General features: G+C 41.3%; 3 protein-coding genes across 4 annotated transcripts in view; 1 reads left to right on the forward strand and 2 right to left on the reverse strand.

The window, feature by feature from the left end:
- Window positions 1–3,544: 3,544 nt before the first annotated feature.
- Window positions 3,545–16,022, reverse strand: sting1 (stimulator of interferon response cGAMP interactor 1). Of its 2 annotated transcripts, none has more exons than XM_083915613.1 (7): window positions 16,005–16,022; window positions 13,936–14,162; window positions 12,862–13,054; window positions 10,518–10,626; window positions 7,594–7,838; window positions 4,310–4,496; window positions 3,545–3,933 (listed from the first exon to the last, which is right to left on the reverse strand). In XM_083915613.1, the coding sequence occupies exons 2-7, from the start codon at window positions 14,160–14,162 to the stop codon at window positions 3,653–3,655; spliced, it is 1,242 nt and encodes a 413-aa protein (XP_083771739.1). In that variant the 5' UTR covers window positions 16,005–16,022; the 3' UTR covers window positions 3,545–3,652. The 2 variants fall into 2 exon arrangements, with proteins under 2 accessions (XP_083771739.1, XP_083771738.1); XM_083915612.1 differs by having other exon boundaries at window positions 4,295–4,496.
- A 3,404-nt stretch (window positions 16,023–19,426) lies between these two features.
- On the reverse strand, window positions 19,427–54,170 carry ppp3cb (protein phosphatase 3, catalytic subunit, beta isozyme). The gene is made up of 14 exons (XM_083915625.1): window positions 54,115–54,170; window positions 41,419–41,619; window positions 37,894–38,018; window positions 35,466–35,577; window positions 32,794–32,939; window positions 30,293–30,432; window positions 28,938–29,015; window positions 26,746–26,840; window positions 26,306–26,431; window positions 24,975–25,052; window positions 24,752–24,836; window positions 24,211–24,308; window positions 22,576–22,623; window positions 19,427–20,066 (listed from the first exon to the last, which is right to left on the reverse strand). The coding sequence occupies exons 1-14, from the start codon at window positions 54,137–54,139 to the stop codon at window positions 19,888–19,890; spliced, it is 1,536 nt and encodes a 511-aa protein (XP_083771751.1). The 5' UTR covers window positions 54,140–54,170; the 3' UTR covers window positions 19,427–19,887.
- Window positions 54,171–64,378: 10,208 nt separating this feature from the next.
- ube2d2 (ubiquitin-conjugating enzyme E2D 2) overlaps window positions 64,379–72,089 on the forward strand; it is an 11,030-nt gene continuing 3,319 nt past the window's right edge. The window contains exons 1-4 of the mRNA XM_083914706.1: window positions 64,379–64,628; window positions 66,559–66,622; window positions 70,378–70,409; window positions 70,779–70,856. Of these exons, the coding sequence (XP_083770832.1) occupies window positions 64,605–64,628; window positions 66,559–66,622; window positions 70,378–70,409; window positions 70,779–70,856 (198 nt within the window). The 5' untranslated portion in view covers window positions 64,379–64,604. The remainder of the gene's footprint in view (window positions 64,629–66,558; window positions 66,623–70,377; window positions 70,410–70,778; window positions 70,857–72,089) is intronic.

Raw genomic sequence — 72,089 nt, forward strand, 5'->3', positions numbered from 1 at the left:
AACTAAACTCCCCTGACAACCGCGCAGGAATCATGTGAATGTTTCCTCAGTTGCTGTGCGATATAAAAGTGCTAATTTCATGCGTTCATTCATCAGGTAAGTTCTTGACTCTTGGCTTCAGTCTGTTCTTAACAACACGCAAACGTACTTTAAAAGAACAGTTGAGGACATAAACAAAGCAATTATATGATTTTACAATAATTATGTTGACATCCAATACAACAGTGTTAATATATCCGTAGCAGCACTTTGTCATGGAATTTTTCAGTATTCCAGTGAAACAAAAGCCTGTATTACATCAGACTTTGCCAGTGATTTCTTCTTCCTGGTTGGCTCTTAAAAAGATGCATTAATTAGTCTATACACCATTTAGCAGTGTGTGTGTGTGTGTGTGTGTGTGCGTGTGCGTGTGCGTGTGCGTGTGCGTGTGCGTGTGCGTGTGCGTGTGTGCGTGTGTGTGTGTGTGTGTGTGTGTGTGAGAGAGCACGTCAGGTCTAGACGCGGTGGCATGAGCCCTGCCTTACTCACAGGTGAGTAACATGGTCCGACAAACACACACCTGGTTTAAGCTTCATGCACAAAATATTCACCCAAATTAGATCAACAGGTGTTTTTTAATGACAAATACTGTAGTTTTTTTATCGTATTACTGAGTTTTAAAAAAATAAATCATAGATTTTAACTATCACACGGGTTTAAGCTTAATTTCACTGACTCCTAATCAGTTTAAAAATGTATTTAAAAATTGGATCATTAACTAAACTCTTAACTTTAAAGAGTGAAAGTGCATTATATGTAGTTTAATTGAAATTTGCTGATGCAGTTTAATACATATCATTAACTCTTTGTGCTTTAGATTAACATTGAGGAAGAGTGTGACCTACACGCCTGTCACTTACAACATCTCACGCCTGACTCAGCTTCTTGGGAAATCTCCCTGCTATGACATCACAGCTGATAACCAATCACGTTCAGATGCTGTCGTCAGAAAAACTCAACCACGAAGGAGGAAGTTTCTTTGTGTGGAGTGGCAGGGGAACAACAGTGTGCTGCTGACAGTATATTTAACATATAATGCCTGTGGGTATGTATGTGTCTTTCTCTCTGGGCGTGTAAGACAGTAAAACACAAGTCTGCTGTTATTTAGATTTAACAATGCAACAACTCTGTCCTCTTCGCATTCGTTAGTTCCAAATGAAAGGTTACTTTAATGTTTTATAAATTAGTATTTTTCCAGCTTCACTCAAACATTTATTGCAAGTGATGGTGGTCACCAGTTCAATGTTTTATGAAGTCATGGTTAACAAAGAGAACAACGAGTCACTGTTACGTAAACAAGTTCACAATAATAGCCAGTGTTATCCATCCATAAACACCAGTGCATCGCCTGATGTCAGCTGTGTGGTTATGTAGTGTTTTTGGTGGAGAACAGGTCAGACCTGTTGACCGTGGCCACGACTAAAACTCAGTGTTGTTGTTCTTTAAAAACCCGTATCTGTCCAGCTCACGTGGTACGAGTATATCTATATATTCCTTCAGCTGTACTGTCAAATAAAGGCATGAGAGTCATAAAAATAAATAAAATAAAAAGCTTACTGACTGACAAACTCGTGCTGCTTGCTACTACAAGAGCCTTACTCAGTTTACACTATAGTCCACCATTTGTTGTAGGGCTAAACGTAATGATTTCATAGTTGCACATAAGCTTTTTTTCCTATTGATGGATAAATTGTTTTGCTTCAAATGTTTTTTTTGTAAAGCATTAGTACTTGTAAACTGTTCTGTGTGTTGAGCTGCTCATCGTATAACTTAACAACAGGTATTTAAAAATAAGCATTATTATAAGTTTGATAAGTCCGATATGTCTTCAAATCATTTTTTTCCCCCTGACATATAGTTAATTAATCAAGATGATTAGCAATGACACTTAAAAGAAAGGAAATATAAATCGCATTTCACTCTTAGGAAACCACAATGTTCTGTTTTACTTACTGTCAAAATATTTTTTATGAACCTATTGATTTAATGCTGGTATGGATGCTTGATGTATACTCGGTGTCGCTGTCCTTTTCTAAACTAAAACTTTATTTCTCATAGAGGCTCTGTAAGGCTGATGCTAAGCAGGTATATGTAGCATATTAGCATGCTAACATCTGCTAATTAGGGTGCCACGATGCATTGTGCACTGTTGTGTGCTGTCTTATGAATGTATCCAAATGAAAGTAGGTAGTCCTCTCCACAGGCTTCCTTCAGGCCCATATTGAGTGACGAATGGTGTTAAAGGAAGGTGTCAAAGCTGCTTGAAATTAGCTGTTTCGGAAAGCAAAACCATGTTTCTTGCTTCTGTAGACTGGAACCGGACAAATGAACTGGTATTGAATATCTATTGAATTCCCATGTACCGTAGCACATTTTTGACCTGACACCCTTAAAACAAAGTCTACAATCACATCTTCATCATTTGAGTCCTCAGCAGTTCTACCAAAGATGAACAGTCCTCCTTGTCAGATTATTAGCTACATTTGAAGGATTTGTAGACACTTGGGAAGGTATATAAGTATTGACTATTGTTCAAGAAAGAACAAAGATTTGAGGAAAGTAGTGGGAAAAAAAACAAAATGTAATGCCGAGAGCGGTCAAGGCTACTTCAGGCACAGGCTGAGGTTAAAACAGTGCTACATTTGTGGAGGAGACAGACGGGCTGTAAACATATCTGATGCAATCTCAACCGGTTGTAACAAGCGGTGGTTTCAGCTGCAGTGCTGCCTTCAGGAGGTGTGTGTGCACATGTGAGACACAGATAAACATGCGCGGTGTCAGGTGTCAGGTGACTGTGAACTCATAAAACACGCATACATCTCTCTGTTCCTCCCTTCTCTCTGTTGTTTCAACTCACTCATTACCTTTACAGATCGTGTGGTATGAATTAAAGCATTTATTGTGGACAGAACGTTTGCATTTCAAACATTTCTCTCTCCATATCCCTTTCAAAGATCACTAGGGTTAAATGTAAAAGTGAACCGAGGAGAGCATTTAATAGCCAGATGATGTCACAGGAGACTATTGAATGAACCAACTGGTGGCACCAACAGCACCAGAGGACACCTGCACTCTACTCTGTACTCAGTTCACTACATATTAACTGGGTGTTGGCAGAAGATTATGTCCTGTTCTCTAAAAAAGGAAGGAGGATGATGAACAGCTTCTTCTGTACAATCTGTCCTAGATGTGAATCCCAATGCTGTGGACTTATCTATTCATCAGTGTAACACCCAGAGCCACGGTTGATGGGGATCTAAATGACAATAATACGTTGTATATGCCCCTCCTTTCACTGGTCAGGCAGCTCCACAGAGTCTCTGGCAACTGTTACTCACAAAACCCTAATTATAGAAAAGAAAAACGCAACTCTTCTTATAAGCAAATGTTTGTATTTATTTCATATCTATGACTTCAGACACAGGCAGATGTTACTCCTACTGAGTCTCTAGATGAATCGTTTAAGAAGTTGTGTGCCACATTTTTTGAAATCACTAATCTGTCAGTTTGGTAAATAACAAAAGCGTGTGTGTGCGCGTGTGTGTGCGCGTGTGTGTGCGTGTCTGTGTGTGTTTATGCTTCACTGTGTTTGAGCACATGTTTAATATGTCCTTTAACAATGGTCGGTGCTCTCAACAGGTTCCTTCAGAGGCTGAGGTTCCTCCAGGCTGAACATGAGCGTAGGCTCCCTGCTCATTGGCAGGTGATGTTGCCAGTTTCTGTTCACAAGCGGAGCCCTTGGCGGGGCACTTGGCGGGGCACTTGATGTACTTCCAAGTGGGTGCACCGTCTCCTGGTGAGGAGGTGGAGTGAGGCAGAACTCCTCTTTCTCCTGCTGCTGCAGGTGTCTGAGGATAGCTTTGGACAGGAAGTGAGGGTCTTCCTCATGCTCATCTACAAGAAGAAGAAAAGGAAGATGAAGAAGACGACGACATGATTCATCATTTTTATTGTTTTGGTTAAGCTCACTTTTTTTCAAAAGACAGTCATGCATAACTTAACGGGCATTCAGGGCATAGGCATCCTGACTCACAAAATGTTGCTGAAAAGAACCTCATTTACAAAGAACCACTAAATGACCACAATCATACACAAAACAACCACTTAATGATTACAGAGAGATGCTAAATGACTAAAAATACAATCAAAAATATACACATACCCACTACAGTTACAAACTTCGATTACACACTGTGCAGCATAAAGTGGCTGTGTTTCAAAACCTTTTTTGAATAAATTGCTAAAGAATCCTCACACATGCTTGTCTTACCATTCAGCAGGATGAGTTTGTAGCGGTTGCGACACTCCAGAGAGTGCTCCAGGATGTCCTGCAGGGTCCTGTAGAAGAGCAGGACCTGCTGCCGGCGCTCAGGCTCCCCGAAACCAGCACTGCTCTCCCGGGACATGCTGTGCAGCGTCAGCAGAGGCGTTGCATACTCCACCACACACTCATGGACCTGTTTACACACACACACACACACACACACACACACACACACACACACACACACACACACACACACACATTTAGAGATAGATACATTACATTGAAAAATAATCCTTTAAAAGGTCCTGAAACTCTGGAAACCAGAAATGTGGGTTTGCCATGTTTGGCGTATACGGTAGATGGTGCTCTTACTGTGCCTTACTAAATTAGCTTTTTAGTTCTCAGGTTTAACCAGCAGGTGGCACCAATGCTGTGCTATAGAAGGGAAACAGCATGCTGGAGGTGACGTACTCTACTCTGTTGGTGTTTTTGGGGGGGATCTCAAAGTACAAATCACTTGTGATAAAAAGGCGTCACAAGTCAGTATTTATTTAATATTCTCAACGTTGCCTTCAAGACAAGAGGACAAAAGTTTTTTATGGTGTTATGTTTAGAGTGAAATAAAGTCCAGTAACTCATATTAGTTTGAAAATCATGCTCAGATCAGATTTAAAAAATTTTTTTTTTACAATAAACAATGTAAAAATATTTCACGGCAAGTTAAAGTCCTGCATTTAAAGTGTTACTTAAGTAAGTAATAGAAAATAATAATCAGAAAAAAAGTTGACTTAAAGTGAGGCTATGCAACCATGCCTAAACAACAGCCACTGTGGCCACATGTGACACTTACGTAACAAGAAGGGCACTCTGAGTGCAGAACTCAACCTCGCGCTAATGCAGTGTGCATTTCCCAAGTAGGGAAATCATTTTTGTGATTATTAGGTCACCACATGTATGCATCACAAATGCCCCGTCAATGTACAATAATATGTGTATCCGCCCCATGATTGGGATCCACGCTAAGATTTATTGGGTTCTTCCTTCTATACTACACCCTTCCATCAAGTTAGATGAAAATCCAGCCAGTAGTTTTTCCATAATCCTGCTGATAAACAGACCAACATTCTTGGTGAAAGTACTAATGGTAAATGCACAGTAACAGTAGCAGCAGAGAAGAGCTATCAAGTCTGCAAAATGACTCATTAACGTCCGCTAATACAGTAATATCTATGTTTTGAGTTCTGAGTTTTCTAACGTTAGTCACCAGACGCAGTAAAGCTGTAAGTTGTAAATTCCTGAGTGCACCTAATTGAGAAAAGGTTTGTTTTATTGCTGATAAATTGTACTTTTCATATGTAAAAAGGAATAATTAGTTATTTGTTCTTCCTAAAGTTACATAGTCTGGCTTTAAAGTATCAAAAGTAGTAGTAGTAGGACATTTTACCACTGATGCATTAAGATGTAGCCAAACAGTTTCATGTTCTAGCTGGTCTTATTTATAATGAGCTGCAATTATTAGCTGATGTATTGAAAATGAATTGGAAACTATTTCGACATTATCTTGTTGATGTTATCCAGAGCAATGTCTCCAAATGTTTTTCTCAGTTTTATATAACTGTAATATGAATGTCTTTGGGTTTTGAACCGATGGTCGGACAAAATGTGTCATATAAATGATTTCCCTCTAGAATGTAGTAAAGTATTAACCTGACTCTGTCAGATGGATTGATTTGCATGATTCTTATTTGCTCTGCATGTCCATCTGTAAACTCTTGTTTGGAGATCTTTTGGGAAGGGGCGAAAATACTGGTTGCTGATTGGATAAACCACCTGTCTATCACCAACATATGGGCCAAATCAACCAATCAGATCAAGGAAGAGTTTGACGTACTAACATAGCATCGAGGCAAAGCTCAGAAAGTAAACAACATGTCAGTAAGGGGCATTTGCTGTTTGTTTAACGCAAATGTACGGATAAAAGGCACAATTTCAGGTGCCTGGTTCATATTCCAACAAAAGGATCCAAGAGAAAAAAGTGTTAGCGAGCGGCTAAGAGAATAAGGGCTACCGTTGTCTGAAGATGTGTCTAGATCAGGTCAGATCTGCATGTGTTGTGCCACACTTAAACCCGCCTCAAAACCTGCAAACGGCTACACTTTTTCTCCGTTGCACATAACCAGACTGATCTGCGAGTGAAATACAATGGAGCTTGCAAGATCAGGATGATCTCACGAGGCTAGTAAAGAATAAAGTAGAAGAAAATGGACTTAAGTACAGTATGGTTTACCTGTGTAAATGTCAAAAGTCAAACCTTTATCATCACATTATTCATCTTATTATCTGTAAAATAACATCAATCTGGCCATGACTTTGATATAATTGTTGGCTATTTATGTATCCCAAACTTGCTTTCCTGGTCTAAACTACAGAGATGCCTCTGAGTGCAATCATTGTTAGATTTGCTACATCAAACATGTTGGATATGGAGCACATTGACATGCTATCATGAAATATGGAAGAAAATAAACAGCCCCTTGAGTCTGTCACTTTACTGTGACTCTCTCTCTCTCTCTCTCTCTCTCTGTTGCATTTTAGCTGTGCAGTCTTTACAAATCTGATCAAAGGAGAAAATGTCAACACAAAGTCTTTTAACTCACACAAGACTTACAGCACAAGTGGCTCAGTGGCATTCAAACTGCACGTTCTCTGATTACCTTATTTAATGTGGAGTCAATAGTTGCTGAGAGACTGAATATTATATAATGTATAATATTTCAGAAAATAATCTGCTTCAGATTATTGTTATCTGCTTAAAATGTGAAGGGTAACTTCATCTGTTTCTAGTTCAATTTAAGATCTATAGCTTAAAATAATTCAAAAGAATACGCCTACAGGTTTGTGAGTGACAGGAGACATGTCTCTGGCGTTTCCTCGCCTTTTTCAAATGCATGCTGGGACAATTTCACAGTCACTTTCGACTCTAAATAGAACAGAGAATGGCTGGATGGCAAAAAGCAACGTATACTCATACAACGGTTGGCATGATATCCTACGAAAAGTTAATTTATGTTATTTTTCGTGCATAATCATAAACATGAGACATCACTGCGCCTGCTTGGTAAGGTTTAGGAAAAATATGTATGTTTTTTACATAAATTACAAAAGTTAAACTATTACATGGGTTATATACAAATGAAAATATCAGTAAGACCAATGAATACGATCAAAATTCTGGTATAATCTAAATCTACCTGCATTATAATCTATTGTTTTAAAGCCCCGCCTACCTTCCCATGTTCGTCCGATACTCTGTAGACACTGTGTTTGTAGACCCTCCCTCGTACTCCTGCCCTGTCTATCTCATTGTTGGGCAGGTTGTCATAGAAACAGATGTTGTCGTCCTCTTCCTCCAGCTTGTGCGAAATGTTGGCATTGAGAGGTATGAGGATGAGGAGCTTCCTCGAGCCACGACCCCAGGAGGAGCCGTTGGTCTGATGGGTGGCACGAAATGCTGCAATGGCATTCTCCAAATCTGAATGGGAACACACACACACACACATCACACACACACTGCCATTATACAAGCTGCCTATACAACCCAGCATGTGACTGGTTGGGCTCGTGTGTACGTCTATACACTTCGGTGCTTGGCGTAAACCATATAACAGCAGGAAAAAGGCTAAGTTGGATTTTTTTTTGCTGTCCATAGGGTGGTTGGTAATCCGCAGTCTCATGTTGTCCAGCTTGTTGATGATTGTTGAAAAAGACACTATAGGTAAAGCAAGTTTATGTGGCGCCACACTAAGGCGGACTGCAGCAAGTCAATCCAGCGACCTGTCAGTTCCAACACAGATCACAGATTCTCAGTTACATTTTTGAAGACATTTCGAGGTTACTGTCCATTGTTACTGTCTGTCTGACTGTAAACAATCTTGAAAGGTTCGTCTAAATCATGGAATTCATGCACACGGTGAAATTCTGCCCACTATGTTTTTCGAAGCATGTGGCCGGGAGCTACTCTGGAGATCAAAATTAGAGAACAAAGTATTAATACTTGATTTATTCTGAAAATATTGATATTTTTTAGTGTCCAAAATTTGATAGAATATCAGATGTGGCTATACCACTGCTGTACTAACATGTTTTTATGTTTAATAACCAAGGCACTTCAACAAAAACCTTTATTTTGTGGGTAAAAAGTGAGCAAAATTAGAGAACACCTTCTGATCCCTCCCAGTTATTGGTGTTAATCTGGCACCTGGTGACAATTCACTTAATTGTTGGACACAACCTTTTTATCTGAAGCTCCCCTGGTTACTTTGCAAGATGGGTTGGGTATTCCAAGTCTGTGATTTCAAGAATATTGAAACTTTACAAGGACACAGATTCATTCAAGTCCCTCAAAAAGGCCGGTCGTCCACGTAAAACAAGTGCACGGGAGCACAGGGTTGTGTGAAGACTCTTAATGGGGAATCGGTTCAACACTGCAGCTGGAGTTTCTCGCCAGTTCAATGCTGAACAGGGCAAGGATCTGTCTCTGCACACAGTGTCTCATCGTTTAAAACTTTTTGGACTGAGGCTTACAAAGCAAATACTGGCCGAAGGTAGATTAGGTCATTGGTGTTTTGCTAAATGGCATTTTCCTCCACAGGTGAGCCCTGGAAAAAAGCTAATTCTGAGACAGAATCATAAGTCCAGGTGTGAACTGTCAGAGGGTAAACACAATAAGGACAATCACGGGCGGAGTGGGACACAAAAATCCACTGGGACAATTCTGACTGCATCGGCCCACAAAGGGCCCAACCCATCCCCTCCATCCAGGAGAGGGGGGTGTCTGGGTGTGTGTGTGTGTGTGTGTGTGTGTGTGTGTGTGTGTGTGTGTGTGTGTGTGCAGACCTTGATATGACGACACCGCCCCATTGAGGGGGAACTTTGAAGAACTCAGCTCAAATGTTTTGCTGATTCTCACCAATGTCAAAGCTTGAGTTAAGTGTTTTCCTGTCCACTCACCTGCGTCACTAGTTGACGCCTGGTTGTTTCGGAATAAATCTGTGATTTTTGACCATTTTGATGCACTGTCCTCCAGCATCCACTTCTTCTTCATTCTGGCCTTTTCTGTAAGAAAATCCTCTACTCCAACCTTGGCCTCTTTCTGTCTGTCTGACAGACACTCATTCATCCCCATTCGTTCATTGGATAAACGTGGAGCAATCATTGGAGCGACACGCTGTTCCCATTTCCTATGAGGCTTTGCTCCGACCATTCTACATTAATTTATGAACAAAAAGACAAATTCAACCGTTGGCCATTTTATATTTGTGGTCATGAAAGTTATGTAACGACTGAATCTAAATAATTAGATGAAGATAGGAGGCTAAACAAAGTCAGTAGGCTGGATTAATGAGAGTGAGTGTGACACTGTAGCAACCATGAGTGAGATGTAGAGACACAACAAGTGTTAGATAAAGTGGTTGGACTCTCCATGTCTATGGTTTATAGAGATTTCTGAGATTTTCACAGGAACGCGCTTGATTCTGAAGAGTTTGAACTCAATGGGCCGGTCATGAACATCACACGGCTGTGCAGGGCAGTCTACCGGCTGGTTCATTGACCTTATTGGTCACCGGCTGACCCGGAAATCTCCTGGTTTTCCGGATGGCCACTCTGCCCCTAAGGACAATAACCTTTCCACTAATGCCAAGATCTCAGTTTTATCATCTGCAGCATTCTTATTAAAAATGGCACAAACTGTACTAGTTTTGTGTTTATAATACATACAGTGGTCCCACTGTATGTATTATAACACATACACTGTGTTACGCTTCAATATTACAGACTGATGCATGAAAGAATACACAGACAAGTTCTCATACTTTTACTCTAGTAGAAAGTCTGATGTGGTACTGCAACTTTTACTAAAGCACATTTTGTCTTTTTTTGTACTTTTACTTACTGTATGTACAGTGTACTTCCTCAACCATTGTAATTATATATGGCAGAAAGTGGTACTACAGTGCTGTTACAGTCATTCTCGACTGCAGTGAGTGATGTTGCAGAGTATGAGAAAAAATGTTTTTTTGAACGTGTAAAAGAAAGAAAAGATGTTCTAGTAGAAGCCAAACATACAAGTATGAACCTGAAAATTAGCATAATGAGAGCAAACTGGTATTCAAATGATCAAGTGTATTTTGAAATGTTTGATGTTACTGACGTGGCAGCACCAGTCGCAGGTAGCCCAGGTAGAAGGACCAGGCTAAGCCGTGGGCCACGTTCATCTTCCTCTCCTCGCAGATGTCTGACATCTCCACCTCAGAAGGACCCTGCACACCAACCACAGAAACAGCCAGAAGGATGTCAAAAACACCTCACCTCTGCCTAGAACACCCATGAGAAGGTGTCAGGCAAAAGTAAAGCTGCCCTTTCCTATGTTGGCCGAATATATTTTGTTTTATAATTCAGTGTAAAGGCAGGGGACAGAGACAGCTACACCCAAGCTTGAGCTGGATTTGAATCTATAATGCTCCCAGTTTCTATAAAGAGTGTGAGGGAACAGTGAGCACTGTTCAGAATTATACAGCGATTTAGCCATTCTTGCTGATGAAGACGTATTTTGAGCCTATTTTTACACAGAAATGCCACATCAATTATAATCAACTGGTGCTTGAGGACGTGTTCTTACAAAGGGACTATTCTGTCTGAAGCAGTGCTCTCAAGCTAAGACTATGTTTCTATGTTTCACTTCTTCCATGGCACTCTGAGCTTTAACAGTATATTTTATAAGTTTATAAGTGTCAAAGTCAATTTTATAAATGAATCAGGACTGTGAAGAGAGAGTGTTTCCCTTTGGGCTGTTTTCCCAGTTGTCCAGGACAGAAAGTGCTTTGAGCTTGTAGCCTATGTAAAGATATTTTCGACTAATGTACAGTTCACTTTTAAAGTACATTTACTGTGTACTCACTCTACCATCTGAGTGATGAGTTTTATCTCACCAGTGCTGAAAATAGGGAAAATGTGAGCTTAACGTGTTATTAGCTGATTAGTGTTAGCTTGCTGTTAGGAGATACCTAAGTTCCCCGGGTCCTATGTTCCCTGCTTTCTATGTGACCGGGGAACATCAGACTCTTTTTTTAAAAAGAGGTCTGATGTTCCCCGCTTTTCCCCCAAAAAGTCCTATGTTCCCTGTTTTTTTGTGACCTTCACTGAAAGGGTCCTGTGTTTCCTGTCCGTTATTTTTTCCTCAATCAGTGCCGAATTCCCCGGCAAATAGGCCTATGTAGACCCTGAGTGGGGAACATAGGGGTAACCCAGTGTTGGCTAGCTAAAGTGTATTCTTTGTTGCTGCCACAAATGCGTCTAAGAGACGTTAGCCTGTGTTAGCTGAAGACTGTGTGTGTTATGGTGTTCAGTTCAAGTACAAAAAATCTGTCACTGGAATTCCCCCTTTTATATTTAATAAATAATAACTTTATCAATATATTATGATATATTGACCACCAAACTGGAAATCCCTGGTTTTTCATTTCAGAAATCTGGTCACCTTATATTTCAGTTTCCTGTGAGAAACCTATCAAAAGACAGTGAAGGACAGACAATAGTATCATGTCTTAACTGTTGAAAATAGTTGGTTGCTAAACTATTGCCCCTATAAACTTGCCTGTATTGACCTTTTCACAAATGTAAACATAAACATTCTAAATCTGTCCTAGTGACAGGAAGTTACCAAGGACCAAGGCTGTTGCCTAGCAATGGAATTCTATTGAAAAGGATTCGCCTGGATTTGTAATGAACTGAACTGAACAGTTGATGATGCATTCACTTACTGTTGTACGTACTGACGTGCATTTGAGCAGTGATGCTTAGAGACGGGCAAGAAAGAATACATGATCTTTTAACTGAACTTCACAAAACAGGTTGAGTCTATGAAGTGACACGTGATCTCCACCTCTGGTAAACAGGGAGGCAGGTTAAATAAATGTTAGGATACCCACTGCAGGCTCTAATGATAGCTCAAAACATTTAAATACTGGCTGCCCATAGTTGTGCTCACCCAACTTTCAGCAAACTTCAACATGTAACTTGATAAATGACGGTGAAATTCAGTATGTGAACGACATCTGAGATGAGATGTTATGCACTTGCGACAGTTTTTTACCAATCACCCCAGAACTCTCTTTTTTTTCAAAGCCACATCAGAAACAGTTTTCTGAGGAGGTGACAGGCAGCTTAACAGACACTGAATGACACTGCTTAGTTTGTAACATAGGGTATTTTTCGGAAACTAATGTAATAATAAATTGTTTTCTTAGAGTTGCTGTATGCTGCAGTATAAACAAGATTGATAGATACAAGTTTATTGCTAAGTGCTAAAGTGCTAAAGTATTAAAGTGCTAGGGTTATTGCATATCACCCTATTGCACAAGTTTATATATTTCATGTATGTGAATATATCTGGGCGTGGTCTATTAAGAAGGAACGTATCTGTCTTTTTTGTGTTTCAGTGCAGTGGAAGGGAAAAACAAATACGTTGGCGTTTGTTTGTCAGGCGTGGACCTCACCAGGACCCCCAGGCTTTTGAACAGCGCGTAAAGGGCAGAGGCCAGGATGAGGAGTTCCCAGCATTGGCTCTTGTGTGGCAGAGGATGTCCGACCAGATAGAGCAGAAGGCCTGCCAGCCCTGCAGCCAGCAGGGTCTTTCCCCCCAAACCACAGGCTGGCAGCACATGGCTCAGCAACCCTCGGCCTCGATACCTGGTCAAAAACAGAGGATACTGCTGTCTCTGTTACCTGCCAACTGCGACTGGAAACAAGACTAATTAGAGCGGTGAGAGTGAGCCACGACAATAAACACTGAGTGCTCTGTTGAGGGGAAGGAAACTGCAGAGTCAGGGCATAGTTCTCTGTGGGTTTCACCCTATGAGCCACACCTTTTACATTATAGTCATTTGATGCATTGCTAATATAAAAGTATTGATTGAAGCAGCTTTAAGTAATGCTAAAGAAAGTCAAATAAAACTTTAGTGCGTCCTAAGGCTGGATGTGGCTAACACCGATTAGCTTGTGACATTACGGTGAAGGCAACAACTTTTTTAACCATAAAACTGCTCAAAAAAACACCTACCCTCTGATTTAGCATGATAAGAGTCCCTACACATAAAAATTAGCACTGACGATGTACTTAGTTAACCCAGAGTTTATTAAAAGAGTGTTTTGAAAGACTTACCAACTGGCCCCTGTACCAGCTCCTCTCATAGTAAAGTCCATTCAAGTCGATTATAAAAGTCAATCCAAAAGGAAGGAGCCCATTGGTGCTTTGTTTTCTGTGTAAGGAGTCTTCTCATGCTACTACAGAGATTTGGTGTTATTTTGAGCAGTATTAGTGGTTAGAAAAGACGTTTTAATGCCTTCACCATGTTGCCCCGTGCTAATCAGTGTTAGCCACATCTGGCCAGTGACTCTTCCGGATTTTTATTCCTTAATAGTTGTTACACAAAAAAAAATGTCTCGATGGCTTTTTTGATGTATGTAAGTGCCAAAAAAGACCATGGGATTAATTTAAACTGGAATTACACTTTAAAATGTTATTTTACCGATTTTTCCAAACCCAAACACACCAAAACCCTTTCTCTCACCTCGTATTTGACTGGTGCAGCAGCTCCTCTGCTAGCAGACAGAGCCCGTGCAGCAGAGGACCAAGGGTCAGAATAAGCATTACCATGGCAATCCATCCAAATAACCTTTTAGGAGACAGAAACATGATGGCTCCTATTGTAACGGCAGCCAGCGCCCCAGCACACACCTTAGGCAAAGTCCCACGGGGCCGAGGGATGAGAGCGTCCTGTTCTTGGAGGCACTGCATCTGTCAGGGGACCCAGTGCCACAGGGTGCTTTAATAAAACCAGATGTAATTCTCTTTCTCTTTTTAAATCTGACTTTCTGCCATTTTCAATTGTGTCCAGTTCTTTTTATTTTTCAATATTCCTCCTACAAATTTCAAGCAGTCATCACCAAATTTGTTACAAAAGAAAATATGAATCTTTTCTTACTATTGATGTTCCATACAGGTTTGATATAGCTACTGTTTTAAGTCTTCTCAAATGCTGAGTGCAGGGCTTATATTAAAAACAAATGTTTTAATGTCGTATCTCCTGACAACTGACAAAATAACTTAAAATCACAACACATCGGTTACAGTTCTTCAAAGGGTACTGACTGTTGCTGTTTGTAGTAGGTTTTGTTCATAAATGCTGGATTTCGGGGCTTATTGTTGTTTGGAAGATCAAAGCTAAGCTAATATAGGCTAAGTCAATACAGCTTCTGGGGCCTTGTATCTAACGTTAATTATAGCTCTTAGTATATCAATAAAGTATTATGGGTTGTCCTTCGGTATTTTATCCATATAGACCTTTTCACATATGTAAACATAAACATTTTAAATGTGCCCTAGTTTATTTCCTGTTGCAGTTCATGTGTATGACATAAGCTGACAGGAAGTTAACAACGGCCAAGGCTGTTGCCTAGCAATGGAATTCTGTTAAAAAGGTCTATAATAATGTTACCCTGTCACTAACGTTATCTGAATGTTTACCATAGCTATGACACAAAACAACAAGCTAGTGTTTCAACAACAATAAGCCATAAATATAGAATTCGGCACTTTTGAACAAAACCAATCACAACAGTCAAACACCTCAGGACCAGAACGATGTGTTGTCACAATTTTAAATATCAAATAGGAAACACGAATGCCTCTCCGACAAAGCACCATCCTCATAGGCGCTTTTATGGGGCGTTCCAGTTGTACTCGGATCACAATGCAGTTAAAATAAATCATCCATTTATGTCTTTACGATTTATGTCTTCACAGGCAACGTCAGAATCAAACGACTACAGCTGTGTTCAATGAAAACTGCCATTACACCAGACATGTACATGTTTATGTTTGCTTTCAGAGTTTTTAATTCTTGTTTGATTTTCTGATAGGAACTGTGTATAATTATTGTGCATAACTGTAAATAAACATTTTTTTTTTTTTACAAATTAACTTAAACTGTGTTTCTCTGTTGATTAAGCACACTAAATAAGACATGTCTCTTTAGAAAAGTTGGTAATTTTGACAAAAAACAACAACAATGAAATACACAAATTCTAAAATCACAACATTTTTTAAAGCATGCAAGAAGTGGTGCCGGTTCTAGACCAGCAAAGAGTGAGTGCTGCTCTCGAACCAGTTTTCCTGGCCGAGAGCCAGTCCTTGGGCTGTGGAAACAGGAAGAACTGGGACAAGATTGGGCACCGGCTCTGAACCGGCCCTTAAATACTTCTTTTCGACCAAGACATTTTAAAATGAAATACTCAAAACCGCCCCTCTGTAAGTTCACTCTAGAGTAGATGTATCCAGGTGAAAACACCAGTGTCACAGTCATGGCTGATAAGCAATCGGTAAAAAAAATAATCTGTAAACAGTAAAAAGCAGAATATAATAAGTTAACAAACAGATATCGATATTACACAGATGAGGTAAATGTACTGCACAGTAGTAATAATGTATTATTAAGTGTATACTAATAGTAGATTCAGTTTAATATGGATAGAAGATAAGATGCTGCCAGTGTACACAGGAGTCTTATCTAGCAGGGCACGGTTGTCAAAAGTGCATTTCAAAACTAGATAAGAAAGATAAAAGTATGGAGGAACTCACCTTGGTAGCTTTGCTGGGATCCAGACTACAGCTATTAGCTTTGTCTTCTGTTTTCCTTCTGCCTCTCCACGCCCTATCTCTCTCCATCCCTACAGTCACCTCCCAACGCTTTCACTTTCAGTTACCAATAAATTCTCATTAAATTTGCCTTTAAACCAGTGTCACCCGAGAACATGAGCATCACGGTAAACAGAGGGAGTGTGAGGAAGCAGAAATTAAGTCAAAGGTTCTTGAAAGAGGAGGAAGTCCTCTCCATATAACTATTATTATTATATAACAATACTTTTTTGTCAAGTTGGCTTCCAGTTAAATTGTCAGTGCCAATTATTTCACAATAGAATAGATGCAGTTGTGTTGTAGTGGTCATTTTGTGCCCCCTTCGTTTAGATATCAAAGTGAAAAAAAAACAACCATCCTCTAAAATAATGTTCCCTTATTTGTTATGATGATAGTGGTGGTGGTCTGTTATATTATATATATTATATAGTATATATATATACCATCAAGAGGTGTGTCACATGCACAAATTCACTGATTTTGGTGAAAATGTTGTCTCCTCTGATGTAATTTAACATTTTATTAGGGTTAGGGGTCAGGTTTAGGCGGTAGTGTTAGGGTCTACATAGGCCCTCCTAGCTATGGATTCCGCACTTATTGTGCAAAAAATAACAGACCGGGGAACATAGGACCCTTTCCGTGACAAGCGGGGAACATTGGACCCTTTTCTTAAAAAAGTCTGATGTCGTATGTTCCCCAGTCACATACAAAGCGGGCAACATAGGTACACTCCCCTGCTAACTGCTAACTGCTGTCAGCTAGCTGAGCATAGGATATATGTAATCATAGCAAATGCATACAGTGAATTACTCTCTAAGACTGTGTAGGTGCCAAATCGCAAAAGAATACCAGTTCTTGTATAATGCTGCCTTAAAATGCAGTATTAATTGCAAAAAAGTGTTTATCATTATATTTGTTTCATGCACAGCTTTTGCATTCCTGCTGCTACGATAAGAGAAGCTGGATATGTTACCGTTATTTTCACTTTTAGCTAGCGCTAACATCATCCATTTCAACTGTTTATCCATTAACTAACATTATTAGCTATTAAACGATTATTTATTGCTTTTAGCTAATAATTGTTTTGTTTTTCTTACAGTTTATCCATTAATTATTTTAAGCTAATTTGAACTGTTTTGACATTACTTTTTAGAACGCTAACTGTTTCAACAACTAGGCTAACATCGGTTTTGATACACTCTCAATTGCACCATGTGGCGTTCAGGTTTTGTAACTGATTCCATATCATTTTTAATTTTATTTTTTCCATTTAACTAAGCTACTCCACCAACTTTCAGAGATCTCAGGCCTGTAAATTCAGGCAGACCACAACCAGTTGCTGTAAGTACCTAATTGTTACTTCTTACTACTTACTGCAGTGGTTTCCAAGCTGGGGGTTCCTTGACAAGAGGTCAAACGTGTGTGTGTGTGTGTGTGTGTGTATATGTGTGTGTGTGTGTGTGTGTGTGTGTGTGCGCATGTGTGTCCAAGTTCAGTGCTAACGAAAAAAAGGCTCGCTGTCCATACCAAAGGTTCATGCATATTTTATTCAAGAGTAAAAAAGTGGATCATCCCATGGGGCATGCTTACAGTGTTAGTGACTGGGGAGTCAAAACAGAAAGAAAGCAGAGAGAGAGAGAGAGAGAGAGAGAGAGAGAGAGAGTGAGAGAGAGAGAGAGAGAGAGAGAGAGAGAGAGAGAGAGATGGAGAGTGAGAGAGAGCATAAATAGTAAAAGAGAGAGAAAAAGAGAGAGAAAGTAAGAACCGTGGCACAATTTCTATGGCACAGGGTCTCCCAGGGGGTTCACCTCTCCCAAAGAAGCACAACAAGATCAACCAAGGAGCAACGCAACATGAAGAGCAACCAGCAGAGAGAGAGCTTAAATATTAAGAATAATGTCCATAATAAATAGAATCATAATAATCATAGAATCATAAATATCATCAAATAACAAGAGGAATCATTAAGAATTATGATCAGAGAGAGTACACTTTTTTTCCTTTAAATTGTGACGGCAACACACCGGCTCTTCTGTTAAAATGTGTCTTGCTGCTTTTTGCTTTAAACAGCACGAGTTTTAACCATGCAATCATGCTTTTGGCTGCCTGAATGCCTGTGCCTCTGTATATAGTATGGTCATTCATCAGTACTAGTTTAATATTTGTTTACCGTTATTCATATTTATCGTTAAAAACAACTCCTGTACACCGACAAAGAAGAGAGGAGAGAACGTGGACTTGACACTTTGAATAGAAGCGTACCGTCATTCTGTACAGCGTCAAAAGAAATACAGGTTGTTAAAAAGGAAGAAAAAAAAATGTGAAAAAAAAAAAACCCCAACAAAATATAACACAAAATACAAAAAATAAATTAACATTATGTACAAAATAAATCATACGCTACTCCTCAGTTCATTTATATTAGCCAGAAAAAACAAAATAAAAATCCTACAATAGTGAAACACAGAGCACAAATATAATCTTCACGTTATTATCAAAGAACTTAACTCTGCATGCACTGATGCGTTAATATAAATGCTTTACAAAGACCTTTTCTTGTTATTTTGGCTGCTGCCTTAAACACAAGAGTATGTTTCCTCGGTGAAATATTATTTCCTGCTTTTTAGGCCGGAGATTCCCAGCTATCACTGCTATTTGGTAGTAGACAGCAACGCGGGAAAAAAGTAGGATGTAGAAAGAGAATTAATGGAGTATGACTTCACATTTCAACCCCCCCGACTCCCTCACATACACAAAGCATCCTAAGTCCACTGTACTGCATCTTGCATTTTGTGAACTTATGAATCACGTGTGCAATTAAACCTCTCTATGTTACCTATTTACACGCATCAGGTGGGGAGAAACGCTTTCAAATCTGATACAGGCCCGGTTTTTAAGCCTTAACCGAGAACGCTAACTGGCCCGGGATCAGAGTTTTGGGGGGGAGGATGGAGGATGGATGGGTACAGTGTAGTGCTACAAAAGCAAACGGGAATCTCCTCCCGAGAAGAAACGGACAGCGAGGGCTCAGATTAGTTTGCAGCTGAAATGATCTCCACGGATCTCTCGGCATCAGATGCCAACACCCGCCGCACGTCAAAATTGTTCTCGCTGTCACCTGGCTTATCAGCTCGTGTATGCAAACCAAAACGCATTTTCAAATATAACCACAGGGACATTTACATGTTGAAGCATGTCCACAACTCTATAAAATCAACCTATCGCATGTTTGGTTCCACTTCCTGCTTTGGGATGCAAACAGGAAAAAGAAGCATACATATTTCTACAGCCACCCTGTCCTTGATTGCCCCCCCACCCCACCCCAACCCGTATACTTGACCCCTCCCAACACAAACACACACCACCGACACAGCCACGTCATGCTGACACTGTCAACCAACCAGGGATCCCAAACAAACACGTGAACAGCTGCTCCTCCTGTTTTGCATTGGGGAGTGTTTTTTATAGTTTCTTTCTGTTGTTGTGCAAGTACATGGGAGTTGTAGTTCTCTATATAGGGCTGATCCGCTCAGTGAAGAGACTCAGCCTTTGGTGGTAAAGTCCGGGTACGCTCATGCCTTTACATACAGCTGAGGGCAACGGGAATGGGGTAGGTAATCCTGTGTGTGTGTGTGTGTGTATGTTTATGTGTGTGCGTGTGTGTGTGTGTGTGTGTGTGTGTGTGTGTATAATGCCGCCTGTAGCTTATTCAGTATATGTAATACTGTGTATTTTGTATATATGCCTATGTACACGTATCTATAAATGTGGTACCATATGAGAGTAACTGCAGGTATGTGTCTGGGCGTGTGGGAGAGTATGTCCATCACTGTATATTGCTGTTGCTGTCGGTCCCGTTGGGCTCTCCCATATTCATGCGGCCCATTGACAGGCCCACGCTGTTGACGGCGTCGCGTCGCGGAGGCATCCTCTCGTTGATCCGATCCAGACCTTTGGCCTCCTCGAAACTGCTGATCCGGTGCTGCGGAGAGAAGCCACGAATGGCTGCGGAGACAGGCAGGCACACACACACACACATGCACGCGCACGCGCACACACACACACACACGCACACACACGCACACACACACACACACACACACACACACACACACACACACACACACAAACATACATACATACATACATACATGCACACAGAGTTAATATTTAACAAGACATTAAGTAGAATCTTGTGTATCCAAACCCCCGGGAGCTTTGAAGGAAATATTCAGAGCAACGAAATGGATTTTAGATTCCAAACCTCGTTTTATTCATTTATGAAATCTGCATGTGCACACATTTCCAAAGCATTCACTTTGGTTGAATTCACACTTCAAATGCTTTCAATTGAGCGCACTAGCAAGGACATTTCAATAGATTTGACCCTGACTGTGCTGCTTTAGCAGAGGGAGGTTTTGGGTTCGGATCAACAAGAGTCTCAGTATCATTTGCAAGGTTTTTACACCAATACTGTATGTACACAAACCAGCAAGTGTTCGTCTATTGTCTAAATGCTGAGCTAAGATTAGTGACAGTTTCAGCAAATATCACAAAAACCTATATTTATAAAAGTTACCAACATGCAGCACTGAAACACGTTTTGCTTTTATTCTTCTTTTTGTGTGTAATTCCTCTTCCTTTTAATGAATAACATGCTGGTGCACTCAAAATATTTCTTCACGGGGCACTCTGCCGATACTATTATACAGGTCAGTTTATGTTGTGATCGAGGTTAAATAATTTTAACATTTGAATATATATAAATCTGCTTATTTTCAGAGTTGGATGAGAAGATTATGTCTCTCATGTCTGTGTGGTAAAAGTGAAGCTAGCGCCAGCAGGCCATTAGCTTAGCTTAGCTTCAAACCTGGAAACAGGAGGATTAAAGTTTGCCTACAAGCACCTCTGAAGCTCAAAGTTGAACACACCGTATCACATTTGTTTGATCTACATAAAACCTGCGGTGTGGTTTTGCAAAGTTACATGCTGCATCTATTTTTCTGAAACCACAGGCTTCCTGTAAAAACACAACTTGCCGTCTTTACATTTCTGTTTGTGTGGGTGTTAAAAAAACAACATACAAAATGTTGAACATCTTTAACAGAAGTATGAACAGTTTAGTTTAGTTTAATACTTTAAAAGACAGATGTTTTTGGTTGCATTATGGGAAATGCAGCTGTTTTTGGAGCTGGGCCCAAACTAGGAATTAAAAGTTAAGACATGTACGGCTCTATCGCTTAAGTTTAAACTATTCAGTTGTTTTTTTTTTATCTGTCCCTCAATTTATGGAGGGAGAAAAATAAATTGCGGGACTCAAAGCAATATAAAAGCCGATGCAGAACAACAGCTACTGTCATATTACCTTTACACAAATGCAGCTACTCACAAATATGCCACTGTGCTTCACAGCGGAAAACTAACACCCAGATACAACTGATGTTACATAACAGGAGAACATAACACGAGAGATACCCATAATTTATTTGCGGGAACAAATTATGGACTGTTGTTCAGGACATAAGTTACAAAAACAAAAGCCTACAGTTAACGAAAGCATGCAGAGTAATAACAAAGCTTGTGTACACAGTATACATAATACACGATACACAAATATCATGATCACAATCTGTTCAGTAGCGCAGCAGAACCTGGCAGACCTGTTTATCACAGGAGTCAAGTACAGAACCTGTTATCATCACTGAGGTGACTGAGGTGCTCTACTTAGCTCATGCATCATTTGCTGAAGAAGACCCTGGAATATGGTCAAAAGCCCGGTGAAAAGCTGAGTTTACCACGGATGGAGTTTTAAGGATTCACTTGTAAAAGTAATAGAAACTTTGCATTATTTCATCATCACAGGTGACTTTAGTTCTGGTGGCAGAGAAACAGATTGGTTTCATGTTTATCTTCTATAGAACTACAGCCCCTATGACATATAAAGAAAACACTTTTACACACTGCCTACTTTCAAAACACCCACTCCCACCCACAGCCCCACTCTTCTTGTGTGTGTGTGTGTGTGTGTGTGTGTGTGTGTGTGTGTGTGTGTGTGTGTGTGTGTGTGTGTGTGTGTGTGTGTGTGTTTGTGTGTGTGATGGATCTGAATAAAATGTAAATAAATGTTGTATGTTGGGATTGGGAGAGAGAAAATGTGGTGGTGTTTCCTGTTTCCCAGCAGATGGAAAGAGAAAAGTGTGTGGATGTTTTGTGTGTTTTAATGTGGTGGCTTTTTAAGCTTAGTTGTGAGCGCTGATGTGGTTAGAAGAGCTCAGTGCATCGTGAGTAACGAAAATCTATGACATTATGAACATGGGGGGTTGAGAGCGCAGCCATGCGCGCGCACACAGACACACACACACAGACACAGACACACACACACACACACAGACACACACACACACAGACACACACACACACACACACACACACACACACACACACACACACACACACACACACACACACACACACACACACACACACACACACAGTGAAATGAGTGGGATTTTACCTTCAGCGTCCTTAACTGTCTCGATCGCTTCAATGGCCTCAATGGTAGCTGAAGGATGGGCAAAGAGGAAGAGAAGAGAGGAGGACAAGAAGGGAGAGAAGAGGAGAGAGACCGAGAGAGGTGTAAAAAGAAAGAAGGAGGAGAAGAAGAAAGGAAGTGAAGGCTGAAACATGCTTCTGTGCAGTTGTATGTAAATGTAAATGCAATCCTGTCGCAAAAATGATGGTGGCTCACAGAGGAAGCTTCAAAATCTCAGTTAAATGTTAATAAAAAACACTGGCTACTTGGGTTGGTCCAACAACAAACTAAACTAAATAAAAAAACTAACCAGCAACGAACGCACACAGAAAATGAAGCCGATCAAAGTGTAATAATATAAAAATAATTCTATAATAAGGAACGTGATGATAGCGTCGAGGCTAAGACTCTACAACTTCTCCAGTTTGGGACGTTTGTTGCAGTCTCCCCTCTCTCCCTCCACATGCTTCCTTTCTGTTTTTTTGACTATCCACTATGAAGTAAGCTCATAATCCGTAACATTTGAGATACGTTGTTTCTAGGTGCCTCTTTGGCGGTAAGATGTACTTGCATGCGAACCTGTTCTTTCAGAGTGCCCTCCATGTTGGCAGGTTCACGGTGGCTGTTTTTTTTTCTCTTTTGTAAACTTTAGTGCCACATATTCATGTCTCTACTTCCAGTCATTCCCCTGTATGTTGCCCTCTTAAATCCTTACACGCACACATGTTCCTATTACACTTCTGCCCTTACTACAAGCCTGACTCAGAAGATGGAAGTTCACAATTTCTCAGTAGAAGTGGATGTAGCATAACCGGCAGTGACGAGCTCCACTGGCAGACCAAGCTCTGTCAACAGCGTCGCTAACATGGTGACTTATTTACATCTAGGGAAGGAATTTCGCCACAGACACAGATATTGAAATACTCGGCAAAGACGCAACAAGCGCTTTCATTCATCAATCACCAATGTTTTAACCCACTCATAGATAGATAGGAATTTAACAGACAATAAATTAGATCAAAATCTTACAGATTATAACATTAGAAGCAAAAATGCCTCAGCCCACAAAAAATAGATCCTTCCAGTTTGGTAAATGAAACATAATCCTCTCCTTGTACACATTAAAGTTACGTGCAATTTGTGTTAGCAGACACCGAGAAGAGTGTGTGACTCAGAGACATGTTTCAGACTTAAGTCATGTGAGGCCCTCAGTGCAGCACTGACACCATGACAGTCAGAGGGCACCTGGTGTTAGAAGTAGCTGGTGTTAGCTCACACACACCTCACACACACACACACCGTTTGTCCTCCCACTGTCTTTTTGTCATTCGCTAACATTTTTTTATTTTTTTTATTGCACATACACTCTCACTCACAACCAGCAGGCTGTTAGTATCCTCAGCGCCGGTGAGGTGAGGTGGAGAGAGTGAGTGAGCGAGTCAGTGAGGCAGAAGGATGAGAGGAGAACAGCAGAGCAGGAGAAGAGGAAGGAACCGGACGATGGTCCAAAGCAGATTTGTGTCTGTGTGTGCTTGTGTGTGCTTTAGTTCTGTTTTCTGAACGTGTTACATTTGAGAGTGTGTTTTGTGTCTTTGTGCAAGTCTGTTAAATACTCACCGCTCTGCAGGGTCTGTTTGCCCCCAGACAGCACACCGCTGGGCAGCATGCCTGTCGGGGTCAGTCCCTTCAGGGTCAACACGTTCTCACTCTCCTCCCTGAGAGACAGACAGGGACAGCGTGTATGTGTGTTTGTTTGTGTGTGTGTGTGTGTGTGTGTGTGTGTGTGTGTGTGTGTGTGTGTGACAGGTGTTTGTGGACACAAAGAGAAAATTACAGATAATTACACACTTCCCCTCATTTTGCACCTGCAAACACAAAAACACACTTGTGGGTAAAAACACTCAATGCTGAAAGTGAAAATCTGTTGATTTCCATCTAATTTCTGCAATAGTTATGGGAAATACAGCATTTATAGGCATATTGTACACACACACACACACACACACAAACACGCACGCACACACACACACACACACACACACACACACACACACACACACACACACACACACACACACACACACACACACACACACACACACACACACGCACGCACACACACACACACACACACACGGTATGTAGAACCAGAAATTACCGTAGAACAGAGAACATTTTAGCCATCTTCCCAATGGCTCGAATCTTGTTTTTGATCACCTCTTTCCTGGCTGCTGCTGCACTGGCTGGAAAAGAGTCAAACACAAACTTTCTTGTTATATAGTTTAAAACAAAACTTTTATATTATAATTCTGGTTATTTATTTATTCACGCTAACAGGTGTGAATCATGTTGTTCTAATGTCAGTGTTGAGTGTTTTTTACCATCAAAGATCTCCTCCCCGTCGTTCATGAGTTCGTCGTCAGAGCAGATACTCAGGACATTGACCAGCATCTCAGTTACTGTAGGATACACACACACACACACACACACACACACACACACACACACACACACACACACACACACACACACACACACACACACACACACACTTAGCCAGGGACACAGCTGCACCCCGGTGGCCTAGGGGTTAAGACACTAACCATGAACCTCCGGTATATGCCCACCTGAGGACGCTTGTTGTCCTTTCTCTCTCTCCCCTCATTTCCTGTCATCTCCCCACTGCTGCTGTCCAATAAAGATATAAAACGCCTCAAATCTGACTAAACTCTGGTTACCCATGAGTCCCTAATCCTGTAAGTAGGGGTTGTACACATTTTTAAGCTGATATAATTGCTATTTTTAGAGACTACGATGGTACTAGTGGTACTAGAACCATGTAAAGTACATACAAATGACCTTCATTTAAAACTAAGACATTTATAGAGATTATCCCTTGCACTGTTTTTACTTTAACTGTGTTTTCTGAATATGAAGGTCCAGCAGTGACAGACATAATGATTTTGTCAGCGGTTTCATCACTGTACAGTGTCAAAGATACCTTTAAAAACTGTTTAAGATGAGGCTGACTTATGCAACTCTTCTGTCCAGTGTTAAAGAGGACATATTCATTTTCAGGTTCATACTTGTATTTGTGGCTTTTACTAGATCATGTTTACATGTTTTAATGTTCAAAACCACATTATTTTTCTCATCCTCTCAGGATATACCTGTATTCACTCTCTGTCTGAAACGCTCTGTTTTAGCGCCTGTCTCTTTAAGAGCCCCTCCTGAAAAAGCCCACTCTGCTCTGATTGGCCAGTTTTTCTGAATCTTCCTTCTTGTACTCTAATCGTCTCTGTACCATTCGTCATTGCAGAGTAATAGCAGTGTTCTCTACTGTGGAAACCTATCAATTAAAAAAACAATAATTACACAACCGGACATGTACCAGTAGGAATGCATCCCATAAATGGGAAGAACATCGGCAACTGAGCAGGTTAACAGGTTTTCCTGACATTAGTATGTAGCTACATGTAGCAGTGCAGGTAATATAAACACTGCAGTAACGTGCCTGGAGCGGATGACCATATAAAGAATCCTGGCAAGAGATGACGTTCTTGAGCTGAGAGGTAAAGACGTAGGTATGTGTTGATCAGCATTTCAACAAGACTGTTTCATTTCATTCTTACATCACTGAAGACACCCTGAGCTGCTGATGTCTGGGCCATAATGCGCTGTATGTGGAAGGACATGTAAGTGATTATGATACCCTTTTCTCCCACGAAAGGCAGCGACCAGGTGAAGACGTCCATGAAGTTAGGCAGCCAGTAGGGGTGAGGAGAGCAGTTGAACTGACGGATGTTCATCACGTTGTTCTCATACTTCAGCACCGCCGCTGGACACACATGAACACACACATACACGGACATTATAGCCTTTTTGACTTTGGTCAGATCCTAGACAATAGTATATCCCTAATTATTAATCATCCATCCTACAGTTGTACTAAGACCCAGAACATTCGACAGTTGTTCACTACATACCTATAGTAAAGTCATCTACAGTATATCTATCATGTTCCTCTACACATGCTTTAAAGTGTTCCTGCTCAGTCTCGGGTGAAGAACAACATCCTGTTGAGTCTAAAATAATTGTGCTGCAGTGCTCTTCAGCTTATTGTGTGTGTACACCTGTGAGTGAGTGTCAGACCTTTGTTGTTGTAGACATCCAGGTAGTTTGGAGCAGAGAAGATTGTGATGAGAGATGGGAAACCTGTGGTCTGACTCTTCCTGTACATACGATACCTGAGGAAAGAGAGACGAACAGACAAACAGCACACGTTACAGGCACTCAAATGAAAAAGAAAAAAAGCGCGTTGTGGATGAAAACCGAGGTTTTTAAAAGCCAGACAGAGACTGGCTGAAGGCGATACAGCCACGCATTTAAAAACAAATGAAGAGGGAATCTGTGTGGGCAAAATGAAACTACGAGAGCCAGTGAGCAGGGTACTGACAGCCTCCAGTGTTTGAGTGAAGCTGCCAGCACAAAGCTAACATATTGAATTAGGCCCTGGATCAATAACAACAAGTGAGAGTGCAATTAATTTCATGTATGCAAAGACTACAGAGATTAGACATAATAATGTACACAAGCACACATTTCATTGGACCCACAAACAAAGCACACAAGCAGCCTCTATCCCTTGAGGATAGACTAATTACCAAACTCATCACTAATCAAGAATAGTGGTTATTCATTATAAACAAATATAATCTAGGTGTGCAGCAGAATTTGAACTTGTTTATTATCATGGTGATTTTCATATTGTATAGGCTACAGTAAAGGCTATTATTCCCTCTAGGAACCTGTGTACAACCAAATACCAATAATGTGAAAATATGCAATCAAAGGCCGCATTTCCACTACTTCACCAACGCCGGTGAGCTTGAGCGTGCTAAGGCCACAAGGCTGTGTCGGGCCGTGTCCAGGCCCAGTCTCCAGTCTTCTTATATCTCTGTTTATTTTATTGATTTCTGTGGAGCGTTATCAACAGCGTGGACTAAAATGCCTCTGGACACAGTAGGATTGAGTTACAACCAAACAAAGCAACGAGACAATGGTGAGTGAACACTTTAGCATTGGGGTGTGGCTCGGTCCATTTTGAAGCAGGAAAAAGAATGGCGGCTTGGTCACAAACTTTATCAAGTTAAAGCTAAACAGTACACCAAAATATGTTTCTGAAAACATTTTAGGTGAAAAATAGGTAATACAGTAACAGAAGCGTGATTCATATTTCCTCAGTGCTGCCTAGTTTGACCAGAGTCTCATGAGCCTGGTTAAGCTTTGCTAAACGGAGAATGGCAGTTTGGTTAGCAACTATGACGCCCCTCTGTCAGTCACTGTCTTAAAACCCGCCCCAAATGAGATTGACCGTTGTGATTGGCTTCCCCTGGATCTGGCTAGCCGGAAATTTGTATGAATGAGAAATTTATTTCGCCAGGGCAAATAAACCATGAGCTCGGCAGATTCACATGGTTTTCAACCATCTGTCAATGCATCAGTGACCTTGGTGGAGGTCCACACTCTCGGAGTGACATTCTAGTTAATTTTTTGTTTCCTGCAGAGTTCCTGGAGTGTTCCTCACCACCATGCACAATTAGTTTGAATGGTTTTCAGCAGTGAGCAGATCCCTCATTTACTTTGTGCATTGCATTGTGGAGAAGATCAAGTGCTCTCTTAGTATGCTTACTGATTGTTTTGAGTATACTTTATTCAATCTCTTTCACTTTCAGTGTGAACACATACCATCCTTGAAACCCACTTAGAATCTGAAAAATATCTTCACAATTCTGCTTATTTCATTGTATAAATTGAAGTCACTTCCCTTGATTATGTCTAAAAGCGTTTTAAATTAACACGCACTATTCCGTCGATACATTAGCATAAACTACTACCCGCACTTCTGCCAGTGTACACCGATCATTACCCAGACTGCTCAGTCGCATTACAGATAAAATGCTGTTAATGGGTTCACCAAACAGCACAAACCACAGCAACAGCACCACTCATAATGCAGCAATTAAGACTGTTATATTTAGAGGATTTACACTAAGACAACAGATGCCCGGACCGGAGTGGTTTTGCCTCTACTGCCTAAGTTGACCTGAATGTTGTTCGGGCTGCGGTGCTCTCCATCAGACAAACTCTAACAATACTAATAACACAGTTTAAGGGTGACAGAAGGGACATTGTGGAACCTCTTTTCCCCCGTAATGTGCCAGTTCCCTGACATAGAAAAATAACAGCTCGGAACATAAAATGTCAAGGTGAGCCATTCAATTAAATGGTGCTCTTTTTATAAGCCGGGAGAAGGACTGAGCCTCGATGGGCAGTCAGCTTACCCAGCATCCTGTGCTTCATGCGCTCTGATGATTGACAGCAGGTTGTTGGTCTGTAGGAACTCACACACTGCTGGGTAACTGGGGACAGAAAGAGAGACAGAGAGAAAGAGAGAGAGAGCGTAAGTGTATGAGATAGTGGGAAGAAAAACATACAGGGAAGAAATATCCACGAAGATTCAGTAAAAACCACTTTACATAGCAAAGCTATCATACGTTATTCCATCAAGACTGCTGTTAACCACAGAACAGATGGCAGTATTTAAAGTGTAGCAGTGGGAGATAAGTGGGCCTCTTGTTCTCTAATGCCATGACTAACTGGGACCAGCAGGGGGCATTAGTGAGCACAAGGCAGGCCTGAGCAGGGCTCCTGGCCTCCTCAGTGCTGTGGGGGCCGAGTATACACTAGTTGGTCAATTGATGCTGTGTCTGCTAAACATAGAAAATCACTGTGTTCTCCACAGACAACATGTCACAACACAGAGTCTCACACACTCTACACGTGCAAAAACGCAGCTACGACCACACCAACGCTGCACCTGTGTTTCAACTTCAGCTCCTCGCTTCCTCATATTCCTCCTATATGTTTATTTCCATATTTCATCTTCTCCCCACCACCACCCTCCTCTCATGTTGCTCTCCCTCTTTTCTCTCACTGTATCTTAATATCACTCCATATCTGGCAGGAGTAGCCAGTCGTCATAGCAACAGAACCGTGCAGTCTCCCTAGGGATTGTGGGATATCGTTTCATGCTGAAACAGAACCGTGTGTGTGTGTGTGAATGTGCCGTGTGTGTGTGTCCGCTCGTACACCAAATGTGTGTATGTGTGTAAACCGGCCAAATTTTTTTTGCTGCTTCCACAAATCCCAGTGATTGTTATTGGATTTTTGAGTGTGTAACCGTGCAGAAAGCCTCTCTCGTTCTCTGTTCTCATCACCAACACCCCGAACCAACAGACTGAAGTCTGCCAAACTTATTAGATTGCACGTTCGTAGATGAAAGTCACATCTCACTAACGCTGGGCGATCACAAGGGGCCCAGATCATTAAAACATGTTGAATGAACAGGCAGGAACACATCTGACAATCAGTCTTATTTCTGGCTGCATGTTTCAACGGCTTATTTCATACAATATTGTTCCAAGTGTGATTTTTTTATCCCTGAATACTGCATTCATTCTGGTTTGTTTGGAATTCAGGTTGGTTCATATCTCTGAGCTTCATAAGCAAGGGGATCTGTTGCATCAAACTGTATTCACTCACATTCAAGCTGATTTTCTTCTAAAATAAACCATCAGGACTCTTATGTAATATTTCTTTTTGGTTGGTTCTTGAGAGGAGCAATTTTTTCCTGTACCTGTAGAAATAGGAGCAGCCTCTGACTGTGTTGTGGCCAAAGTACTCCTGGGTCTTCTCGTTGCCGAAGTCTTCCAGGGGGTCGGCCCACAGCAGGTCGCACATGGGTCCAAACGCTGGGGGCTCCTTGAACCGGTCCAACTAGGACAAATGAAGAACACACACACACACACAGAAACACAGAAGAAATATAAGCACAGAGGACACACACATACATCGACTCAAAAAAACCCTCTGTTTTTAAAGTGATATTAACAAATGCACCAGTGCATATATGATCAATGAGAATATAAAGAAAAAATACACACACAAACACATACTGTCAGAGAGCAGAGCATCTCCATGGCAACCCATACCACACAGGGGGGAGAAGATGTCACACCAGCAGATTCACCATGGAAACACTGTCATTAGATGAGGAAGTGTGTGTCCTCATGTCTCTGTGTTCATGTGTGTGCCTTTGTATTCTGTATTACTGTGAACTGCACACATTACAGCTCTTTCACTGGTGTACTGTATTTTCTGGTCTAATGGATCCTCGATAACATGTTACTTTATCCAGCTGTCTCTCTTTACATATAAAATGGTTGTATTGTATTGTAACTAATGTGTCTGTTACGTTGTTTTACTGTTTCTTGTTGTAAAAATAATTTACTTTATTCTTGTTTTTTTTTCTAATCTATACATTATTCTATTTTTTACGTCTTTATATTCTATTTAATTTTCTCTATTGGATGGTTGTTTTTGGAGCTGGCATGAAAAGAACTTCACTGCACCCTGTACTGTTTATGATTGTGTATGGGACAAATAAACATTGACTTGATTTTGATTTGACGTTAACTGTATTATTTTACATGTGTGATAAATGTTGCTACTATGTATAAAGCAGCAGTGGAGTTGAGGAAAAGGGTTTCAAGGTTTCAGCAAGAGGGTTGTCACACCTTCATTTTATGACTTATTTCACCCCAAACTAGTTGCAATAGAACCCAAATTATACCTTGCAAATGCCGATATGAATGAAAATGAATCTACCAACATAAATGAAACATTCCACAGACCATATACTGTTTACTGTTTATTGTTTTTTAATATACTCTCTGTATGTATTTAGCTAAGAGTTTATTGGTTATCCTATACTGAATTTTTTTATGCCTCCCTTGTGTTTTTGTAAGCTGTTGAAAACCAAAATTTCCCTGCGGGAGTCAAAGGAATCAATGAGCGGGCTGCTCTGCTAGTACAAGGTGTGTGTGTGTGTGTGTGTGTGTGTGTGTGTGTGTGTGTGTGTGTGTGTGTGTGTGTGTGTGTGTGTGTGTGTGTGTGTGTGTGTGTGTAATAATATCTGCTATCTGTGAGGGCTGATAAGCTAACGTTAGCCAGGGAGCTACAAACTGTTCTCTCACAACTCTGTACATAGCTAACTACGTTAACGATTGATATCACGGGAGCGACCTATGTTCCCCACTTTGTATGTGACAGGGGAACATCTGACCTTTTTTTTTAAAAAAGATCTTATTTTTTCACAGAAAGGGTCCTATGTTCCTGTTACTTTTTTTTTTTTTTTTTTTTACACAATCAGTGACGAATTCCCTGGAAAATAGGCCTATGTAGACCCTAACACTACCCCCTAACCCTGACCCTAACGTTAACCTCTGAATTAAATCTGTGAAGGCAGAGGCTTATGCTAACAGGGAACATAGGGCCGAAAGAACATAGGGATGACCCGGTATGAATAATCAACCCAATCGCTAAAATAAAAAGTTGGCATTTTGATTTAGAAAAAAAAAAGAAGAAACAAATAAGCTTCAGATTCAAGATTCAAGATTCAAGATTCAAGAAGCTTTATTTATCCCGAGGGAAATTATTGTGCAACAGTCTGATTCCAAAGGTGGGAAAGGATCAGAGTGACAATACGCTAACATAAATCCAATAAAAATAAAGCTAACATAAAATAAATCCATATTTTTTGAACAGGTTAGAGAAATTGGTTTTATTATGTACTAATACCTTGTCTTTTTACTGCAGGTAAGAGACTTTACTTGCCTTAACTTAGTTCTAGACTTGACTTGATTTGACTTGACATAACCTGTGACTTGACTTGACTTGCCCCACCAAAAAAAGGACTCTGGATTTGAGTCACATGTCTGGTGATGAGCCTTAGCTTAACATAACTTTCTTTCTTTAGCTGTCCAGTGTGCAGTTTCTCTGTAGCAGAGTGAGCAGTAAGTGTTACAGAGTGGATGTGGAATAGTCCGATTCAGATCTTAACTCATTTTGGCCAAACATGTAATTACTTTGATTTGCCTTTGTAGGGCAGTATTGTTAATTTAAAACTATACTCTGTGTGTGTGTGTGTGTGTGTGTGTGTGTGTGTGTGTGTGTGTGTGTGTGTGTGTGTGTGTGTGTGTGTGTGTGTGTGTGTGTGTGTATGTGTGTATGTGTGTGTGTGTGTGTGTGTGTGTGTGTGTGTGTGTGTGTGTGTGTGTGTGTGTGTGTCTCTTGTACCTTCTTGATGTCCTCCAGCGTGTGGATCTCTGGTGAAAGCCCCCCATGCACACACAGGAACTGCTGGTTCATCAGGGCTGCCAGTGGCAGGCAATCAAACGCCTCCATGCAGGAGTCGTACACCTGCTCCGAGTACTTGATCTTACCTGGAGGTGGTTAGAGGGGTGGAGAGAGATTTCAAGGCTCGAGACAAAGAAGCGCCTGAATTTGTTTTTGACATGCTTTGAACAGCCGCCATCCTCGCAAACAGTCATTCCCTGTCGCTCTGAGTGTGCCTGTTACTTATCGCACACAAACAAACTGCAGCAAGGAACGCAGAGAACAAACAAATATGGAGCTTTTACATGGACGGATCTGAAGGCTTCAGACAGTTCCTCTGAAATAATAATTTTGTTCACTTGGACATAAAGGCGCTAACATAGGATTTTCACACAACATTTTATTAATTTATGCGGCCATCCCGTCTCCAGCACTCCCATATCTCCCATATGACCTGTTTCTTTTTTCTCTGATGATTTAGAAAGGCTACTTCCCAGAGTAGGAATGTACATTGGTACAAAAATATTGACCCCACATTGCAGTAGATAGCATAATATTACAGACAACATATGGATGTAAAGACTCCAATTCAGTTTCCAGTGACCAAAATCTGACCCAAATATAAGCATGAAGCAGCGTAGAAGCATTTTTGCTTCATGAAAAACTCCTTTGATTTGGCAGCGATATCAACAAAGACATCCAACGTATCTTTTAAGTACATTTCACACATGGGCGTAACACTACATCTGACACAAAAACAATATCACAGGATTAAAATAGCTGAAAGGAGATCGGAGGAGAGAGATAGAAGAGGAAGAAAGAAGAGAGAAATGTGGATTTTGGATGAGAGCGAGTGGGGAGGATGGAGTGAGGGGAGAAAAGGGGAATGATAATTTCATAAAGAGAGAAGGCGAGAGATTGATGGGAGGAGACAGGAGAAGGAGGAGAGGTTAAGAGTGGTAAGAAGAAGGAGAAGAGACGGCGAGGGAGGAGGAGAGAGATGGGAGAGAGCAGGGAGAGTGTGAGGACACAGCGAGAACGACACGTACACAAATCAAAGTCGGTATCGTAGAGTATCAGTAGAGCCAGCGTGTGTGTGTGTGTGTGTGTGTGTGTGTGTGTGTGTGTGTGTGTGTGTGCGTGTGAGTGCATGTGAGTGCGTGTAAGTGTGTGAGACACACGGCAAGGAGTTGTCAACCTCTCCATCTGTCTTGTGTAGAGCAAGAGCTCATTATTGCTAGTCCACCAGTTTTCAGCAACGCACAACGCACACTTAAACATTTATGAAGACGCTCTTGCACACGCATGCAGTCACAGTACATGCTCTTGCGCACACACACACACACACATACACACACACACACAGCAGATGGTAATTGAGGGCGACCACTATTCGCCACGAGCACCAGGGGAAATTAGCTTCCTTGTCCCTTGGCCAATCAGACACACAGAGGAGCAAGTCCCTGAGCCAATCATTAAGGGCCAAATTAATTTGCTGCTAATCACCCACTCTCGGACAGGACGCAAGAAGAGTCAGAGAGACAGAGAGAGAGGGAGAGAGAGAGAGAGAGAGACTGGTGAAGGAGGGCACGGATTGGGGATGGATGGAGAGGAAGAGGAAGAGGGAGAGAAGGAGGAGAGGAGGGATGGATGGGAGTGTGGGAAAAGAGGGAGGATACAACCTGGAAGGATGGACTGGAGAGAACATACACAACTTCACATGATCAGTTGATGATTTGTTGAGTGACTGTTCGCTAAACCCCTCCCCTGGGCAGCGGATCCTCCAATCCTAGCTTAGCAACTGTAACTAGGCATGGCAGGCCTAGCTTTGAATTTCTCCACATGATGAAGCGGTGAGCAAGGGGCAATTGTGGAATTGTGTTGGCCTATAAAAACATAACACAAAAGAATAAGGAATGGACCCAACAGTGTGATTGTCTGCTGTAACATTGGCTTCAACCATTAGCATGTCCAGCTAACATGCTCCATACTGCCTACAGTTATAGAGCATTACTCAAAGCCGAGGAGATACTTTTTGTGGGGTTAGGGTTACATTTAAAACAAAAAAAAAGCTCCAGCCACGATAGCACATCCACTATGTCTTTCACCACAATGTGTAAGCCTGTTCTGGAAGCATTTATGAGTGTATGCTAACGTTAACATTACAGTTCACTTGGATTTGGCAAGGTTTGCATTTCAGCAACTCTAGCCAAACTTGTGATCTGAGGTAGCATTTATATTTGCAAATCACACATCAGTGAATCCTCATTCAAAAAGATTGTTCTCTTATAACTGTGAAAGTGAAACAATGTGAATATTTGCCAGTTTTCATATTTGTGTATATACATATACATATATTACATTTAATCGAGTCATTCAAAATAATCTGAAGATGAATCGAAACTGAAAAAAAGTTACCCGCAACCCTACTTAGCTTTATAATAACTAATAATATAATAACTATAACAAAATACAGAAATTATCCAATTTGAAGTAATAGGATGGGATGAGGTTAAAGAGGGGGAAAAAACAAATGTGAGGGGTGAGCGAGGCATTGACACAAAGGTAAAGAGAGAGAGGGACAGAGCTAGAGAGAGTGAGAGAGAAGGAGCACAAACACAAGAGTTACTCACATTCTTGTTTGAAAGTGAAATATTCTGTCAGATGTCTACATTCATGGTTTCCCCGTAGAAGAAAGAGCGTCTTTGGGTAGAGGATTTTCAGTGACCACAGGTATAACACGCACTAAAGGTTCATCAGGGAAGACAAAGCATAAACACTGGTTAGAGATAAGCAACTGTATTAACAACACATCATTACACTTGCCAAAAGAGAAGTAGATTATGAATTTGGGTTATATCTATCATTCATTAAGTAATTGCAGCATCTTGTCACAAAATACGATAAACACATATTAACTGTACATAGTACTATGACAGAATGAAATGCAACTTCTTATATCACCTGGCTCAAATGACTACTTCAACATTTTAGGGAGTAAGGGCCATGGATTTGTCCCCTGTATATGTGCCACTCCCCTCCAAACTCACATCATGTCAATAAGGGCTTTTCGACCACAAGAAGAGAGAAAGAGACTTTCCTAAGGAACTATGAACCTTTTCAGCATCTCATGCATTTTCACCACAGGGACAAGCATCTAAATTAAGTAATGAGAGCATTTTTCAGGGGCATCATTCCCCCCAGAAAGAGTGGTACCATTAGGCGTGTTTCCACTAGCCCTATAAAGTGGCCCCGCGGAGAGTTTCAGGGCACGCCCTCTCAAATGGCCGCTCACTCCCCGTGTTTCCAATACAAGAAAAAGGCCTGAGAGGGCTTTACGAGACTCATAGAGGTGACGTATCACTCTAAATGGGTTTAGATCGCCGTTATCAGCTGATCAGTGATACAGCGGCGCACCGCTCTAAAGTGAGAAATACAGAATAGTTATAGTTAACATGAAAGAAAACACTCCACCTTAAATATTCAAGGCGCTGTAAAAGTGTTTGTTGACAGACAGGCTGTCACTCTGCTGCAGTACGGTGTGTGTGTGTGTGTGTTTGTGTATGTGTGTGTGCGTGTGTGTGTGTGTCTGTGCGCATTTGTGTGTAAATGGGAGAGAGAGAGAGAGAGAGAGAGAGAGAGAGGTATGGAGCATGCAGCAAAGGACCACAGGTCGGAAAATTCAATCCAGAATCCTTGCAAAGTTGATTTTCTGCCCTGTGTTCTTCTAGACCACTGGATAAAAGTGTCTACTCTACTTCACCGTGTTGTGGTGGCATCTGTATGACCACACGTCACATCCCGCTGGGAGCTACATCCAATCAGCAACCAGGCTTGTCTCAGGGTTTGAGCGGCCATTTGACCGAAAATGGCCCCATTTTGACTCGGACAACGGGCCTCCTGAGCGACTCATACCAATTATGGGCGTTTTTGGCGAGTTCAAGGTAGTCGATCATAGCGGAAACGCACCTATTGAAAGTACAGGGACTTTCAGGGCGGGGTTTGCAGGGGTGACCATTGCTGATTATTCCAATAGAGAGAACACAGCTGCTTCAACTCATTTACCACTTCAGGGGAGTACATTTCTCCTTGTTTGATAACATTTAAGGTATATTTAGCAATCTTTTCTGTTGGCTTCTCAATTTAAAATAGACAGAGAAAAAGAGCGATATCATGAGAGTCAGAGAGGGAGCAAACACCCCTGTGCTGTGAAGGAGAGAATTAAATGTTATTTTCTGACTGTTTCATTCTAAAGCACAAATAAATCACGCACGTAAATTATTGAGCAGTAAACGGCGTCACAGTGAGACAAAACCTAAGGTACATTTTTTTTCACTTTGTTTTATAAAAGAAACTCACGGGCACGCAGGCTGCAGGGTGTGTTTACCGCTGCCACCTTCAGCATCCCGTCATGTTCCCATACATCCGCGGAGTCATTCCCCTGACCTTGACGGTGCTTTAGACCGTGGTCGAAACACAGGCAACAGGCTGAACCTTACAGTTCTTATTATTGTTTTTCCAGGGACTTAAAAGTGAAAGAGCAGCTAATGATGCATCCGTCAAGTGGCTCAAGACATTCGCCGTCAGCTCGTACTATTATGGATTCAAGTCACACTCCTGATCTGTGGTGCATTTCTGCCAAAAAAAGTCATCACAAAAATATCTCACTGCACTCGAGTCTATTTTACAGAATCAAATGTCCAAACAGCCCGCTGGATATACCATCTGAGTTCAGCTTCCTTACATATTTCAGTAAGCAGTACAGCAGTATTACAGTACACTCTTGTTACTGACCTTGAATCATCCATGAATTTTAAATTACTCTGGTCTGTGTACTTATTCAGACACACATCCTGGTATGTCGATAGCACCTTGCCACTAGAAACTGTATAATATACTTCAGGGCAATATAAAATAACGGACATTGATTTGGTTGTAGGTGTACACAGAGAGTGTACAAGATTTTTGAATGAACATGCACGCAGTAAAATAGAGAAATGTTCAGATAGATATATGTTACACTGAAGTATGTGCAGTGTTACATGAAGTGTCCATCCTCACCTCGATACTGAAGTAGCCCCTGTCCACGTAGTCCCCTAGGAAGAGGTAGCGCGTGTTGGCAGGAGAACCTCCCACTTCAAACAGCTTCATCAGGTCGAAGAACTGGCCGTGGATGTCTCCACACACTGTGGAGACATAAAGATCATAGTTTTCAGCTGCCACATGTCAAGTTTCCACAGTTCAGTTAAAGAGCGTTGGGCCATATTTTCCTCAGTGGCTCCATATAGCCTGATTTGCATCTGCAGAGGTTTAGCTGTCCTGTCTGCTGATCCAGAAACATCAATTATCTGATTAATGACAAAAGAAAAAAGAAAACAAGTGATAAAAATATCCCCCTGAAAGAATCTAATGTCATCATTTTGAGGTCTCTGTTTAAACACTGCCTGTCGGTAAAGGAACGCACCAAGGATCTAGAAAAGACTTTCACAATACCAACATTGGTATTTTTTGCCAACATGTCTAAAATGCCAATGATCTCTATGCTTATTTAGAGCTAAACCACTTAGTTGATTCATCAGCAACGACAGTGTTTTGATCGGTCATTTGAGACACTTTTCAAGCAACAAAGAAAAGAAACTTGCTGCTTACAGCTTCTCAGTTGTGCATTACTATGATATTATAGTCAATATATTTGTGTTTTGGAGAGGTAGCCGGACAAAAATAAGCAGTTTGGATATGTCACCTTGGGCATCTTTTTGACCTTAACAAAACAATCATTAGTTGAAATAGTTGCCAGTTTAATTGAAAGCAAAAATATTGCTAGATGTGCTAGATTCTATTACTTACTGTTGTGTAACGGCACAATTATTTGCAATAGCAATTGTTAAATTCTTCCGTGTTTTTACATTTATTTTATTTGTTGTTGTTTGTATTGCTCAATCACGTTGGCATAGGTAACTCTTGTTTTCCATGCCAATAAAGCCCCCTTGAATTGAATTACATCATATTGAATTTAAAACAGCAACCTTCACTGCACTACATTGCGTGAAATGTGTTCTAAATCATGTAATGATGATCAATGTAATGTAAAAATCACGATAAATATGTTACCTTTGTGATTAACCACATCTGATTCTCTAAATCTGATTCTACACACATTTCAGTTGCTGTGTTTCCAGTCATTCCCCCACAGATTTGTTCCACGTCACATCCCGGAGTGTTGGATCTAACTCGTATCAGGCTTCACATGCTGAACACTTGTATTTTGAAAGACTTCAGGACTGTCTGTCTGTGTGATCTGCCTGCAAACTTCCCATCCGCCTCCCTCACCATCTGTCTGGCCTCTCCTTTCACTTTTAGTTGATGTCATAGTTCCCCTCTGCAGCCATTTTACGATGGCCATTTTGCATCTGCCTGGCCGGCTACGTCTGTCTGTCTGTCTCTCCATCTGCTTGCCATGTTAGTGTCTGTTTTTGAGTCTACTCCGAAGCATTCACTTTCATTTGAATTGAGAATTGGGAATGCAAACATGTGAAATTGAGTCGTACCTGTCTGCCTCTTCAGTCCTGTCTCAGTATTCTCCCAGAAGCCTCCATGTGACTCCCTAAAAACATGTCATTTCAAATTTCAGCCAACCAGCTGACTGTCTATCATAGAGCATTTCCAGAGAGACCCCATCAAAGTATATCTGCTCATCTGTTTAAAGCCCGTCCCTGCAAGAACCTGCACTGTTTTTCTGTAGTTTAATCTCAGACACGTAATAGGCCGTTTACAATCACAGCTAACTCAGACAAAAACACTCTCAGGTACGTGTTTCTGGGTCAGGATCTGTAGAAGTTAAGAAACTTGGAAACTGATCAATATGCTGCTCAATGGGAACAAGCAGGTTTGAGAACCTCTGTCTGCACTAAGCAGCTTACGATCGACTGTCTCTTCGCCGGCCTGTCTGTCTGTCATCGTCCCCGGGGAAATGTACCTGTGAAAGCCGAGCGATGTTCTCACACTGCGTGGGCACGGCGTCCCACACTGAGTTATCTCAGCGCTCTCACTTGCATAAACGTACACACACACATGCAGATACACAGGAACAAGCGATAGGTTGAAGGTGACTGAGACTGTCTTCTGTGTCTCAGAAACTTGTTTTGCATTTTGTTGTTCATTGATCTCAATCCCCCCCTCCTCCATTCGAGATTCTCTTCATACCATTTCGCTGGAAAGGGATCTTAATACAGCTAGCGCCTGCCGGTGTTGGTTCTCTCAGTGAAGTGCAACGGAACAACAGTTGAGATTAAAAAGGTGGCAGGCACATATGGCAGATTAATTAATCGACAAATGGAATCTGATTGATACATAATTACGGATCTTTCCGCCTCTTGCTCTGCAGCTCTATTCCTTCGTCTCTTTTTCTCTGAGTTTGAAGGGTGTGATGTATTTACTTGTCACTCATGCACACTAGGGCTGTAACGGTTCATGTATTCATACATGGGGGTCACGGTACGGTGCATGCGGATGCATATAGAACACACGTATGTAGATTGGTGCATGACGTTATGTGGAAACAACGTACCCGCGTGTTGTAACCTCAGCATATGTTGCTGAGGTTACAAGATGATTGGGGCGCAAATCAGTCACACTATGGCGATTGCAAGTTAAACACTGGAGCTGGGAGAGCTGTGTATGAGACAAGGAAGGCATGTCTGCATTGTTCCACCATTGCAGACTATGTGAATCGAAAAATATTCAACATTCTAATGCACATTTGACCGCAAGATGATAAATGGGTAAATACAGCCAAGGTGGATTTTCTAATTTATTTTTGTTTTCATTTTCAGTCTCATAACTGATTGTGACCTGTTGCCTTTAAGCTTGTATTCAGTGTTTGTACAGTTTAACAGAGGAGTTTAAAATGTTTTTGAAATATTTTACCAAAGTTGCCAGGGGGATAATTGTTAACTCAGTTGCCAGTATGAGGATTTTGTCTTTTTCTTTTTCTGCTGGGGACTATTGTGTACTATTACGCATTAACCATGCACAAATATAAACACACTTATATCTTTTTTGTGCGAGTAGCCCAAATGGGAGCTTTGCAAACAGGTTTAAATGAATAGTTTAGACATTTAGAGGAGAACGCCTATTCACCTTCTGACCAAGAGTTAGGAAAGAGGATCGATACTACTCTCTTTTCTGTAAGGTAAGTATGAAGCCAGAGCCAGCAGCTAGTTAGCTTAGCTTAGCATAAAGCCTGGAAACAGGGCAAAACAGCTAGCTAGGTTCTGTCCAAAGATTTAAAAAAAAATAACCAGCACAAGTAACATGTTATATCTTGTTTGCATCATCCGTACAAAAAAATGCACCGTAAACACAGCTATTTCTTTGCCAGGAGTAGTTCCATGGCAACAAGCACAGATGTGATGTTCTTAGGCTAGCTGTTTCCCCATTTTCAAGTTTTAATGTTGAGATAAACTAATATAATGCTACAACCAGCTCTCAGCTGAAACATTTTCCTTCGACTGGTATCAGGTTTAGCTTTCTTACTCTTGTCTATTTTCTTCTTTGATTGTTCACCAATTACAGACTGCTTCATACCCGTGACTGGCGCCTCAATGTCCAACATAGTGCGCTCTTGGCGTAGGATGGCGGCGCCCTCATCGATGATGCGCAGGGCCACGGCCTCCTCCAGTCGGCCCTCCTTGGTTAGGTGAGCTTTGAGCAGGTCCACCCGTGGCCGGCCTTCGGCGTCAAACACCTCCTTCATGGTAAGCCGGTGGGCCAGGGGGAAGGGGACCGCTGGAGAGGGAGGTTGGGAGTGATGGAAAGGAAAAGAGAAGAGGGTGTAAAGAGAGAGAGGAGGGGAATCAATGATGCAGAAGGGAAGGGGGATAAAGTATGGCAGATGTTATTTGAGAATGAGAGGGTGGAGAAGAGTTTGAATCGGTGTATGGATATGAATATGGATGGAGGTGAGTTAGATTATGGAGGGAATGAGAGAAGTTGATAGAGAAGAAAACAGAAGAATAGTTATTATACTGCTCGTCACGATTTACTGATATTTCCTGTATTCTTCAACAAACTTGCCCACAAACATCAGAGGCCCTCAATCCTCCCCATTATCCCGATCACACCTCTGCTGCAGGATTTGACTCGGTGTGTGTGTGTGTGCGTGTATGTGTGTGTGTGTGTGTGTGCGTGTGTGTGTGTGTGTGTGTGTGTGTGTGTGTGTGTGTGTGTGTGTGTGTGTGTGTGTGTGTGTGTGTAATGGAGGCCTAAGCGGGTTGTATTGAAGCAGGGGCTGCCAGAGTTATCAGGGCTGCCTGCCTCTGTTCTGCAGTAATGTCTCTCTGCCTCTGTTCTGCAGTAATGTCTTTCTTACGTAATGAAGGCCCCCAGGGCGCTGCTGGAGAGTGGGGTTGACTGACGACGGGGGTGATACAGCAGGAGCGCACAGCTGCACGTGAGGAGTCACGTACACGAAGACTCACTCGACACGCACACACACAAGTGGTCTTAACAAACAGGCACAAAGTCAGTGGCAAGAAACAAAAGGCAGAGGCGAGGGGGCGCATGCGTACATCATGTATGGCACAATGGCGTTAACATGCATGATCGCATACGTGTGTGAACCTACAGTGGCACGCACACACATTCAAGCTCATAAAAGGCATTGTTAGGCAGGACCCGCAGAGCCTGTTGGAGCCCCACCAGTGCTAACACAGATAATGGCCTAGATCACAAACTAAAAAACTAGGCCTGGCTCTCTCTCTACACACACACACACACACACACACACACACACACACACACACACACACACACACACATACACACACACATGGTCTTACACTCTCTGTCACTTTGTCTCTGTTTTGCACTCTCTCCTCTTGCCCCTTCTCTGTTTTTTTCTCATTTTCACTCCTCTTACTCTCTTGCTGCTTCCCTCTCTTCCTGTCACTGTAACAGGCCACAGGCTCTTTAGTCAGCTTCCACACTGATGTCCACCATTACATTTTAATGTGCTACTCATTTCATTTCATTTAGAGTAAAAGCAGCTTGTAATTAAAAGGATTTTACACGAAATTAAAAATACGTCTGTTGCTGAAAATTGACAAAGTCATAATTACTCTGATTTTAAGCTATTTTCAGACTGTAGTGCCATCTAGCCATTTGGACCTCACATTAAATAAACTAAGGGGGATTTTGTATTGGATCAGACTCAATGTGCAGACACACTACAACATCCTAGAACACCTTATTACGCATCAACGTACCCTGAAGCCCCTTTCACACATGTACTGCAACCCTAAACCTTTAAAGACATTACCCAGAGCTGTATGAGAGGATGCAAATGTCTGAATCAATTGGGCATTTAACGGACTTTACCCTGCCAGCTCCTGAGTACAAAGTCTTTGCGATGTCCAATTGAGCCCATGTGTGCATAGAGCAGCTCATTGTGTGGCATGTTTATGACACTTCTATCATGCGGCCCCTTGTCTAAACCAAACAGAGTACATCTAGTAAGTGAGAACACATCTGACATGGCCAATCTCCTGCTGTGAGAAAGAGTAAAAAAAGGAAAGGAAAGGAAAAACTCCAGACAAAGTCAGGACCTGATTCATTTAACATCGTCCAGATGCTCCATTCTGTCCTGTTCTTTTTAGTTCCCCCCATTGTCAGCATGGCTGTCCATGGAAAAAAAAAACGGATCTAATGTTTACCACCATATGTATAGTTCAAAAGGTTCTATACTGAAAGTGTTTGATGGAAACAGATTAATGCTAGATACTTTTTTACGCACCCTTAGACTGAACACAACACCCAAGAGCACCCTAAGATATCCTGGGACACCACAAGCTGCCGAACTGAAGGATCTGCTTCCTATCGATTAAGAACAACAGATCTACATGTTACAACCAGTTTTGCCTATCAGATTAGGACTGATTGATGTTTTAAAGGTATGTGCACCCCACGCTGTCAGAAAACACAAGACAGAAAAAGAATTACTCATGACTCATGACTACTCATATTTATTTATAAAAGGGAACAACAGGGCTCAGTCGGTATGTGGCTAATCCTGCTCCTTTATTGTGCTGTAATGTAACATACTGGCTTGTGTACGGCACCACACAGTGCTGCACTGTGCTGCAAACTGTAATGATGCTGGTACAGGTCACAAAAAGCTGAATGCACAGTAGAGAAAAAGATACAGTATTCTTTCGAGGCTTGCACTCATACATGAACTCAATGTGTGTATGTTTCTGGTTTAAGGTAAAACTGAGGCTGCTAGTGTGTGTGAAAGAGACTCAGTGAGAGAGAGAGAGAGAGAGAGAGAGAGAGAGAGAGAGAGAGAGAGAGAGAGAGAGAAAGAGAGAGAGAGAGAGAGAGAGAGAGAGAAGGGGAGAAGTGAGAGGGAAGGAGTGTGAAACTCGTAAATTGTGTGTGCAGTGTGAAAGTAGGGCAGGTACGAGAGAGTGGAGTGCAGCAGAGACAGAGCTTTGGGAAGAAACTATACTTGGGAAAACTATACTTGGCAGTTAGGCAATGGAAAGAGGAGAGGGTCACACCAAGAAGGTCTTTTGCACCTGACGACTGACTATTTGATGAGCGCACAATTCAAAGGGAACACTTAAGATGTGCAAGCACACATGGAAAGGTTGAAGACTGAAAGCTGCCTAGGGTTTAGACCAGTAAATTATGAAGAAACCAGCATCTGAATTTAATATTGCAATTCGGATATGAATTTGTGAAACACGTTGGTACAGCTTCTTCTTCCTCAAAGCAATGTTGTTCCTTATTTTTGGCAACAATAATGGAAGACTTTCTGCATTATGCATCAGAATTTGTAGGCCTGGAGCACAACATTAATTCAGAAGATATGCATATGCATTTAATACAGCGCCAACATTTATAATCTACACTATATGCCTTCAGTAGTACAACTCATCATCACACATCTGATAGGCCTGGTTCATGTATTTGTATGCATCTTATTCCTGTGATGCTCTGGACAAAATTACATTTAGAAGAAGAATTCCTTTATTCGTTCCGCAATGGGGAAATTCAATTTTCACTCTATTTTTTCATTTTAAACACACACAGGCCTGAAATACACACACACAGGACCTATATACAACTATGCAACTAATGGAGAGATGTTAGAGCGAGTGACCGGCGCCTCGGGCAGTTGGGGGTTGCTCAACAGCACCTCGGCAGTGCCCAGGAGATGAACTGGCACCTTTCTAGCCACCAGTCCACACTCCATTCATGGTTCACACAGGGACACAAACCAGCGACCATCCGGTTCCCAGCCAAGTCACCTATGGACTGAGCTACTGCCGCCCCAAGGCGTTCACAGAAGATAATAATAACGTTAGGATGCTAAGATGCTGATGTTAAGCAGGAATTATGTTTCCCTTGTTCACCATCTTTAGTGCATTAGCATGCTAACATTAACTAATTTGCACGAAACACAAAGTACAGGGAGGCTAATAAGAATGCCAGGTATTGGAAAAATTCCAACATTTCACATGATGGTGGCTCCATGGATGTCTATACTAAACCTTATGGCAATACATCCAAAGGATGAAATATTTCAGTCTGGACAAAGTGGTGAGACATGCTGCTAGCCTGGCTAAAAAGTCATGATTGCAAAGAGACACACACTGCACTGACCTTACATGACATTTAGTTTTTCTTCTATGTTGGTTATTGAGCTTTTGTATCCTGTTGATTTCAAACCCTTTAACCCTCAATTGTGTATAGTACTTCACTGATATTAGTATATTTTACGTCTTGCATGGGGAAATGAGACAGGACTAGGATCTAGGGCTTGGTTTTATGTGAAATTCACATTCAGTTCAGTCAAGTCAAAATATGTCTGTAGAGTTTTCATTTTCATTAACCACATTTTTATCAGAGGGGACTTACAGTTCATTTTCAATGACTGAATTGCACGTGTCTTGACATGCTTGGCTCACAAAGGATCATGCTCGAAGGACTTCTTATGTTTAAGAATGATAAAATTATGTTTTGGTTCCTAAAAAGGATTACTACGTTTCATTTCCAGATGACAAAAAAGAAACAGGCTGAAGACATTTTGGTCCTGAGTTTGTGCAGAACAAATTGTACCTTTGATTAAAAAAGTGGGGTAGTCTCAAGTTGTCTGGGGTAGCCTGCCTTAGTCCTGTGAGACCAGAGATCAGTCACAAGTCTCTGCAGTTTCTTACTGGACGAGCGATGACGCAGGGTAAGCAGTGAGTTTACTGTTTTCCTTGCAACTATTGTTGAGAAAGCCACCTCATCCACCAAGCCTAGAAAATGTTTGGATCAGTTTTTATCCGTCACTGTATGGTTGAAATAGTCTTCTCATTCCTTATCCTGGGCTTTAACATATAGGTGTGTCATTTTGGTTTGGTAAAGCTTGCAATGTTCTCAAAAGAGCACCCTGATAAAGGCCACAAGCCTAAACACACCAGTCATACAATTAAGCTGTATAAGCTACAAGTGCTGCTGAAGTCTGAACTCTGACTTCTTTCTCTTCTCCGTGCACCTTGGGAATAGATGAAGTCGTGCCCCACTCTTCTTTTACAATGCTCCTACAACATACAGTTTTACTCACCTTTACGACTTTCCAAGATATCTTTCAAAGCAAGTTAAAGCCGCCCCGACATGAGGAATCTCCCTCGGGAGATTCCAACCTTCATGCTTCTGCAATTAACTTTTCTCTTCTTTAGCTCATTTTGATATTCTTTTTCCCAGAGAGAATATTTACTGTCACACAAAACCTCATGTGACATATCCTAATGTTAGCAAACTACAAGTCAAAGCATACATCAGAAAAGTAAGAGCTGGTATGTCAAAAACGTATTCACCTCCTGTCACAGAAAAGCTAACATTTTTGGTCACCATACATAAGACCAGTGGTTGTGCTTTTTGCCTTAAAAACATCTTGTACTTACTGTTACTACTGGGACAACTATTCTTGCTAACTTAACACACACACTCATGCTAGCAATAACACACAAGCGCTGTGTAGTGTGTAGCCAAAAGTGAGACGAGTGAGACCATAGGACACAACGAAGAAATATATAAAATGGCAGAATGGAAAGGCGATGTAGTACGCAGGTTTTCTATATCTACAATGTATTTAATGGCCTCACAGACCACCACCACTGTCTTCATCGCTGCCTCCCATTTCGCCTCTTTCTTAAGAGAGTTCCTCCACCATCGCTGTATTTGTTTTTGTCTCTTTCTATGTGGCCAGTGACGGTTACATCGTTGAAATGAACATGTCTATTTTTTATGCTAGCTGCTGGCTACACACTTCAGCTAAAAGTTATTTAGCATTAAAATAATTAAGTATTTGTTTAAGAATGAATTCCAAAACCTATTCAAACAAAACAGAGACTGGTCCAGCTTAATAGTCTGTGTAAAGGTGTTCACAAGCTACATTATTCACATACAGAGTCACCTGTCAGGAGGAAGAGTGTATCATGGCAGCTATGCGCTATAAAAGCATTTCATCAACTGATGGTGAGTAGTAGGGAAGTGCTATCAATAATAAAAGTAGTACAATAGGTATGGGTGGGAGAAACAGTAGATCTATCTTCTTGTAGCAACTGGAAAGAAAGGATTAACTTATACTAAAAAACAGCAAGACCTAGCTAATAAGGTTAAAGCTAGGTAGGTAAAAGCTAATGGCTACCTAAAGTTAAACTATGAATTACAATTTTTTTTTGTGAATTCACCCGTCCATTATGAGCAGTGTGAAACCCAAATGGTTTGGCTTCAGAAGATCTTACCAAAGGACTGCAGCTGAAAATAAGCCAGTAACACTGACACATATTTACGCGCTTAACTGGTCTCATGACGCTGGGTATCACCTGTATCTGTTGACTGTGGGGCTTACAGCTATCAGCAGAGGAGGCGGGTTGTCAACGGCTGCAAGGCACATAATCAAAAACATGAATGGATGAAGATGAGACTAGAATTACAGCCTTGCGGTTGTCTGCCTCCATCAATGTGTCAAGTTCCAGTTTACATCCAAACTCTTCAGACTTAGATAAAATATGTAGTGAAGACTTTGAAGGAATTTAATAAAATGATGTGTGGACGCTTCCCACACACACCTTTAACCAGGAAACACAGAAGATCTAAACAATCAGCAGAGAGTCACCAGTTCAGTATCCAATCAAATGTCTCCCCTTCTGTTCCTGAGTTATGGCGTTGAATAATGGTCGGAAACATTATGATGTCACAGTGAAGGTGACCTTTGACCTTTTGGATATAAGATGTCATCACTTCATCATTGTATCCTGTTAGACATTTGTGTGAAAGGTTGTCATAATTAGGGCATTAATTCTTGAATTAGGGACAAAAGTGTGTTTTGTGAGGTCACGGTAACCTTTGACCTTTGACCTAAAAAACCTAATGAGTTCATCTCTGAGTCCAACTGGACATTTGTGCCAAATCTGAAGACAATCCCACCAGGAGTTCCTGAGATATCACATTCACGCGAGTGAGACGGACAACTCGAAAACATAACACCGACGAACTCGACTGTGGTCGGTGTGGAGGCATGATAAAATGTTAGAGTGAGTTCCAAATCATTTCTCGTACACAGATTCTAGCAGTGCAAAGATGATATTAGCTTGGCGTACTGAAAGCTCAGACCACAAATGCCACACTTCTTGAGTAAAGTGATGCCGGATAGTATTTCTCTCAAATGCTGCTTCAAGGCATTTTACCACTTTGTGATGTGTTTCAACCTTGTGGGGGAACTTTACTCTCTGACAGTGCAGTCTAAGTACAGATGATGAACACAGTGAACTCCACTTTCTCAAGTGAAAACAGAACTATCCTTTACACTGAACACATCAAAGGATTCACAGGCGTTTCTGTGCAGTGAGCCGGACCAAGTGGTGTAAGATGAGCAAAGAGCTAGACGCTTCTTTTAGCTTCTTCCTAATGTACTCTTTTTGTCTTCTGGCCCACTCTCCAAAGCTGAACTCCTCGGTGTGGAATTTATTAAGCGCCAAAAGGTGCCAACTCAGCCAAAAATCCTCACATCACAGCACACTGAGGGGGGAGCCTGAGAGGAAATCTATGACATAGCTTTCAACCAAATCTCCTAAATTTGTTTGGGCTGACCTAATAGCCTAACTGGAGCAGAATCGGATCAGAATCATCTTGTTATTGTGTGGGCCCTCCCTAATGGCTAAAGTTAATTATGGGGATATTCCATCACTTTTAATAACACGGGAACGCCGTTCACAATGAGAGGGGCTGGTGCAGGATGGAGGAAGTGACAGCAAGCGTGAACAGACAGATTTCAGAAATGACTGTAGAAGTCCTCCATGATCCATCTGTCCTCATTTGTCTCTGCAAAAGATGAATAAACCGCTATAAAACAGCACACACGCGTGCACCCCGGCAATGAAATCATGTTTGGTGCAATAAATGTGCCAGAGGTTAAACTGTAATAACGCACATGGTAAAAAAAGACGCACATACAGTATAAACAGCTTATATGTGCTACATGTACGCTATGAATCAAATCATTACAGTGCAATACTGTGACTGAACAGACTGCATCCGTCTGGTGTTCGTCCAGCGGCATCGACCAGAACTAATGGCATGCCTGTATGTGTGTGTGTTTGTATGTTAGATGTGTTGCCCTCTACAGGACCTCATCTAAAGTGATCACACACATCTCCCCAGATCAGTTCATCCCACGGCTTGTCTCTGCATGAATAAATGAAGGAGGGAGATGCCGAGGGATGAAAGAATGAGTGCAGTGAATGAGGAGAGAGAGGGGGGGGAGAGAGAGAGAGAGAGAGAGAGAGAGAGAGAGGGAAAGCAAAAAATGGGGGTGTATGTATGAGACAGGAGAGGTATGACAGTTCACGTGCATTATGTGTGTGTGTGTGCGAGTCTGTGTTTATCTACCATGTTTGACCCAGATCAGCTTACATAGATCCACAGGTCTTTGAAGGTGGTGGTGGTGGTGGGGGCAGATAAAGATGTGTTTGAAGTGGTTCAATTAATGCACACTACACACATGAAGGACCATCTTTGCACACACATACGCACACACACACACACACACACACACACACACACACACACACACACACACACACACACACAAACAGAAACAATGGCCCATCCCCTAACAGCCTGTCCTCATTAGACAATCCCTTTCTCTCTCTCTCTCTGGAGTACCTTCTCTATAAATAGCCCTTACCCTACCACCCTCCCCACAGGGCACACAGTCCTGTCAAGGTGGGACCCCTGGCTCACAAGGATACACCAAAATCCAACAAAAATGTGCGCGCACACACACACACCCACATACACACAGGATTCTGGGGGAACTATGAAGGAATGGGACAGCATGTTACACTAAAAGGAAATATGCCCAGTGTGCCTCGAGCCTTGCCAGAGGTGATGTGTGTGTGTGTGTGTCTTTGTGTGTGTCTTTGTGTGTGTGTGTGTGTGTGTGTGTGTGTGTGTGTGTGTGTGTGTGTGTCTGTCTGTGTCTGTGTGTGTGTGTGTGTGTGTGTGCATGCCTGTGTGCATATTTGATATGGCTCCACTTAGCTTTGGTGAATACTCTTCACACATTCCTTCATTCATTGAAGTGTCTAGGGTCACAATTCACAAATCTCACCTTTGCACTCTGATTCGTTAGCTCCTCACAGAGACTACTTTCTCAATGGGAGGCAAGAGAGCTCGGCCTTTGCTTTCAACAAGGGATTCTAATAATGCTACCTTGCTATAGGAGGATTTGATTGTATGCGAGGACACATTTGAAATGATCAAACTCATTCTTAACTGCAGCATCAGGCAGTTAGGAAGACATTAGGAAGAAAAACTCTCGTAGGTCTGTCCTGTATTATGCACACAGACACACACACACACACACACACACACACACACACATACAAACTACGCTAAGTAATCATATGACAGACAGTATCCTAAAAACGGTGAAGACATATCAACAGAGACTGTCCACGTTTGTGGATTAGGTGTACCTTGTCTTTAACAGAAAAAAAATGTAATCAACACAGTACCAACTTTGGATAAGTAAAATGTTCTTAGATAACGGTAAACATTTGCAGTACGGCCTCGTTTATTCTCACGTTGCTATACACTCAAGACAAAATGCTAATTTAAGTGCCATTACAATCATCATCCACTTACAGAGTTTTATCAGCTCCACCTGTGAAATCGGATGCAATTAATTATTTCTTTATGACACTCATAATGTTCATTCACAAATGTGTTGATTCAACTCTTTTTTTGAGAATGAATGTGGAGCTCTTTCTCACACTATAGCCTACAGTTTGACTAAAGTACTAACTAAAAACATCAACTACTTGGTTAAGACACAAGTAAAATAAGTCAACAGTGGCTTTTGCTTTCGCACAAATAAAAACAGTGATTTCCTGGGTAACATGTGTGTTTTTTGACCTATCCATCCACCCCGACCTCCTCCCTAGGCACACTTTGTTGCTCTTCATACAATGTGACTTCCTGACGCTCTCCTTAGAGGCCTGCACATCCTGACTCACCATTACACGGGTTATATATGAATAAAACACACTATTTGTAGGAATAAGAAAAAAACAGTGAATGAAACCAACCTGCGTGTTTTCCAAGCAGAGTGTTACACAATTAAATGATTTTCAATACTGTCATTGATTCAGTCCAGCGGTTCAGAATCAGGTGTGTGCTTCAGCAGATTTATCTGTACCCTACTTCAACTATCATGTGGGGATTCGAGGAAATCCACAGGGAGACTAAAAAGTGCTGAGCTTCTGTACCAGCCCCCATGTTTGCATTGTATGTATGTGTTCATGTTTGCAGGTATCACCTTGCTGTTGACTCACGGGTACAGGTATACCCGCTGGTGAGTGCTGGTACAAAAAGACTGGCAGCATGATCCCTCTTCTCTGTGTCAGTAAACAAGGATCCTCGTGACCCTGCTGTAGTTACACTTATGGGTCTGACAAGACATAGCAGTAACCAAACTTATGTTGTGTTTCTACAAAATCTAGTAAAATACCCTGTTCTACTCTAGCCTGCCTTACTATGAACAATAAAGGCAATATTTGGCAGAGACTACACTTTCAGCTTATTAAACTAAACTTTCATGCAAGAGCTACATTCACAGATTTTGGCTCTGCAGCCTGCTTGTTTTTTACACACACACACACACACACACACACACACACACACACACACACACACACACACACACAGACACACACACACACGTGTGCATGGTAAGTGAATCAAAAAGGGTGTGAGAAGTCCATTGGTTATGTCAGAGGACGCTGTCCTGCCACTCAGTAGTGTGAAACACGACTTCCCTTGTCTTTCTCTTTTTTCTCCCTCTCCTCTTTTTTCCCCTCGCTCCCTCTTTCTCTTTCTCCATCCCTCTGTGCCTCTCTTTCTCTCGCTCCAGCAACTTCACCTCCTCCATGGCCTTGTCACATTCTCTCCTTCCCTCTCTCCCTCACCTCGCCCCCACACTCTCTCTCTCTCTCTCTCTGTCCATTTCTCACTGTGTGCTTTGTCCTTTGGCTGAATCGCTTCTCTCCACTGAATATCATTAAAATCCATATCGTGGGGAACTACTGGGCACAGTCCATCCGCCAGGAGTGACAGCTCTTTGACTGATGCCCCCATCTCTCTCCAGCTCCATACACACTAAATCGTTCTCACCTGATTGATGAGTTGCTGTGTTGTTTTGCTGCATGTTTGTTACAGAGGGTGCATTTATGTGTGTGTGTGTGTGTGCATTTGTGTGTGTGTGTGAGAGATAGATGATGCATGAGGATATAGGCCGTGTAGTTTGTTTCAGTGTCGAGGCAGCTGAGCTCCAGCGGCCCAGCTGCATTACAACACACATGCAAACAGAAATGTAGAGGTAAAGGCACACAGGCACATGTGAAGGGGAGCTAGCCTACTGGTTTGTGGGTTGTTTTTATACAGTCTATGGGTAAGGCAGATAATTAATGGGTAGGGGTTCAGGGGATGCAGATTCCGTAGGAAAAAAATGCAACACACACACACACACACGGAGAGAGAGAGAGAGAGAGAGTTCGAAAGAGAGAGAGAGAGAGCCATACTGTAGGAATATGCACATCTCAAGTCCTACGTGCAAAAACTACAAGAGACCTCGCGCCCCCAGCCCAGAACCCCCCCCCCCCCCCCCCCCTTCCGAGCACGACGCACGCACGGAATACCAGGGCATGCCCGAGCGGCGCATCCAACTGTCAGCTCTGCTTCTTCCGGCAGAGAGACCTTGAGAGTTTATTAAGCGGGAGCCAGTGGGGGGAAGACATCCAGCCAGGCATCGTCGCATGTGACAGGCGTGTGTGCGTGGAAGCGTCGCTGCCATGCCAGCCTTGTTGTGGACCCGATGAGCACGACAATCTGTGCAATTCACCGCGGATCCTAACCCCATAGCGGAGCCCCTCCTCTCCTCCCCATATATAACCGCCCACGCGTAAAAACAGACACTCATAAACACATTTTTAAAAAATCTCAGAATCTAGCGATGAAATAACACCATTAGGCATGTTCATCGTCGGAAGAGTGGGGCTCGGGTATCCAGCATCAGCATCCCCAAACTCAGTTTTCATCTCTTATTTGACACTCGTGGAAAAGAAGAGGGGGAAGCCAGGGAGACCTTTACGGAGGAGACGTGGAAGAGCGACACGCACGGGAGAAGCACAGTCTCCCCGCTGACATTCAGGCCTTCCTGAGGAAAGCGTCGCCTTAAAACGACTCGTACATCCATCATGTGCACTCGTGGTTTTTAAACGTCACGTCGGCGAATACCAAGCTGATTTCATTTCTAAGAGGCCTGTGTAATTCAACCAAACTCACAGGTCTGAAGGTGCGCACTCGGCCTGCCAAAGTTGACAGGCTACCTGCCATTTAAACCATTCGATTGCCTGACTTTGAGTCAGATTTGGCGAAATATAAAACTAGATCGCTCATGTAGGCCACCCTATAGGTGGTCGGCACATCACACCACCGGGGCGCCACTACGACGCGCAGCTAGAGAAACAGTAAATTAACACAAAGACAGAAAGCTAAAAAAAAAAAATCCTTGAGTCTCCTAGTGATAAGTCCCCTATAGCATCCTACCCTGCCTCTCTCCCTCTCCACACATCGTTGCTTACATGCAACATCACCCCGAGACACCGTCCACATCCCCATCAGAACCACAACACCAAAGATCGCAGGTTATGCGTAACATTTATTTACCTTTATGTCTGCCTTTCGCTGTCATCGTCACACTGCTTGATGTTTCATTGGAACAAGACGCTCATCTCCCTCTCTCCCTCCCTGCCTTTTCCTTTCTCTATCACACTCGGCTGTGTCTCTGTAGGGTATTATTCAGTAACGCGAAACCACCGCTAGGAGTGGAGCGCGTAAATGGAGCTCATGCAGCACGGGGTGTCGCACAGTAGATGTGGCTAGAGGAAGAAGAGACATCCCCCCGTTAGAAAATGGGGTAATGCCTCAGTGAGGGGGTGAATTCTAATAGAACAACGAGGGAAGACCCTGGTTATGGAGTATGGATCTGGATACCCCCCTTCTTCCCCTAAAAGGTTCAGAGGCACATGCATGGGGACTCGCCAGCCAAATAGGCTTCTTTTATTATGGTGCTATAACAACAATAACAGGGGGATGGAATCGAATAAGAGACACTGGTGCAACAATTGGGATGAAAACTTAGAGAAAAAGATGAGTTAGAATGATTGGCACATATGTAGCTCTCATTGGCCGTGCAGGGTCTGGCATGCCTACATTTGATCATCCGGTCGGAGGGACTTGCGCTGCAGTCGGACATCCTGGTGTCGGGACGGGAACGTAGCCGAGAGAGGGGAGGGATTGGGGGGGGGGGGGGTGCTCTCTCTTCTGCCAAGGGTCGAGGTTGTTGCGGCGTCAGGTCCTCCGGCAGGCGTCGAGAGTATGCGCGTTCGCTGGGAGCTTTTCCTGCCGCAGTAGTGGCATCACTCGGTGGAGTCTCCGTGCTCCCTCGGACGGGGGAAGCCTGCTGCTGCGCCTGCGGTGACTTTGAGGGAGGACAGGCTGGTACCTAGTTGCTGTTGTGGCATGCTTGGGTCCCGAATTTGTTATTTGAGAGGGGGGCCGGGGGTGTAGGGGTGCTGCTGGAGGAGTATATGGGAGGGTGGGGGTAGACTCTGGAGGTTAGAGGGCGAAGAGACGCCTTGGAGAGTGAAGAGAGGCGCAGGCGCTACCTCTCCAGGACGCCCCTGCCAGCGCTGCTGTGCAGCTGGCAACACCCCGGAATGGCGAAAGAAGGAACTCCCACGCAAATTCACGCACACGCGGGGACGCTCACACACTTAAATACATACTCAGACTCACACTGCCATCATGTGGAGGCATTGATTACAGGGCTTCCCCGTTTAACAACCACTGTGTGATGAATGTTTGTGCGTGGGTGGGTGCATGTGTGTAAATGTTCAGTAAGATCACCTGGTGTTTTCTTTATGAGATGAAAGTAATAATGATGATGATGATAACAATAATAATAATAATAATAATAATAATAATAATAATAATAATAATAATAAAGTGGGATGGAACAAAGACTAAAGGTGAAAGGAGCTGACCAAATGTCTTCTGGATCTATTGGACATCTGTGTGAAAGAATGGGCACAAAACAAATCATGTGATTAAAATGTAACTGAATAGAACTAGCTAAATTATGGAGGTTGTTTCCAAGAAAACACAAGACATGCCTTGAGTCTGTAATGACAAGTTCAACAGAAAACACAACCGTTTGGAGTAGAAATGTTGAGGCAAAAATATAATGTCTGTCCAGGAGGTGGCCCCAAAAGACTGCTGTTTGGTGACCATAAGGCCTAAATATAGTGTGTGTGTGTGTGTGTGTGTGTGTGTGTGTGTGAGAGTGTGTGTGTGTGTGTGTGTGTGTGTGTGTGTGTGTGTGTGTGTAGTGGTATTCTGGATAACTCAATAGTAACAACAGTAAAATATTCAATCCAGATGAATGTTACATCTGTGTCTCTGGCTACCAGTGTCACCCTACATGGCACAAAGTACTCTGAGGGAATGTTTGTTATGTTTGGTAGCACAAGTGGACTGCCTGCTTTTGGTAAGATTCTGAAAGTGCTGATTGTGGGTGACAAGGTACCATTCATCACTGAAGGTTTTTTATCCTGGTACTTGGAGCATCTTCGTTGCTATGAACTGACCAAAAAACCTTCCACAGATATTTTGGTTGTAGAACCGGAAGACCTGACTACTACCCACTGAGCCCATATATGGTGCAAGGGAAGCTCCTGGTCTCACCCAAGGCATTTCTTCTTCACTGAGGTATGAAGGTGTCCTGGAGCTATTATTTCTAATGATTTATCAATACATTATTTTTGCAATTTGCATTTTGAAACTTGAATTGATCCCAACCACTTTCTTAAAGTTACGATTCTCTTCTTTTTAGTGGCCAACCTGTTGCTGCGCATCATCCTTGCAGTTGATGACATCAGTAGAGTGCAGATTGACAGCCTTCCAGAGACAGTGGATGATTTAAAGACTGAAAGGCAAGCTCAACATAATGGGCAATATAATTGTCCAGTTTAGTGACCCAGAATTCAACAATGAATTTTGTAACTTGACGGACTTATCTGAGCTACCATTAGAGAAGCCAAGCTTGAAGATAATTCTCAAGGAACAACCCAGCTCACCTCCCTCTGTATCCTCGTTGGACACTTGTGGTTCAGAGCAGCCAGACAGCGGGTCATCAGTTGAGTCTCCATCAACTATTCATACCAAGCACTGGCCTCACCCATTCATGATACCATCCTTTGCTTATGATGTTGAACTCAAAATCAGAAAAGGGAATGAGGTCTATGCAAAGGATGGTTCCCTGCTGACAGTGACCCCTGATATGAAGAGCAACATACTTGATAGAGTAGGGAGTGCCATGTTTGGATTTAACAAATATCCAACAGCAAAACAAATTAAGGATGTTGCCAAAGCCCTGGTTGATAAGCATCCCTGTTTGAGGGATCCAGGCTCTTCAGATGGATGGCAAAGCTGGAAGTTCGCCTTCGGTTTCATAATGGGTAATCTTCGCCAGAAGTACCGTTTTGCCGGTTGCCCAGAGCTTACAGTTAATCAAAAGAGGTCATCAGATTCAGGCAACAAAACCAAGAAAATGAAGAGAGCTAAGCGATCAGAGATCAACTTCCTGCCAGATGTTCCTCAAGGAAAGACTCCTAACAGCCTTGAAGATGAGAGAACAACCCTGATAGAGGAGATGCAGAAAGTAAGGAAAGACTGGAAAATGATTGACGCATTGATGGGGAGCACCTTTGCGTTGCGGAGGAAGGAGATTGTCAATGATGAACGTCCAGTATCTGAAGTTGCAGAGAGATGGCCAGCACTGCTTTCAGAAAGACAGGTAATTTCATTAATGTGATATTTATATATATATATATATATGGTTTTGATGTTAAAATATACATGGCCTTTATACGAGAGGTGGTTTATGTTGTGCATTAAACCAGCCCCACCTCCACCTCTCCTCAAATACACACATATGCAAACAGGTTTAAGAGAGGACAGCTGCTGTTTTAATTCCCATATAGTAGCAAGATTTTCCAGTACTTCCCAAAAACACATAACCAGGAGGTGGCATATCTAATCTGTTGCCTACTTAAATCAACCCAGGTATTTATTCAACTTTCATACCATTCAATTTGACATTTATGTAGAGTCCTCAAAGCCTACATTTTCAATAGTATGCCCATGCCTGCCCTTGTGAATTTTACAACACTGTGGACAGTTTCTATATGGGTCTCTTTGATGTGTTATTTGGGTAAATACTATTTTGTATTCACTTAGAAGCCGTCTTGTTTTTTTGTGTTGTAGACTTCCAACCAGAAGAGAAGAGCTGCAGCATTGTTGGGACTGCCTCACTTCCTGAGAGGGGATCCATCAAACTTCTTTAAAGTCTGTGAGGTGTGTCATACCACTTTATATCAGCACACTAAGAAATTGATATAGCCTAAAATTATTTTTTCTCTTCCATGTTAAATATGAAACAGTCAAGATATCACCTACACTGAATATTATTAATAGATGCATAGTGGTTCGCACCATTGGGACCTATATTTTCCCATAGTCATTAAGTCGTAACCCACTTTTATAGAAATGCAAATATATTTTTCATATTCATATATATATTGTTATCATGGCCTTTTTAATCATTAAATATACATATATTTTCATCCCTGCATATAGGGTGTCATTAGATTGAATGTCTTGTACACTTCTACACTCATCAACACAACACACACTGTTAGATTGGTATTAAAACACACTTATGTGTACACTTACACACTCATGCATTCAGAGCACATTACTCTAATAATAAACTGAGCATGAAAATCACAACTGTGTTCTGCCGATTCTTACGAATATGAATAAAATTAGTGAGTGTAAGTATAAGGCCTACAAACAGGCTGTCACTTAATAGACATTTGTGGAAACTAATGAGAGCGTTGTGAATGTGCCTTACTGCATGAATGGCATTTAAAATAGATTTTCTTTTATGCCCACACACTCCGTGACCCACCGGCTCAGACAGATGACAGAGGACCTTGTCACAGTTGTCAACATAAACATTAAATGTGTCCCAGTTTAGTTCCTGTTGCAGTGCGAGGAACCTACAAGAAGGAAGAGTCATTGGTTATTAGCAGGTTGCTTTGGTGCCAGTTCTATTGAAGTTAATGGGGTGGGTTCTTCCCACTATAACCCATCATCTCTTATATATCTTATATGATATTGTTTATATTGTTGAATGTTGTTTTATTGTTTATATATATGTATGTTTAGATGTTTCTAGTTTCTCCAACAGAATTTCATTGTCTTGTGCAATGACAATACATATTATTCTATTCTATATGTGCGGTTTGAACTTTGACTGAAAAATGCTCCCTCAAAATTAATGTTTTTTTGACATATTTGATGTGACTGATGTTTGTGTGATTTTTTAAAAACTTGTATCTAAACTTAAGGTATCATGACCAAACAGGGTGGGTCTATTATTGACAGAGCTGGCTGACATTCGACCTCCTAAATGTCATTAATTATCATTAACAGTTTGATGGTTGGTTAGCTACTGATAAAGATGTTTTATTACAATGAAATACATACCAGCTTGGCACCAAGCCCCCATCACAGCGACTTCCTGGTTGATCCGATACGGAAGTGACAAAAACTGCAGTTCTCCGAGTGTCCAGTAGGAGCAGTTTGCACAACAGAGCAGTTTAAGTCATATCTCCATGACAACACTGAGGAGGGTGAATATTTTTGTGCCAGGCTAGTTTTTATTTAATTGGAGGTTAAAGTTTATGAATAATTAGTGAGTGACAGCTAGCCTCAGCTAGCCTCTTGTCCTGACTTCTGTCAGGATTAGCATGCTAACTCCGTTATCTCGACCTGGACCGTGGTCATTCGTGTGGTTACCACAAGGGACAACATGGTTTGCTCTTCGATCAACTGTACAAACAGATGGTTTAGGAACACACTGTGTTAACGTTAGCTTTGTTATGCTAAATAAATAGCTGCACTTGCACCATGACTTTCAATACAGCCTGCTATCAATGGCACATACACTAGATGCTAATCTGGAGCATCGGGAGGATTTGGGCCATGAGGGTTGGTGTTTCACAGTCTATGGGCATGGTGCTGTGTTGAATATCAGTTTAAATCATAGATCATAAACGCTGGCTGCACTTGTGGTGACGGTGTAATAGACACAGGACTGCCTGCACTCGACTCACCGGGCCGATGTTTGTGGGACTCCCACTCCCGTTTATCTAGTAACGTGTTCTGTTAGCCTAGCTCCCGGGCAGTGGAGCCAATGTGGCTAATTCTGTAAAACGTCACCCAGGCGGACGTATCCCCCTCCCCTCAACAACACACTAATGCCTTTTTTTGTTAAGAGGAAATGAGGAGGAGTCAAAGTCTGACAAGGGGCAGCTCCCAGAGGCGAGTATGACTGGATCAAGTTGAGAGAACGGGCCCTGGCTGAAGGGTGTATGTCCATTTATTATACAGTCTATGCTTGGCACCAGTGACGCCATAACTCTAACTTATTTTAGAGGTTCTTTGTTGCAATGAATGCTGACAGGAAGTAAACAAGGACCCAAGCTGTTGCCTAGCAATGCAATTCCATTGAACAGGTCTATAATGGGGACAAAAGATGAACTCATTCAATGTCAAAAAGCATCCTATAAGGCTCAAAGAGTTTGTTCTTTGAGACTATTGAATGTTTCTTCATCCCCTGGTTGCTCTGAATAACTATTCATTTTCAAGCAATTGTACTTATAAGCCAGTGTACTAAATACAATTCTTTGCAATAACATTTTAATTTACATTTTTTTGCAGTTTAGTTTGATTTAATTCAGGTTTCAGTTCATCATCACCAAAATCAAACAATGCTACCTCGATGACTACTGGCTGGTTTTAAACAGCAGATATTCTGACATGGCCCAGTTGGAGAAGCACAGGTGTAATTAATAACATTAAGTAAAGCGGCATTCTGTTTATATGTGTGTGTTCCAGTATTTTTCATTGTAGCTCACTGGCACATACACGGAAAAGTGCGATCGGATTATGCTTCAATATCAATGTAATGGTATAGGCTAACTAATAAGGGGTTTTTCTTTTCCTTAAAGTTTTGTTTTTTGTATTTTTAATATCTTATTTTCTTAAAAAAACAAAAACGTATGCAAGAGGAGAAAAAAGTAGGAAGAAGAAGAGGGAAATAGGAGTGAAGGCGTTTGGCCCCAAGCTGTTTATACTGTTCACTGTTGCTAACAGTCCTGTAAAGTCTTTGTAGGGTAATGTCTTAGATATTTGCAACATGCCAACTAAGAACACTCATATTGCAGTTACCATTGCAAGTGTTACTAATAATGTGTCCAACCTCTGAGTGAAAAAGTAAAATTGAGGCCCATTTAGTGCAAATGGGCATGCAAAGCCAGGGGGATTATGTGGAGATCGGGGAGACGGCCTGGGGAAAGAAACTGTTTTTGTGGTGGTCTTGGTAAAGAGAGCTCTGTAACGCCCACCAGAGAGAAGAAGTTCAAACTGTTTGTGTGCAGGGTGTGAGGGGTCTGCAGTGATCCTTCCTGTCCGTTTCTTCACTCTGGACTGGTATAGGTCCTGAATGGATGATTTTTTTCTCCAGACCGGATTGTCCGTTGCGGTCTGTTCCTGTCCTGTTTGGTGGTCGATCCAAACCAGACAGTTATTGATGTGCACAGGACAGACTGGAGGACGGAGGTGTAAAAGATGGTGAGCAGCTCCTGAGGCAGGTTGAACTTCTTCAGCTGTCGCAGGAAGTTCAACCTCTGCTGGGCCTTTTTCCTGACTGGATCAATGTGGGACTTCCACTTGAGATACAGGGCGATAAATATTGTTCTATATCTTTATTTAATTGGCTTCGGCCTTTTCACACAACTCTGGCTTTTTTGTTGCTTCATCTGACAACTGTCCACACATTTCATATCAAATATGAACAGAATGAAAACATTCACATGTATGAACTACTACAGTATGTTTACAGTAATAGGCCTACTGAATAGCCAGTGACAAATACCTCAAATTCGTAAATGAATCCCTCTGAGATTAATTTTTGCAGCCGACAGTAGCCTACTACACAGAATTGATTGAACATTATAGATGTTGATTGTCTGAGTATTGATTTTCATTGGTTTACTGAAGCTTTTCCTATAATTGGCTCAATTGTTTGTTGAAAATACAGGGACTCAATAACATGTGTATCTTATTTGGAACATGTTCTCCAATAAATGTACAATGAACTGCATCTCTTTGCTGCTATAACCTGGTATATTTGGGCTGCAGTGTTAATGTGAGCACACGGCAGCAGCATTAGCAAGGTTTACTTGCTTATATCTCAAGTTAATTTGACAAATGTATACTGCTGGAAATTACTGCACATTACTTTTGGACTGAATTAAAGGCTGAATGTGGAGAATGAGCAGAACACCGCCATCTAGTGTCTCAAGATCGTAGTCGCAACAACAAAATATAATTCCAGCAGTCGGGTTGCCAGGGATGTCACCGAGTGTGTCGGTGATCAGCCTGTGCCATGTCAAGTGATGAATCAAACAAGGGAACGACTAATTTCAACTAATCAATTCATTTTACAACAGTATTTAACGTTAGCCATTCTTCAACTGAGTCTTTCTTTGAGTGGTGTGTAATCGATTTGCCAGCTCTTAACACAAAATGGTTCTTTGTTTCTGTAGCCTGACAACAGACAAACCTGGCAACCCGCAATGCCGGCCTCTATTGGCTGGTACGATGTAAACAGAACGTGACAGAAAGTAATTGTCAAACTCTCAAAATCTTTTTAAAATATTAATTCAGACTAAATCTTTTTTTTTTATGGAAAAGCAATACTTTCATTCTGTGCCGCTCCCTGGGACGCCCTGTGGGTGTATTATTATTATTATTATTATTTTATAAAAAAATATAGCTTTTAATTCTATTCTCTTCTATATTCAACCTTTAACATTCAAATGTGTCATTGGTAGGTCATTGGTGTTATCTATCTGTTTCTATGTGATATGTTCATGAGTTTGGGAAGAATACATTGTTATTGCACTCTTTCACATCACTGTTATGGACAAAAGTTAAAACTTTAAACTTTGTGGCTTCACCCTCGGGTAGAGGTGCTCAGATTGGAGATCAGCCAATCCACCTTTACCTGAAATAATCCCTTGGTTCGAAAACCTGTTATTTTAATCCCAATCAAAATTTACATCTGTTTTAAAAATAATCTACCTGTCTATCATTTTCTTCCTCAAGTAAATGCAGCCTACTAAGGTGCCCTCACTGACCTGTCCCCGCGGTCTCGCGATGACAACTCTTTGTGGTCGTATCACTCCGCGCTGAGCTCCGAGTGTAGTTCATGTGTCTGACACTGCTCCCTAAAACTGTAATTATATCGATAAATGTAGCTATGGGTTGGAAAAACTACATAAATTTAGCCGTCTGTAAATATGTAAACGATATCGTAACTGTAGTAGTAAACCGGCTTAACACGGGGTCCCTGGAGTTTACCTTGTGCAAAATACGTGCTGGGTAGACATTTTGGCTCTGTCCGGACATGTGAACACAGCCTCACGGTCGCATGCCCCGGAGCCACAATGATGCCAGTTACAGTACAACGTCTCCAGCGTGCCGTGCACCGCCACTGTGAGCCCTCTGCGTGCTCGTGTCGGTGGAAGGCTTTCTAACGGTACATGGATGTCTTGTAAGGATTTATAAGACATCCATGTACCGATAGCGCAGTGAGAGTGCACCCCGACAACAAGACTTCCGGCATGGGCGACTGGCCTTCAGAATAAAAGGATGATGTTAAGTGCAGCAAATCAAGCACACTAAATTACTTAAATATAATCTATTGGTCTCTATAAAATGAATTAACGCGTTATAATAAGTGGAGAAGTTTAATTTAATTTATTTGTATTTATTTATTTATTTATGCGTACAATAAGACAGTGGGTACATTAACATGTTACACCAGCTCAAGAGTTTAGAAAAGAGGAGAGAAAAAAGTAAGTGATAAAAATTAAGGTGAGGTTTTTAGATAAGCCCGTGGTGGGTTTTTATCTCACATGCATGTGTCATTTCCATTTACTTTTTCTATCTGACTTTTCCTTTCAAATGTGTGCAAATAAAACATAAAACATAACAATTAAAGCTAATTTCTGCCATATACAGTCATATATATTTTACCTTTTACGTTTCTCTACACTTATCTGATTTCATTTTCTGTTAATTGTATTTTACCTGTGTTCTTATCTCTATATGTATATAACTTTAAGTTTATTGTTTATCTTAGACTGTATTTTTTGTATACCTCCTTTGTGTTTTTGTAAGCTGCTGGAAATTCAGTTTCCTCGCAGGAGTCATCCCAAAGAGATCAATAAAGAGAAGTCCAAGTATAAGTCTATAAAACGAATCAACATCTATTTAGATAAGCAATTAATTGTTTAATTTATTTGTATTTACAGATCGCAGAATCAGAATCATAAAAACTTTAATCATCCCCGGTGGAAATTATTTAATTTATTTATTTTATATAGATTATGTACATATAATCGTCTGGTCCAACTACTTGGATGTGAGGATTTAATCAATAATGATAATAATGGTTACTCTCAGCCCTTTTAGCTTTTTAAAGTTGCAAAAAGTGGTAGTAGAAGAGTGTACATTCTCCATTGGGCCCACACAGTCAAATAAGATTATACAGTGTGAATATATTTTTTAAATGGTGGAGTTTAATTTGTAGTATGATAATTTCCTTTCAGATGTAATTTGTGTAGTGATTTGTGGTGTAGTCAGTTTGATTAATGTCCACGGGGCTTTTATTGAGAAGAGTCGGGCCCGGAAGTCTCGTCGTGGTTGCTGCTGGCAGAACACAGGCCGCAGTGATTTGGTAGCCGCTGCAGTAGGAGGAAGGACCGCGGTTCTACCCCTTCTATCTTTCAGTTTCGTCTCGAAATTTTTAGCTGTGGTCCCTTCTGGTGACGATCGGAAAATCGAGTGGACAGCAACGGTGTTCTATGATAACTTAAGTCGAGCATTACCAACAGGACAGTGATACCAATCGCCATTTTAATCGCACGTTTTTCCCTGACAGAAGCGCTAGCACAACAATGGCTCTGAAGAGAATTCACAAGGTAAGGAAGTGAACGACGAGGCCCGGGGTATCGCAGCTTTCGGTTAGGGATTTAATTCACGATGTTGCCCTTCTAGATTCTTGTCTGTCGGGGTTTAACAAACTGAGAACACTAACGAAAATATTGTCTGAATAAGTCAAGGCTTGGTTTCAACTGCCAGCTAACGGTCTGTGAATAGCGAGTGACGCCAGTGAGAGCAGCGATGCGCCGCCTGTCTGTGTTCACCAGCGCTACTGCACACGGGCCGACTGAACCGTTACACTCGAGCTACAAGTGACCGTTAGGATAGTTGCCCTCGGTTACGACAAACACCGTTAGGTTTAACATTGGATGTCTTTAACACTGGATACACCGGGATGTTTCAGCTAGAGGTGCTCGTTACTGACGCTAATGATGTCAGCGGTGTGTTAGCTGTTTGTGGCTAACGTTGTAGCTATGTGTCCCGGTGGCTGGCTAACTCGGGTAAGCTAAAGGGGTTCTTCTGATTAACAGTAAATTGACGGTATTTCCAAGTGTTGTGTGTCGTCAGATATCATGTTAGTAACCCCCCTATACGGCAGTGAAGGTAGCTAACATTATGCGTTACAGTTACCTAAGCTTTGTGACTCGCTTCTTGATTTGACACATAAGTTATCCGGCTAACGCTAACGTTAGCTTCATGTAAGAGAAGCTTATTCTCTGGCCCTTGTTTTTTTTTCTTCTTTGTAGATTTTTTCTTAATGTTTATATGTTTCAATGTAAGTAGACTTAGCTCGAGACATACAGGATAGATGTAACATAACGTTAAGCTATCCTATATCTAATCCCTGTTATTGTTTTTTTTTATTAACGTTATATTGTCCTTGTAGTGTCCAACTTGCGGGTATTGTAAGCAAATTAGTCGTGAAAAATAACATGTGTTGTCTGTATTTGACATTGCAATATATACATATAACTTAGCAACCTGTAGGAAAATGCTAGTGATAATGTAAACTGTAGTAAAACCAGGCCCCACGCGCTGTTCGCCTTCGATGCCATGTTGCTGACAGCAGTGGAGCAGCAGATGGTTCTTATACCGTTTGTGTGTTTGATTGAGTTCGTTGAATGTTGTGTTTTGTTGTCTATTCCTCTAGTAGCCTGTGTCACAATGAGGCTGAGCAGCCAGCATAATGTTTCTCACACTTGACACTGTGTGTTGTTGTTGTTGTTGGCACCATAAGGTTACACTGGACTACACACAGAAAGCCTACACTTGGTTTAACACTGTGCTGGTCATAGTAAACCCTCTGTTGTCATATCATCATGATCTCAGTTTGGTTGTCACATGCACCACCTGCTGTACCTGGAGAAACGTATTATGTAATATCCAATATTTCAAAGCTCACGCTACTATTGTGGTAGAATAGTGTTGTTGTGTTCAGAATCGCAGTAGCAATGGCCTTCACATCTGTTTACAAAGAGGGATCCAGTCAACATGGGCTCACACTTGGGCTGTTAAATGTTTTTTTTAAAACATCAGAATATTAGTATCAGATTATTTAATATCTTTCCCCAGGTATTTAAATTTTGTTGCAATTCTGAGTTGTGTTCTGTAGGTCAATCCATCACTTTTTATAATAACTCTCTCACCTCTGCCTGACACAGAACTCTGCTCTCTCTACTGTTGTTTTGTTTGTTTTGTATATATTATTATCGTTATAGAATATTTTGCATATTTTGTTGCGTATATTATTATTTTTTATAGCAAACTGTGCACTGTATACATACACTATGTATATATTTGATTCTATTTATCTTATGTACAAAGTGTTTATTTGCTGACCCACTGCTGCTGTTACAAAATAATTTCCCAGTCTGGGATCATTAAAGTTATTTGATTCTATTCTAATGTTTGTGAGAATACCTGACTGTGCAGGACCTGATCATCTGACTTGTCATTTGTTTGTCGCAGGAGTTGAACGACTTGGCAAGGGATCCACCAGCCCAGTGTTCTGCAGGACCAGTAGGAGATGACAGTAAGTTTATCATCTAAACCAACATTGTCCTGGTGGATGTGTGGGACCGGGGCTCGAAATTGAGCGGTACGCCAACAAATTCCAGATTCGCATCTCCCTGATTTTCGCCACATCCTTTAATAAACCACTCAAGCTGCAGCAATTAATATTAGTTGTTTAAAAAACTCACAAATGACACTTAAAGGGATGTGTTCTAAATTTGGTTGTCTTATAAATGAGGTTATTATATTCTATGCGCATTAAATCTTTCATTGGTAAGATAGCTATGAATTGTCTCCAGATCTGCTCCCTCATGTTGTAATGTATGATTCATGTCTTTAGTTTACATGTGAAACAAATGATCCACAATATTTGGATTGCTACAGACTGAAACTGATGCATAAAATGTTTTCAAAAGGAACATGTATGTTGAAAAGGAAAGTAGAAGCATTGGTAAAGGTGCTTCTGGCTTTTTATGTGTGGAGTCCAGCTCATTAAACTAAATTAAGGAAGTACCTCAGTTTTTTGAGCAAGCAGGTCCAGAAAATACCTGCACTGCCTCTCGTGAAAATATTGGTTAATTGGTAATATGTAATTATTCTCTATAATATATATATATATATATATTTATAATATAACTCTATTTCTACATGACTTTCACTTTTGGTTTCAGGACAAGTATAAGGGAGATTCTCGCCTGGCTAGTATTTTATTCTTTTGTAATGTAAGAGTAAATATGGACTCTGGTCGTTATTTATTTGTTATGAATCTGATGTTGTCATATTTATGCATTTGATTTTCTTTTCAACTATAAGATTGAACTTTAACCAAAACTAAAACTCAGAAGGCATTCATGAATATATTGTATTGAATACATTTCATACATAATGTTGACATTTCCTTGGAAACATTTTAACATTTTATTGTATAATTGTCAGTAAAATCAAGACAATGATATAAAGCAAGTGTGTTTTACATGTGTAAATTCCTACTGTCAACATCTAATGCAGAAATTATTTTAGAAAAATAAACCAAACTTTTAAAAATAAACAAATGCATAAACAAATGCAGACATAAATAGATTTGTTACGTCTTAACACCATTTTCACACGTTCCAACAGGGGTTCAGTTTCAAAATGACAGGTTAGCTTTTACATATGTCATTGAATTTTGGCACATGATCACCTGAACATGAGTATCAGTTATGGCTGCAACTAGCAATAACTTTTACTATGGATTAATCTGCCAATCATAAATTGGTTGGTGTATACAATGTCAGAGATTTTTGAAAAATGTCTCTCCCAGTTTCTCAAGTCCAAGGTGATGTCCTGTTTTGTCAGTCAAAAACCCAAAGATGTTCTGTTTATTATAATATAACAGAGAAAAGCAGGAAATCTGCGTATTAAGAGACTAAAAACAGCCTTTCCTCCCAATTTTGCATGAAAAATTACTTCAACCATTAAGTGATTATCACACTGCTATTATCAAATTGCGATTATTGCTCTCTTGATCAACTCATCGATGAGTCACCTAATCGTTGAAGCTCTTCTCAGTATTAAACAAAATCAGCATGACCTTGGTTGCACCAAATAGTTAAAACACAGAAACGTACAAAAATAGCTATTGTTGCATGTTTTTTGTGAAAGAAAGGGTGAATATTGTTTTTATAGTTAGTTTTCCATCTCAATTCTGTTGTTGACTTGAGTTTTGAGGATGTCTTTAAGTGGTAGATACGGCTGTAAACGGGTCGTGTTGGACAGTAAATTCAGACACGCAAAACCTCTCATCTTTGTTTCAAGTTCATTTTAAAGAAATACACGTTCACCTTAAGTGATAGACATTTACATTATTTGTATTATTGTTTCAAAAAGGATCAAGCAACAGTGTATTTGGGGTGCATTTTCCATAGTGTAATAAGCATGTCATAGTAGTCTGGGTTATGTTTGTTGAATTTATTTGTGTGTATGGGGATAGGCACATTATCACAAACACCTATACAAGAGCTTAACGCATTTTAGTACAATTTCCCTATGGGCAATACTACGGTTGTGATTCTGGTGTTGTGGTCAATTGCCTTAAATTTAAAATCAAGGCAAAGTGCCTTTGTTGTCATTTGCACAGTGAAAAAAAAACCTTTTCCTGTACATTTAATGAAAATCTTCCTAGGTGAATCTATATTTCATTATCCCTTTAACTTTACTGTATATGGTGAGGACAAAATATAAGTGTTATGGGTATAGTGTCCGTCCCTTGTACATGCCAACACAATTTACTAGATCTGGACTTGAAAGGGCATTAGGCCAAAGAGTAAACGTGCTGCAAGTTTTGCGTATTTTACTAATACAGTGCAAGAGGGCTTTCTGACTAGCTTATATAATTTCATCTATTGATAATTTAAGAAGGTGTTTTTACGCTTGTATATATTATTTCGACTCTGCTTGGCTGAACCACGACAAACAACCTTTAATTAGTTGATATTTATACTGACTGCTGCATTACCCTGCATTAACCCTCGTATGGACTGAGTCCACTGTCCGTACTGACAGCCACATCTTTTCTGGCTGAAAAAAAGCACCTGGCTGCAATAACCACAGTAAAAATGAAGCTAACATGGATATGTTAACACTTGCCCACTGTATGCACAATGATTACATGTTGCATAATCAAAACTATGCCCTATAAATCACATCTGCGTTCTGTTTAACATTGGCTTCTTATACTTTTTTTCTAAATGGTAAATTCTTTGCTTTCAAACACAACAAAGAATTGAACTTTTATTTTGATAACGTCAAAGTCGTGTATTGTGTTATAGTTGTTCACTTCCTCGTCTGTGGTGACACTGCTGGGATTAATACAACTCTCAAGTTTGGTTTGTAGACCACATCACAGTGTTTGAATGCAATAACCTCTGGGAAGAAAACCCCTGTGAGGAGAAAGGGGATATACTGTCATTCATCTAAAATGCATGTTTGACGCATTCATATCTCATTAATAAAAACACAATTTCACTAACTTTAGTTTAGAGACTAATTTACTAGCTTAAGAAACTTTAACTACCAACACTAGCAGTTAGTCCGACTGGTGATGAGAGGTCCATGTTCATAACTCTACATTTGGTTTATCGAAGACAATCTCAAACTAATACAAACTTGGAGATCAGTTCATGATGAACCTGTTTACACTTAATTCATTTCTGACATGTATTATAATGTTACATTCAACATCTTTGTTCCTCTCTAGCATGTGTGGCACCTTTCACACAAAAACAGCAGAACAGAGCAATCAGTAGCAGCAACGTCGCTCTGTACACGTCACTTCCTGTCATCCAACATCAAATAAACCACTCTGCTACAACAAAGTGTTTCTTGTAACATAACCACTGTGGTTTGCTTTTTTTGTTTTGTTTTTTCAGTGTGAATTTTGTCCTCAGAACTTAACAGGATGCTGTTGTGACAGATGTAAATGCTACCAAATCAAATTCTGATGGTTTGTTTGTGTCACAATTTGTGTTGACCAAGCTTTTTAAAATGATTCCTCATGTCAGGAGGATAACAGCACAGTTTCTGAATGTAAATGTGAGTCTATTGCCATCATATGACACTTTTCCCATTTACAATTTAAAAATGTCACTTCCAAGAGCATCCGTCCTGCACTTTGTGTAAGAGTCTGTTACTCAGCTGAACAGATAAACACATATACTTAATGTGGTATTATTTACACGTCACAGCCATGCCTTGTGTTTTTCATAACCAATTTCTCTTTTTTTTTTGTTGCAGTGTTTCACTGGCAAGCCACAATAATGGGACCTGTGAGTATTCATTGATTGTATATTACTGATTTAGTCACAGTATTAATAATACTGCTTTAGTTTTTAATAGAAATGATTATTATTATTTTTATTATTATTATTAACATATGGTGACAGAATGTTCTTGTCATTGGTTTTTACTCTCAAAACCTTTTTAAATCATTCAGTTTATCAAACAACTTAACCGAATGTACTGCTTATTTGATCATTTTAGGCAGAGAAAGCAGGTCGACGTTTAGTCAGACAGTGTTTTCTTGGTTGACAGCAGCCTTAGGATTTATGTTTTATATTCCTTTTGCATGCATTTGTTTGTCATCCTTGCACTTCAGTCACTAAAGAGATAAATTGGCTTCTCTATCCCTACATTAGAATGACAGTCCTTACCAGAGCGGGGTTTTCTTCTTGACCATACACTTCCCCACAGACTACCCCTTCAAACCGCCAAAGGTAAGTAAGACAGACGCACACACACTGTGACAGTGTAAAGCCCCTTTTCCACTGGACAAATAAACCCCCCACTGACATCCCCTTGTCCTGCACGGCCTATGGCATCTAGCTTCTGTGACTCTGATAACCCCGGGTACGTCCACACAAGCGAAAACAATCTTCTTTTTTTTCTACATAGTTCTTAAAAGTTTTCCGTCCCCACGGTCTGAGCTCAAGAAATATCTGCGTCCACACAAAACCTGTGAAACCTACTCAAAACAGTGTTGTACACATGCCAGGCCTATATCTGGCGCTGTCACTCTGCCACAGAAAAATCCCAACAACGGAGAAGAAGAGACAGAGGCGATGTAAACACCTGCGACTTTCTCGCTAAATCTTGCGACTTTCAAAATTCTCTTGCTGACTTTTTTTCGGTCAAAAGTAACTAGAGACAAATATAGCAACTTTTTCTGATCATCAGGGGAAAGGGAGAAATATATGGTTGGCCTAATTCATTCCCATACATGTTGCTCAGAGTGCAGTTCAGTATCTATGTTCAGTATACAGTCTATGGGTGCGTCTCTCTCATCTCACGCAGAAGCACTGTCGTTGTTTTGTGACACCGCGGGGTTAGAGGCCGGAGGTTGGGCGATGACGTCAAAGTTGAACAAAGTCAGCACCATCCAGGCGACAACGCAAAGGGGGGCGTTTTCAGTTCTACCCACTCTGGGACCCGGTTTCAAGAGATATCGCTTTCAGGCTCCGATAACGGTCGGCCAAAACAATACAAAAGTTGTGCGTCTCTGTGTGGATGGGCCCTCAGTCACAAATTCCGCCCGTGTCCGTGCAAGCAGTGCTTGAACGTTGTCCCAAGTTAGTCGCCACCGAGTTTGAAAGAGAGACTGACTAGACACACAAAAGATAGATAATGTTAACCCTGTTGTTTGGTGCTAACCCTGACCCTGTGTTTTTGTGCGTTGTGACATAAAAAATTACTTGACACCATTGTCATTTGTTTTTCAACGTGGGGTTGTGTTGTTAATGTGCTATCTATCTATCTTAAGTCGTCCTGACGGTCTTCCAGTTTAATTTTCTGACTGATGACTACAGGCTGTCACCTGCTGGTATGGAGAGTTATGTCACACAGGCGCTGAACGCAGAAGCTAGTTGCCATTGGCTGTAATCGTCACGGTGTGTTCAAGTGCAACTTGTTGACCGAGACACAAGTGACACGAGACAGTCTGCCTATTGTTG

This window comes from Echiichthys vipera (genome assembly GCF_963691815.1).
Source record: "Echiichthys vipera genome assembly, chromosome: 6".
Classification (NCBI taxonomy): domain Eukaryota; kingdom Metazoa; phylum Chordata; class Actinopteri; order Perciformes; family Trachinidae; genus Echiichthys; species Echiichthys vipera.

Coding starts and splice junctions, on each gene's coding strand:
- sting1 (XM_083915612.1), bottom strand. CDS start 14,162: ATGCAGTGCCTCCAAGAACAGGACGCTCTCATCCCTCGGCCCCGTGGG. Junction 10,627..12,861: donor TCAAAAGCCTGGGGGTCCTG/GTGAGGTCCACG, acceptor GTTGGTGTGCAG/GGTCCTTCTGAGGTGGAGAT. Junction 7,839..10,517: donor CCTGCGACTGGTGCTGCCAC/GTCAGTAACATC, acceptor GTTCCCATTCAG/ATTTGGAGAATGCCATTGCA.
- ppp3cb (XM_083915625.1), bottom strand. CDS start 54,139: ATGACAGCGAAAGGCAGACATAAAG. Junction 24,837..24,974: donor CGGGGAGGAGATCTTTGATG/GTAAAAAACACT, acceptor ACTCTTTTCCAG/CCAGTGCAGCAGCAGCCAGG. Junction 20,067..22,575: donor GACAGTTAAGGACGCTGAAG/GTAAAATCCCAC, acceptor CTGTCTCCGCAG/CCATTCGTGGCTTCTCTCCG.